General features: G+C 43.6%; 3 protein-coding genes across 4 annotated transcripts in view; 1 reads left to right on the top strand and 2 right to left on the bottom strand.

Moving 5' to 3' along the window:
• The window catches only part of ncapg2 (non-SMC condensin II complex, subunit G2), a gene marked incomplete at its 5' end in the record, with an annotated part of 24,967 nt that extends 20,866 nt beyond the window's left edge, over positions 1 to 4,101 (bottom strand). The window contains 5 exons of the mRNA XM_079661212.1: positions 1,977 to 2,129; positions 2,202 to 2,381; positions 3,489 to 3,614; positions 3,691 to 3,783; positions 3,946 to 4,101. Of these exons, the coding sequence (XP_079517338.1) occupies positions 1,977 to 2,129; positions 2,202 to 2,381; positions 3,489 to 3,614; positions 3,691 to 3,783; positions 3,946 to 4,101 (708 nt within the window). The remainder of the gene's footprint in view (positions 1 to 1,976; positions 2,130 to 2,201; positions 2,382 to 3,488; positions 3,615 to 3,690; positions 3,784 to 3,945) is intronic.
• A 2,398-nt stretch (positions 4,102 to 6,499) lies between these two features.
• Positions 6,500 to 18,411, top strand: LOC307026294 (G patch domain-containing protein 1-like). The gene is made up of 9 exons (XM_079661580.1): positions 6,500 to 6,701; positions 7,057 to 7,184; positions 8,838 to 8,926; positions 11,130 to 11,317; positions 13,236 to 13,524; positions 17,240 to 17,302; positions 17,690 to 17,766; positions 17,842 to 17,939; positions 18,293 to 18,411. The coding sequence occupies exons 1-9, from the start codon at positions 6,546 to 6,548 to the stop codon at positions 18,324 to 18,326; spliced, it is 1,122 nt and encodes a 373-aa protein (XP_079517706.1). The 5' UTR covers positions 6,500 to 6,545; the 3' UTR covers positions 18,327 to 18,411.
• Positions 18,412 to 33,691: 15,280 nt separating this feature from the next.
• On the bottom strand, positions 33,692 to 53,306 carry LOC307026681 (uncharacterized protein). 2 transcript variants are annotated; one of them, XM_079662262.1, is made up of 3 exons: positions 53,186 to 53,306; positions 41,206 to 41,689; positions 33,692 to 37,262 (listed from the first exon to the last, which is right to left on the bottom strand). In XM_079662262.1, the coding sequence occupies exons 2-3, from the start codon at positions 41,390 to 41,392 to the stop codon at positions 35,422 to 35,424; spliced, it is 2,028 nt and encodes a 675-aa protein (XP_079518388.1). In that variant the 5' UTR covers positions 41,393 to 41,689; positions 53,186 to 53,306; the 3' UTR covers positions 33,692 to 35,421. The 2 variants fall into 2 exon arrangements, with proteins under 2 accessions (XP_079518388.1, XP_079518389.1); XM_079662263.1 differs by lacking the exon at positions 53,186 to 53,306 and adding an exon at positions 53,108 to 53,132.
• Positions 53,307 to 55,991: the final 2,685 nt, after the last annotated feature.

Genomic DNA, 55,991 nt, shown 5'->3' on the forward strand with positions numbered 1-55,991 from the left:
GACAGAGAAGATGATCCATGCTGCACACGGACCAGAACTAAGAGAGGAGACAGAGAAGATGATCCATGCTGCACACGGACCAGAACTAAGAGAGGAGACAGAGAAGATGATCCATGCTGCACACGGACCAGAACTAAGAGAGGAGACAGAGAAGATGATCCATGCTGCACACGGACCAGAGCTACGAGAGGAGACAGAGAAGATGATCCATGCTGCACACGGACCAGAACTAAGAGAGGAGACAGAGAAGATGATCCATACTGCACACGGACCAGAACTACGAGAGGAGACAGAGAAGATGATCCATGCTGCACACGGACCAGAACTAAGAGAGGAGACAGAGAAGATGATCCATGCTGCACACGGACCAGAGCTACGAGAGGAGACAGAGAAGATGATCCATGCTGCACACGGACCAGAACTAAGAGAGGAGACAGAGAAGATGATCCATGCTGCACACGGACCAGAGCTACGAGAGGAGACAGAGAAGATGATCCATGCTGCACACGGACCAGAGCTACGAGAGGAGACAGAGAAGATGATCCATGCTGCACACGGACCAGAGCTACGAGAGGAGACAGAGAAGATGATCCATGTTGCACACGGACCAGAACTACGAGAGGAGACAGAGAAGATGATCCATGCTGCACACGGACCAGAGCTACGAGAGGAGACAGAGAAGATGATCCATGCTGCACACGGACCAGAGCTACGAGAGGAGACAGAGAAGATGATCCATGCTGCACACGGACCAGAGCTACGAGAGGAGACAGAGAAGATGATCCATGCTGCACACGGACCAGAGCTACGAGAGGAGACAGAGAAGATGATCCATGCTGCACACGGACCAGAACTAAGAGAGGAGACAGAGAAGATGATCCATGCTGCACACGGACCAGAACTACGAGAGGAGACAGAGAAGATGATCCATGCTGCACACGGACCAGAACTAAGAGAGGAGACAGAGAAGATGATCCATGCTGCACACGGACCAGAACTACGAGAGGAGACAGAGAAGATGATCCATGCTGCACACGGACCAGAACTACGAGAGGAGACAGAGAAGATGATCCATGCTGCACACGGACCAGAACTACGAGAGGAGACAGAGAAGATGATCCATGCTGCACACGGACCAGAACTACGAGAGGAGACAGAGAAGATGATCCATGCTGCACACGGACCAGAACTAAGAGAGGAGACAGAGAAGATGATCCATGCTGCACATGGACCAGAACTAAGAGAGGAGACAGAGAAGATGATCCATGCTGCACACAGACCAGAGCTACGAGAGGAGACAGAGAAGATGATCCATGCTGCACACGGACCAGAACTAAGAGAGGAGACAGAGAAGATGATCCATGCTGCACACGGACCAGAACTAAGAGAGGAGACAGAGAAGATGATCCATGCTGCACACGGACCAGAGCTACGAGAGGAGACAGAGAAGATGATCCATGCTGCACACGGACCAGAACTAAGAGAGGAGACAGAGAAGATGATCCATGCTGCACACGGACCAGAACTAAGAGAGGAGACAGAGAAGATGATCCATACTGCACACGGACCAGAACTACGAGAGGAGACAGAGAAGATGATCCATGCTGCACACGGACCAGAGCTACGAGAGGAGACAGAGAAGATGATCCATGCTGCACACGGACCAGAGCTACGAGAGGAGACAGAGAAGATGATCCATGTTGCACACGGACCAGAACTACGAGAGGAGACAGAGAAGATGATCCATGCTGCACACGGACCAGAGCTACGAGAGGAGACAGAGAAGATGATCCATGCTGCACACGGACCAGAGCTACGAGAGGAGACAGAGAAGATGATCCATGCTGCACACGGACCAGAGCTACGAGAGGAGACAGAGAAGATGATCCATGCTGCACACGGACCAGAGCTACGAGAGGAGACAGAGAAGATGATCCATGCTGCACACGGACCAGAGCTACGAGAGGAGACGGTACCTTAGCAGCTCGCACAGCCTTCACTTTAATGAGCATGTCGAGGAAAGCGACGCGGACTTTCTCCGAGTTGTCGTGCAAACTGTATTTCAGAGTCTGGAGCAGCTTCTCCAGGATGGGATGGCTGAGGCTGTTGTCCAGCACGATGATGAGACACTGGGGGAAACAAGAGTCATTAAAACAACTCAAAAGTATATCTGTCTAATATTTACTTTGATTATTTCCTACCTTGAAGACGGAGCAGCGGACGTCAGGAGAACTCGAATCGAACGCCAGCTCCATCACAAGCTTCTTCAGGAAGTCGGTGATGATGGCGGCAGGAAGCAGCTCCCAGTATTTAGCCAGGATCTTACACACTCCTAAGATGGCGTTAGAGCGGACTGTGGGGTGAGGATCATCCAGGAGCACCTGAGGAGGAGAGAGGAGGGTTTGAACTAAAGAGGATTTATTGTGTTCTTTCGGGGTTTCCTTGTCGGTTTTGTGCAGCTCTGCAAAGGCATGAAAAAGGCTTTGTCTTTATAGCCTCGACATACCAAGAACCACCGTAAACAAAACACTCACGGACCACCTAGCTCTGCCTGCTTACCGCTCCAACAATATATAACAAATGACAGCCTGATAACGACAGCTTAACGTGATCGCCTCGTTCACACATTCAATCAACAATGCAAATACAGATTCTACAAGAAGAGGGATTATTAGGACACGTGATAATCTGCAACAACATGCCAATGCCTGCTTTTTAAGGTTATTGATCAAAAACAAAATGATACATTATATATATATATAACAATAAATTAAGTTGCCCAGAAGTATAAAAACCATCATAAATTACATATTTATATCTCTAACCTTATTTATATAGCACCCTTCATACAAAAAAGGTGCTTCACAAAACTAAAACAAAACAAATAAATCAATATATTAAAGGTGGGGTAGGTAAGTTTGAGAAACCGGCTCGAGATGCACTTGTTGTTATATTCCATGGAATGCTCTTAACATCCAGATAGCAATGAATATCTGAAGTGCTTTGACAAAGAATCCATAAAAAATTTCCTCTCTTGAAGCCGTGGCGCTGTAAAAAGCACGACCAATCATCTGAGCCGGCTAAAGTAACTGGATGGCCTACCTGCCTGTCAGCCTTCCATCTGTGCACAAACTGATCTCGTGCCCTCATTGGTCATGTGCGCGTTAGTGTGTGTTGGAGGAGGGGCTCTGTGAGGAAGGGGCAGATTTGTTCCGGCTGTGTATTTTCAAATTCTAGCGCACTCGAGCTGGTTTCTCCAAAATGACTTACCCCATCTTTAAGGATTAAATAATAATTCAATAAAAAATATGTGAAATTCTAGCCAATAAAATGTAATTAAATCCCATATTTTGGTACTTTTAATAAATGTCGATGAGTGCATGCCTAAAAAACACAGAAAGTCTAATTCTCCTTTTTAACTCTGTTTTCTGTGGTTTTACTGCAAAAGCCCAGTTTCCTCTCAAATAAAGCGTTTTTAAGGCTCTCACCATGACCGTGTCCAGCTGCTTCTGAATGGCCTCGTCCGTGCTCTTGTTGCTGTTTTCTATGTCAAGCACCGGGAAAGCTTCGGTGAAAAGCAGCGTGGCGTTCGCTCGCACCTCGAAGTTTGGCGCCTGAAGAAATCAAACAGAAATGAGTCTTGAAAACAAAACAAAAAGTACAAAAAGGTAAAGAAACGTTGACGCGTACACTTAGAGCTTTCCACAGAATGGGCTTGTAGAGATTGGAGAGCATCTTGTCCACTTTCTCACAGCCTTTCCTCGAGTGGAAGTAGCTCACGATCTGCAGAGAATACACATTTTATTCTGTGAGAATGCCGTGGGAAACATTTAATGCCATGCCACATAAACTGTATACATATTTTTATAAATGTTTGTATTGTGGGAAACGGTATTTCGATCTCTCCGCACACACAAAAAGAAGGATTGACTTTAAAGCAGCTACCTTTCGGACTTTGGCGTAGACAGGAGAGGATCTGTGGAGGAAGATGGCGTTCTGCATTAAATCCTGAACGCAGGAACTCTCGATCGTCTCCAGGAAATCACCGCTGGCTTTCTTCCACGCTCTGAAGTAGATCTCAGCGATATGAGCCGTTACCATCCTGCACAGAACCACTCAGGGGTTCAAAACATGAAGGCAAAGGCGTCTTCTTTCAAGCAGAGAGAAGTAAGGTGACCAGAGATGTTAAAGTACACACATCCTTTCCTCAAGTAGAAGTACAGATACTCATGTTTTAAAATACTCTGGTGAAAGTAGAAGTACTGACTAAACTTCTTTCCTCAAGTCAAAGTAAAGAACTTTGAAATGTACTTCAGTAAAAAGTACCCATAACTAGCAGCTGTTTTAAAGAGTACCTGACCTCCCTTTATATTAATAGAACAATAATGTCATTGTTAGCTAATGAATGTTTCCATGGTGACCAACGGCAACATGACAACGTTTCCATTGGTCCCTCTTCTTTAGAGAAGACCAGGAAATGATGGATACACGGATCGTGTTCAAATCAATAGGCACGCAATGACTCTAAATAATAATGATCACGCCACCAAACACACATTCAGACTACAGGAACCAGCCTGTTTGGAAAATGAGAGAAGTAGAAAGTACAGGTATTTGTGTTCAACATGTAAGAAGTAGAAAGTACAGGTATTAGTGTTCAACATGTAAGAAGTAGAAAGTACAGGTATTTGAGTTCAACATGTAAGAAGTAGAAAGTACAGGTATTTGTGTTCAACATGTAAGAAGTAGAAAGTACAGGTATTTGAGTTCAACATGTAAGAAGTAGAAAGTACAGGTATTTGAGTTCAACATGTGAGAAGTAGAAAGTACAGGTATTTGTGTTCAACATGTAAGAAGTAGAAAGTACAGGTATTTGAGTTCAACATGTGAGAAGTAGAAAGTACAGGTATTTGAGTTCAACATGTAAGAAGTAGAAAGTACAGGTATTTGAGTTCAACATGTAAGAAGTAGAAAGTACAGGTATTTGTGTTCAACATGTAAGAAGTAGAAAGTACAGGTATTTGAGTTCAACATGTGAGAAGTAGAAAGTACAGGTATTTGAGTTCAACATGTAAGAAGTAGAAAGTACAGGTATTTGAGTTCAACATGTAAGAAGTAGAAAGTACAGGTATTAGTGTTCAACATGTAAGAAGTAGAAAGTACAGGTATTTGAGTTCAACATGTAAGAAGTAGAAAGTACAGGTATTTGGGTTCAACATGTGAGAAGTAGAAAGTACAGGTATTTGTGTTCAACATGTAAGAAGTAGAAAGTACAGGTATTTGAGTTCAACATGTAAGAAGTAGAAAGTACAGGTATTTGAGTTCAACATGTGAGAAGTAGAAAGTACAGGTATTTGAGTTCAACATGTAAGAAGTAGAAAGTACAGGTATTTGAGTTCAACATGTGAGAAGTAGAAAGTACAGGTATTTGAGTTCAACATGTAAGAAGTAGAAAGTACAGGTATTTGAGTTCAACATGTGAGAAGTAGAAAGTACAGGTATTTGAGTTCAACATGTAAGAAGTAGAAAGTACAGGTATTTGAGTTCAACATGTAAGAAGTAGAAAGTACAGGTATTTGTGTTCAACATGTAAGAAGTAGAAAGTACAGGTATTAGAGTTCAACATGTAAGAAGTAGAAAGTACAGGTATTAGAGTTCAACATGTAAGAAGTAGAAAGTACAGGTATTTGTGTTCAACATGTGAGAAGTAGAAAGTACAGGTATTTGAGTTCAACATGTAAGAAGTAGAAAGTACAGGTATTTGTGTTCAACATGTAAGAAGTAGAAAGTACAGGTATTTGAGTTCAACATGTAAGAAGTAGAAAGTACAGGTATTAGAGTTCAACATGTAAGAAGTAGAAAGTACAGGTATTTGTGTTCAACATGTGAGAAGTAGAAAGTACAGGTATTTGAGTTCAACATGTAAGAAGTAGAAAGTACAGGTATTTGTGTTCAACATGTAAGAAGTAGAAAGTACAGGTATTTGAGTTCAACATGTAAGAAGTAGAAAGTACAGGTATTTGAGTTCAACATGTAAGAAGTAGAAAGTAAAAGGTGGTCAGAAAGATAAGTAGTGGAGTAAAGTACTGATACCAGAAACATGTACTTAAGTACAGTAACAGAGTATATATACTCCACTACAGTGTTTCTGCCAGACCAGGGATGAGAGGGCGTCCGCCCCGAGAGCGGGGGGGGGGGGCGGGGGCTCGTCATGTTACCACAGTTTACCAGAGCCTCAGTTTCGCCGCTGCGAGGTTCTGGCGCTCGCCCGCAATACACTTGCCGTCACAGGAACACGCTTTGCTGGCCACGAAAATAATCCCACCAGACCCCTTTGCCCTCCAACAGGGGGATGTCCTTGTTCTCTCGTATTATTAATATTTTTGGACGCCCTCGGCTGGAGTTCAGGGCGTTCCGAGCTGAGTAAGGGTGTCAAATGACGGCTAGACGCCCACCTCTGCTGAAACGTAGTGTTTTCATGATATCATATACTGATACGGCTCCATGCGCCCTCAGGCGGTCTGGAGCAGAGTCTGGACCCCAGCATGACGGAGTGGGAACGCAGCAGAGAGAGAGACGAGTTCGTCCGAGCGTCCATCCTCTACAGACCGTCCTCCTCCTTCCTCTCCTCTCGCTTCACCAGAGCCAAGAGAGGGGAGGAGGAGCAGCCGGAGGAAGAGGAGGAGGGCAAGGAGCAGGAGGTACAGCAGGGGGCGCTAACACACCGTATGACTGATACAAGAGCTTTAAACATGCAGTAACACTGATGTCATGCTTCCATGTATCTAGTGATTATAATTGAAAACTGAAATACATTAAAAATGAACAATCTAAGCTCTTTTGAAACATTATACATTTGAATTATTTGAAATGCTTTAATTTAGTACCATGTTATGATTTTATATGTATTTATTATAACTACAGTGTACAATGAAAAAATATTCTTTTGGCACTTTAACATTTTAGACGATTTGAGTTTAACGTTACACATCAATGTTAAATCTCAATGTTTCCGCAGTTTACTTTAAATCTCTCGTTGTTTGTTTGTGTTGTCAGGTTGTCGTTGACGACCAGCAGGCGGCGGTGAACATGAAGATGTTCGGGAAACTGACGAGAGAAACGTTCGAGTGGCATCCAGACAAACTGCTCTGCAAGAGATTCAACATCCCAGACCCTCACCCTGGGTAACACTCACACACACACACACACACACACACACACCCACCCACACCCACACCCACACACACACACACACACACACACACACACACACACACACACACACACACACACACACACACACACACACACACACACACACACACACACACACACACACACACACACACACACACACACACACACACACTCACACACTCACACACTCACACACTCACACACACACACACTCCCACGTACGGGTGGTTTGTCAGGACTTTTTCCTCGTACCAGTTCAAACACTGACTTATGGGGACCCACCTTTCCCTTTGCCGTAGAGAGACAGCAGAGTGCTTGAACTGATAATAAAAAATGCAGCTACATTTCTGGCTATTTAGAATTCAGTTTTGGTAAAAGAGTGTAGAGATCTGTAGACCTGAAATTCTACAGGACTGTGAGGACGGGGGCGGGACTGGGCGGGAGTTTCCTGACACAATTATGACTTTTGAGAACCCCTCTGGATTAGCTGGACATTACCCATACACACAGCAAGTCCCTGAGTTATGAGGACCACAATGGTATATCTGGAGAATATCCACACACACAGAATTGTAGAAAACCTGTACTCATGAGGGCAATAATGGTTTCACTGGACATTATCCTCAAACATGTGTTGCGCAAAATTTTGTTACTGAAAAGTAGCCCAATACTTCCGTTTATTTTAAATGTTGAACAGAAAAAAGTATTTAACTTAGGAGAGCAATGGTACAAAGAGCAGACCACTTTCTCATGTTCACAGACCTCAGTGTTCAGAGACCTGAACATCAAGATAAGCAGCTTTTTTCTTGTTGCTTTGATGACAAACACCTGCTTTTAATAACCATATGCAGGGCTTTGCGATGGACAATACAAGTATTTCTGACAATCTCTTTACCAGTCGGCTGCCATTGAAAAGTGACAGAGGATTTCATTCTGACAGAGACCTTGACATATGATAGAACCTGCACAGCCTAAAAGGATCATGCAAGGAAGTGAAATATTGAGAAATGTTGTCTTTTTAGTGGACAAGTGAATACTAAGTTGATTGAGTTGCTGAAGCAAAATGCTAACGTTATGCTATAAACTAACTACAGCAGGTCTTCCACGTCTCGCCAACTTCAGATCCATATTCAAACACACAGATTCTAGATGGAAGGAGTTGAAGCGTTTGTTTGAACAGTCTGCAGGAGGCAGGGACTTGCTCTCAAGCAGAACAGAAACAAACTTAGAGGAGTGTTACGTGTTCAGCGTAATGACGTACAACGACCTCCACGACTTCTGTAGTCCTATTCAGCCACTTGGTAACAACCATCGTTTCTCAGACACGTCCACTCTTCAGAAATCACCAGTGGGGTCACTGCTGATGATTTAATGTAGAACAAAACGTGATCCGTGTCTTCAATGAGTCTCAACCACAGACCTTAGATCAGCTAGTTTCCTAAACCCTATGGAGAGATCCCATTGGCTCTGAGACCAGGGAACAGGAAGTGATGCGCGCACACACACACACACACACACACACACACACACACACACACACACACACACACACACACACACACACACACACACACACACACACACACACACCTGGTCCTTTAAATGTGAAATATAAGAATGTTTTTAATGTGTTTTTGCAGCTCTGGGTTTGTGGGTCTCCATAAAGTGAAGAGGGACAAGTTCTCTGTGTTCAACTTCCTGTCGGTGCCGGAGAGCAGAGACACGCCAGGTAAGCCTCCGATAGTAATACCTTCAGGTATTAATACACACGGTTTACCCTCTGCCACCGGTAGACCTGAAGGTATCAGTAGCGTGGCGTGGGGAAATAGGGGAAGCCAATAACACATCCTTTCTTTTGGGTCGGGGGGGGGGGGGGGGGGGGGTGTGGTGGTCAATGTAATAACGTAACCAGATGAGTGATTACAGCACCAGGTATCATTTTACACACATTTGTATCATACAGATGCAGGACTTACACACGCCTGTTATCTGACCGACAGGTCCGCACGCACTCTCCAGCCCAAACTCTAATAAGCATTCATTCACAAACTAAATCAGGAGACCTTTAACGTTTTACGTCCGGTTCGCTCCTTTGTTCCTCGCTGTACACAGCTCCAGTTTGGGCATTGGCCTGTCATCAGATTGTATTTGTTGTTGCTGCTGCAGCGGAAGTTTAGTCCAATTATTTTTGATTAAATACTCCAAATCTCCACCCTCCATAATTGCACTTGCTTCAGTTGCTTGCTACTTTCTAATGGCGGTGAGAGTGGTGCAGTGGCGCTATCTATCTTCTATCGATTAGATTTATCATTAGAAAATTATAAAAGTAGGGTAGACATGTGGATATTATCCGACTGAACAAAACGTGCATTTATCTAACAGGTTCGTTTTCCACTGACCTTTTTTCGAGCTATTTTCCAAAATCCTATGGAGAAATCCCATTGCTATTTTGTCGAGGGAAACCAAGCGCAGCTTACTTCCGCTTTTTGGGACGCGTCACTGCACCACTAAGTTGATGCGATTTGATTGGATTGTGAGGCAAGGGAAGCCAGCCGCCTCTGGCTTCCCTTGGCATGGCCCTGATCAATCACAGGTTGGCAGGCGCATGACGTGAGCCTCATCTGATTGGTCAACCCCTCCATTATTTTTCACCAAGGGAAGCCAATTTCGGCTGGCCTCCTCTCGCAACAGAGAGTGCAATCTACTGTTTCACCATGACATCTAGAGGGGCGCTGTTTCACTCTTTGTAAAATACTCAATGAGAATGGGGGAGAGACGGGCCGGCAGCAACACACAACAAAGAATTTCCGAAACTAAACGAAGTGTTTTTATTTATTTATTAAAATGAAACTACAATCCTAAAAAACAGGGGAAGCCTGGCTTCCCTTGGCCTCCAGGAGAAAACACCCCTGGAAGGTATTAATACACACGGTTTAACCTCTGCCACCGGTAGACTGTAGTCTGAGTGGCGCTAGTGGAGCCTCGCAGCGTGGCAAAACTATTGCGCGCTTACACTGTAGGTACGCCGTGTTTCGGGGTGCGGGGGGGGATGCGGATTTCTCGCTGTCTCGAAGCAAGCAGGAAACCACACCAGTAAGCCAGCTCACACTGACAGCTCCTCGCAGCAGCGAGCTGACCAATCAGAGCACAGTGGGCTCATAGGGAGGGGGGGGGGTTAGGAGCTCCAACAAGCCGTGTAGGACAGAGAGTGAATACACAAACTATACAGAGATGTTGTTTGAGAAACCAATGTGAGTTTGGAACATTGAACAATGTAAATCTATTCTAGTAGATCCTCAACAATGGAATCATGATCAGTAGAGATGGCCATGACATGGGACCTTTATGCTCAGCATGACACTTACATTTTCAAAATAAAAGCACAAAGTAACTTTTTCCTTGCTTTAAAGGTGTGGTAGGTAATTTTGGAGAAACCAGCTCGAGTGCGCTGTGGCTAAATGACCAATTAGAAAATACAAAGCCTGAAAAAATCTGCCACTTCCTCACAGAGCCCCTCCTCCAACACACGTGAACGCACACATGACCAATGAGGGCACGAGATCAGTTTGTGCACAGATGGAAGGCTGACAGGCAGGTAGGCCATCCAGTTACTTTAGCCGGCTCAGATGATTGGACGTGCTTTTTACAGCACTACGGCTTCCACAGATGACATTTAATGGATTTATTGTCAAAGCACTTCAGATATTCATTGCTATCGGGATGTTCAGAGCATTCCATGAAATATAACAACAAGTGTATCTCGAGCCGGTTTCTCAAACTGACCTACCCCACCTTAAAGCTCAGGATGGCTTATTTTTCAAAATAAAATAAAAAGGAAGATTTGGTTTTGAGTTTGTTTTGAGTGAGGACAGATCAATGCGTTATAATCCGTTTCCATCTTCCTCTGTATCCACTGCTCTCCTCTTCCTCAGCTCCTCCCAAACCTCCGGAGTCGGGAAGGAGGTCCAGGTGGGATCAGTCCCAGCAGAAAGAGGAGCAGAAGCAGGAGGAGGAGGAGAAGGAGAAGGAGAAGGAGAAGGAGAAGAAGAAGAAGGACCCGCTGTCTGAGCTGCTCAGCGCCGCAAGAAACCAAACTGCAAACAGAGCTGAAGATCCAGAGGTAACGACTCACTAACCACTAACCACTAACTCAACCACTAACCACTAACACACTAACCACTAACTCAACCACTCACCACTAACTCACCCACTAACCACTAACTCACTAACCACTAACTCACCCACTAACCACTAACTCACTAACCACTAACCACTAACTCACCCACTAACTCACTAACCACTAACTCAAACACTAACTCACTAACCCACTAACTCAACCACTAACCACTAACTCACTCACCACTAACTCACCCACTAACCACTAACCACTAACTCACCCACTAACCACTAACTCACTAACCACTAACTCACTAACCATTAACCACTAACTCAACCACTAACCACTCACTCACTAACCACTAACTCACCCACTAACCACTAACCACTAACTCACTAACAACTAACTCACTAACCACTAACTCACCCACTAACTCACTAACCACTAACCACTAACTCACCCACTAACCACTAACTCACCCACTAACCACTAACTCACCCACTAACCACTAACTCACCCACTAACCACTAACTCACCCACTAACTCACCCACTAACCACTCACCCAATAACTCACTAACCACTCACTCACTAACCACTAACTCACCCACTAACCACTAACTCACTAACCACTAACTCACTAACCACTAACTCACCCACTAACTCACTAACCACTAACTCACCCACTAACTCACCCACTAACCACTAACTCACCCACTAACCACTAACTCACCCACTAACTCACTAACCACTAACTCACTAACCACTAACTCACCCACTAACCACTAACCACTAACTCACCCACTAACCACTAACTCACCCACTAACTCACCCACTAACTCACTAACCACTAACTCACTAACCACTAACTCACCCACTAACTCACTAACCACTAACTCACCCACTAACTCACCCACTAACCACTAACTCACTAACCACTAACTCACCCACTAACTCACCCACTAACCACTAACTCACTAACCACTAACTCACCCACTAACCACTAACTCACCCACTAACCACTAACTCACCCACTAACCACTAACTCACCCACTAACTCACCCACTAACTCACCCACTAACCACTCACCCACTAACTCACTAACCACTAACTCACTAACCACTAACTCACCCACTAACTCACTAACCACTAACTCACCCACTAACTCACTCACCCACTAACCACTAACTCACTCACCACTAACTCAGTGTGACGGAGCGAGTCACAGAGTGACTGACTGCCACTGACAGCTGACACACACACCACACACACCAAACATTTCCTGCTATGAACCATGACATTTATTATTTATTGTGCGTTTGTTAATCTTGCTAAATGATTATGAGGTGGTTAACCTGTTTATGTTTGAGTCTGATTTTTTATGTAGAAATGTGGTGAGTCGATTGGGTCTGTTTTTGTTTTTTTGATTTTTGTTGTCTAACTTGCAATGGTTCGCTATTTTTTTGTTTTGCTGCTGTTATTAAATTGTTTGGAGCTCAAACCAATCGACTAGGCCAGAGTTTTTTTGAACGGACAATTGAACCCCGTCACACTCACTAACCACTAACTCACTAACTTCTGACTTTAGAGCTCTCTCTCTTTCTCTCTCTATCTCTATTTCTCTCTCTCTCTCGCTCTATCTCTCTCTCTCGCTCGCTCTCTCTCTCTCTCTCTATCTCTATTTCTCTCTCTCTTTCTCTCGCTCTATCTCGATCTCGCTCTCTCTCTCTGGCTCTCTCTCTCTCTCTATCTCTCTTTCTCTCTCTCTCTCTGGCTCTCTCTCTCTCGCTCGCTCTCGATCTCGCTCTCTCTCTCTATCTTTCTCTGGCTCTCTCTCTCTCTCTCTCTCTCTCTCTGGCTCTCTCTCTCTCTCTCTCTGTGTGTGTGTGTGTGTCTGTAACCTACAATGTTCTCTTCATACAGAGGAAGTCAAAGGACCCAGACGAGGAGGAAGAAGAAGGAGAGGAGGAAGAGGAGAGCCGGCCTCCATTGGATCTGTTTAAAGCCATCTTCGCCAGCTCCTCTGACGAATCCTCCTCTTCATCAGAGGAAGAGGAGGAGGAAGAGGGAAGAGAGGAACAGGAAGTGAAAGTAGAGGAACAACTATTCAACATCTCGTCCTTTTCCTCCTCCATCCCCCCCTCCATCCCCTCCTCCATCCCCTCCTCCATCCCCTCCTCCATCCCCTCCTCCACTTCCAGCCAAGAGCAAGGTAAACAAAACACAACTTACTATTTCAATCAGTATGTAGTGTCTCTACTTTAAAGAGTCCTCTCCTGCTGATGTTCAGGTGTATATCAGTATGTAGTGTCTCTACTTTAAAGAGTCCTCTCCTGCTGATGTTCAGGTGTAAATCAGTATGTAGTGTCTCTACTTTAAAGAGTCCTCTCCTGCTGATGTTCAGGTGTATATCAGTATGTATTGTCTCTACTTTAAAGAGTCCTCTCCTGCTGATGTTCAGGTGTATATCAGTATGTAGTGTCTCTACTTTAAAGAGTCCTCTCCTGCTGATGTTCAGGTGTATATCAGTATGTAGTGTCTCTACTTTAAAGAGTCCTCTCCTGCTGATGTTCAGGTGTATATCAGTATGTAGTGTATCTACTTTAAAGAGTCCTCTCCTGCTGATGTTCAGGTGTATATCAGTATGTAGTGTATCTACTTTAAAGAGTCCTCTCCTGCTAATGTTCAGGTGTATATCAGTATGTAGTGTCTCTACTTTAAAGAGTCCTCTCCTGCTGATGTTCAGGTGTATATCAGTATGTAGTGTCTCTACTTTAAAGTTCCTCTCCTGCTGATGTTCAGGTGTATATCAGTATGTAGTGTATCTACTTTAAAGAGTCCTCTCCTGCTGATGTTCAGGTGTATATCAGTATGTAGTCTCTCTACTTTAAAGAGTCCTCTCCTGCTGATGTTCAGGTGTATATCAGTATGTAGTGTATCTACTTTAAAGAGTCCTCTCCTGCTGATGTTCAGGTGTATATCAGTATGTAGTGTATCTACTTTAAAGAGTCCTCTCCTGCTGATGTTCAGGTGTATATCAGTATGTAGTGTATCTACTTTAAAGAGTCCTCTCCTGCTGATGTTCAGGTGTATATCAGTATGTAGTGTATCTACTTTAAAGAGTCCTCTCCTGCTAATGTTCAGGTGTATATCAGTATGTAGTGTCTCTACTTTAAAGAGTCCTCTCCTGCTGATGTTCAGGTGTATATCAGTATGTAGTGTCTCTACTTTAAAGTTCCTCTCCTGCTGATGTTCAGGTGTATATCAGTATGTAGTGTATCTACTTTAAAGAGTCCTCTCCTGCTGATGTTCAGGTGTATATCAGTATGTAGTCTCTCTACTTTAAAGAGTCCTCTCCTGCTGATGTTCAGGTGTATATCAGTATGTAGTGTATCTACTTTAAAGAGTCCTCTCCCGCTGATGTTCAGGTGTATATCAGTATGTAGTGTATCTACTTTAAAGAGTCCTCTCCTGCTGATGTTCAGGTGTATATCAGTATGTAGTGTCTCTACTTTAAAGAGTCCTCTCCTGCTGATGTTCAGGTGTATATCAGTATGTAGTGTCTCTACTTTAAAGAGTCCTCTCCTGCTGATGTTCAGGTGTATATCAGTATGTAGTGTCTCTACTTTAAAGAGTCCTCTCCTGCTGATGTTCAGGTGTATATCAGTATGTAGTGTCTCTACTTTAAAGAGTCCTCTCCTGCTGATGTTCAGGTGTATATCAGTATGTAGTGTCTCTAATTTAAAGAGTCCTCTCCTGCTGATGTTCAGGTGTATATCAGTATGTAGTGTCTCTACTTTAAAGAGTCCTCTCCTGCTGATGTTCAGGTGTATATCAGTATGTAGTGTCTCTACTTTAAAGAGTCCTCTCCTGATGATGTTCAGGTGTATATCACTATGTAGTGTCTCTACTTTAAAGAGTCCTCTCCTGCTGATGTTCAGGTGTATATCAGTATGTAGTGTCTCTACTTTAAAGAGTCCTCTCCTGCTGATGTTCAGGTGGATATCATATGTAGTCTCTCTACTTTAAAGAGTCCTCTCCTGATGATGTTCAGGTGTATTTCAGTATGTAGTGTCTCTACTTTAAAGAGTCCTCTCCTGCTGATGTTCAGGTGTATATCAGTATGTAGTGTCTCTACTTTAAAGAGTCCTCTCCTGCTGATGTTCAGGTGTATATCAGTATGTAGTGTCTCTACTTTAAAGAGTCCTCTCCTGTTGATGTTCAGGTGTATATCAGTATGTAGTGTCTCTACTTTAAAGAGTCCTCTCCTGCTGATGTTCAGGTGTATATCAGTATGTAGTGTCTCTACTTTAAAGAGTCCTCTCCTGCTGATGTTCAGGTGTATATCAGTATGTAGTGTCTCTACTTTAAAGAGTCCTCTCCTGCTGATGTTCAGGTGTATATCAGTATGTAGTGTCTCTACTTTAAAGAGTCCTCTCCTGCTGATGTTCAGGTGTATATCAGTATGTAGTGTCTCTACTTTAAAGAGTCCTCTCCTGCTGATGTTCAGGTGTATATCAGTATGTAGTGTCTCTACTTTAAAGAGTCCTCTCCTGCTGATGTTCAGGTGTATATCAGTATGTAGTGTCTCTACTTTAAAGAGTCCTCTCCTGCTGATGTTCAGGTGTATATCAGTATGTCTCTACTTTAAAGAGTCCTCTCCTGCTGATGTTCAGGTGTATATCAGTATGTAGTGTCTCTACTTTAAAGAGTCCTCTCCTGCTGATGTTCAGGTGTATATCAGTATGTCTCTACTTTAAAGAGTCCTCTCCTGCTGATGTTCAGGTGTATATCAGTATGTAGTGTCTCTACTTTAAAGAGTCCTCTCCTGCTGATGTTCAGGTGTATATCAGTATGTAGTGTCTCTACTTTAAAGAGTCCTCTCCTGCTGATGTTCAGGTGTATATCAGTATGTAGTGTCTCTACTTTAAAGAGTCCTCTCCTGCTGATGTTCAGGTGTATATCAGTATGTAGTGTCTCTACTTTAAAGAGTCCTCTCCTGCTGATGTTCAGGTGTATATCAGTGTGTAGTGTCTCTACTTTAAAGAGTCCTCTCCTGCTGATGTTCAGGTGTATATCAGTATTTAGTGTCTCTACTTTAAAGAGTCCTCTCCTGCTGATGTTCAGGTGTATATCAGTATGTAGTGTCTCTACTTTAAAGAGTCCTCTCCTACTGATGTTCAGGTGTATATCAGTATGTAGTGTCTCTACTTTAAAGAGTCCTCTCCTGCTGATGTTCAGTTGTATATCAGTATGAAGTGTCTCTACTTTAAAGAGTCCTCTCCTGCTGATGTTCAGGTGTATATCAGTATGTAGTGTCTCTACTTTAAAGAGTCCTCTCCTGCTGATGTTCAGGTGTATATCAGTATGTAGTGTCTCTACTTTAAAGAGTCCTCTCCTGCTGATGTTCAGTTGTATATCAGTATGTAGTGTCTCTACTTTAAAGAGTCCTCTCCTGCTGATGTTCAGGTGTATATCAGTAGTGTCTCTACTTTAAAGAGTCCTCTCCTGCTGATGTTCAGGTGTATATCAGTATGTAGTGTCTCTACTTTAAAGAGTCCTCTCCTGCTGATGTTCAGGTGTATATCAGTATGTAGTGTCTCTACTTTAAAGAGTCCTCTCCTGCTGATGTTCAGGTGTATATCAGTATGTAGTGTCTCTACTTTAAAGAGTCCTCTCCTGCTGATGTTCAGGTGTATATCAGTATGTAGTGTCTCTACTTTAAAGAGTCCTCTCCTGCTAATGTTCAGGTGTATATCAGTATGTAGTGTCTCTACTTTAAAGAGTCCTCTCCTGCTGATGTTCAGGTGTATATCAGTATGTAGTGTCTCTACTTTAAAGAGTCCTCTCCTGCTGATGTTCAGGTGTATATCAGTATGTAGTGTCTCTACTTTAAAGAGTCCTTTGTGTGTTTTCTTTTCTTAAAGCGCTGCCTCAGAGTGTGAAACAGGAAGAGGAGGAGTTTGGTCCCAAGCTGCCGCCCCCCCTCCGTGAGTACCCACACTATATTTATAGTAAACAAACAAAGACGTACAGTTTGAATGAAAATGAGGTGTTTACATACTCCCAACACAAACAGTGAAACACTCGGATATCGTGGCGGGTAACATGAAGACAGTAAATAATACATTTAATAGAAAAGAAGTGAATATAATCTTGGATTGAAGTTTTAAATGTAAGAATAAAAACAATAGAATTTGATAAAACTCACTTATGAGTAAACCCGGAGATCCTCTCAGACGAAAGGGATACACGAAGAGAAGGAATTCATACAATTAATGAAATTGTTGTATATTCAGCATTAACGATGTATATTCAGCACTAACGATGTTTAGAAAGTGTATCTAGATATAGATCTGTTGTTTGCCCTCCTGCAGCCGGAGGCGCCTCCCGGAGGAGCAGAGACAAGAAGCACAAAACCAAGAAGCAGCACAAACACAAGAAGGAAAAGAAGGTAGGAATAAAGACAACATTCAAATAACTCTCTCCTCACTGCTGCTTCTCTAACGTGACGTCGTGTCCACCACAGAAGAAGAAAGGGAAGAAGCAGAAACACAAAGAGAAGAAGAAGAAGGAGGAGGAGGACAGCGACGAGGACACGGTGTCGACTCAGGAGCTGCTCCGGAGGTGATGTTGTTGTTGTTGAAACTGTCTGAGGGGGTTGTGTTGTTTATTACATAACAATCATATTTTTTACTATTTTTATTTCAGAACCAATTATTTTTTAATTGAATGTTTTTATTTACTGGTCACATTTTAATTTTTTATTATTATTATTTCTATTTCTATTTTTTTACATCTTAAATAATAAATTAATTAAATAATTGTTCATATTTTTCAGTTTTTATTGTTTTTATTTGTTTTCAAACCAATATGATTCACCGTGAACGTGAGTGTGTTGAGTAACCTGTCCTTGTGTTGAACTCATCGATGAAGGCTCCTCTCTGCTTATTGGATCTCCATTGTTGTTCATTTTGCAGACTGAAGAACGTGAAGTCCCGTGAGACCTGGTGAAGAAATGAAGCGTCCTCTGTGAGGACCTCCGGCCTCATTTTACACAACATCTTAAGTTTGAATCAATAAATAAGTTTGTCATGAAGTGGTTTGAGTTATTGTTCAAAGATCACAGCTCTCAGATTTCTACGGGCCAAACATCTCCTGTCTTTGGTCTGAAGTTTGAACTGAAGGAAGCACCGGCATCGAGTCACCAGAGTTTAATGTGGACCCGGGAACAAAGAGAGGACCATGATGCATTCAATGATCAAATGGTCTAACATTAAGACCCCCTCTATCTCCCCCTTTTAACACTGTCACCCCCTCTATCTCCCCCTTTGAACACTGTCACCCCTCTATCTCCCCCTTTGAACACTGTCACCCCTCTATCTCCCCCTTTGAACACTGTCACCCCTCTATCTCCCCCTTTGAACACTGTCACCCCTCTATCTCCCCCTTTGAGCACTGTCACCCCCTCTATCTCCCCCTTTGAACACTGTCACCCCTTCTATCTCCCCCTTTGAACACTGTCACCCCTCTATCTCCCCCTTTGAACACCGTCACCCCCTCTATCTCCCCCTTTGAACACTGTCACCCCCTCTATCTCCCCCTTTGAACACTGTCACCCCCTCTATCTCCCCCTTTGAACACTGTCACCCCTCTATCTCCCCCTTTGAGCACTGTCACCCCCTCTATCTCCCCCTTTGAACACTGTCACCCCTTCTATCTCCCCCTTTGAACACCGTCACCCCTCTATCTCCCCCTTTGAACACCGTCACCCCCTCTATCTCCCCCTTTGAACACTGTCACCCCCTCTATCTCCCCCTTTGAACACTGTCACCCCCTCTATCTCCCCCTTTGAACACTGTCACCCCTCTATCTCCCCCTTTGAACACTGTCTCCCCTCTATCTCCCCCTTTGAACACTGTCTCCCCTCTATCTCCCCCTTTGAACACTGTCACCCCCTCTATCTCCCCCTTTGAACACTGTCTCCCCTCTATCTCCCCCTTTGAACACTGTCTCCCCTCTATCTCCCCCTTTGAACACGGTCACCCCCTCTATCTCCCCCTTTGAACACTGTCATCCCCTCTATCTCCCCCTTTGAACACTGTCACCCCCTCTATCTCCCCCTTTGAACACTGTCACCCCCTCTATCTCCCCCTTTGAACACTGTCTCCCCTCTATCTCCCCCTTTGAACACTGTCTCCCCTCTATCTCCCCCTTTGAACACGGTCACCCCCTCTATCTCCCCCTTTGAACACTGTCACCCCCTCTATCTCCCCCTTTGAACACTGTCTCCCCTCTATCTCCCCCTTTGAACACTGTCATCCCCTCTATCTCCCCCTTTTAACACTGTCATCCCCTCTATCTCCCCCTTTGAACACTGTCTCCCCTCTATCTCCCCCTTTGAACACGGTCACCCCCTCTATCTCCCCCTTTGAACACTGTCATCCCCTCTATCTCCCCCTTTGAACACTGTCACCCCTCTATCTCCCCCTTTGAACACTGTCATCCCCTCTATCTCCCCCTTTGAACACTGTCTCCCCTCTATCTCCCCCTTTGAACACTGTTACCCCCTCTATCTCCCCCTTTGAACACTGTCACCCCCTCTATCTCCCCCTTTGAACACTGTCATCCCCTCTATCTCCCCCTTTTAACACTGTCATCCCCTCTATCTCCCCCTTTTAACACTGTCATCCCCTCTATCTCCCCCTTTTAACACTGTCACCCCCTCTATCTCCCCCTTTGAACACTGTCACCCCTCTATCTCCCCCTTTGAACACTGTCTCCCCTCTATCTCCCCCTTTGAACACTGTCACCCCTCTATCTCCCCCTTTGAACACTGTCATCCCCTCTATCTCCCCCTTTGAACACTGTCATCCCCTCTATCTCCCCCTTTGAACACTGTCACCCCTCTATCTCCCCCTTTGAACACTGTCTCCCCTCTATCTCCCCCTTTTAACACTGTCATCCCCTCTATCTCCCCCTTTGAACACTGTCATCCCCTCTATCTCCCCCTTTGAACACTGTCACCCCCTCTATCTCCCCCTTTGAACACTGTCATCCCCTCTATCTCCCCCTTTGAACACTGTTACCCCTCTATCTCCCCCTTTGAACACTGTCATCCCCTCTATCTCCCCCTTTGAACACTGTCACCCCCTCTATCTCCCCCTTTGAACACTGTCATCCCCTCTATCTCCCCCTTTTAACACTGTCACCCCCTCTATCTCCCCCTTTTAACACTGTCACCCCCTCTATCTCCCCCTTTGAACACTGTCACCCCTCTATCTCCCCCTTTGAACACTGTCACCCCTCTATCTCCCCCTTTGAACACTGTCACCCCTCTATCTCCCCCTTTTAACACTGTCACCCCTCTATCTCCCCCTTTGAACACTGTCTCCCCTCTATCTCCCCCTTTGAACACTGTCACCCCTCTATCTCCCCCTTTGAACAATGTCATCCCCTCTATCTCCCCCTTTTAACACTGTCACCCCTCTATCTCCCCCTTTGAACACTGTCTCCCCTCTATCTCCCCCTTTGAACACTGTCACCCCTCTATCTCCCCCTTTGAACACTGTCTCCCCTCTATCTCCCCCTTTTAACACTGTCATCCCCTCTATCTCCCCCTTTGAACACTGTCATACCCTCTATCTCCCCCTTTGAACACTGTCACCCCCTCTATCTCCCCCTTTGAACACTGTCATCCCCTCTATCTCCCCCTTTGAACACTGTCACCCCCTCTATCTCCCCCTTTGAACACTGTCATCCCCTCTATCTCCCCCTTTTAACACTGTCACCCCCTCTATCTCCCCCTTTGAACACTGTCACCCCTCTATCTCCCCCTTTTAACACTGTCACCCCTCTATCTCCCCCTTTGAACACTGTCATCCCCTCTATCTCCCCCTTTGAACACTGTCATCCCCTCTATCTCCCCCTTTGAACACTGTCATCCCCTCTATCTCCCCCTTTTAACACTGTCATCCCCTCTATCTCCCCCTTTTAACACTGTCACCCCCTCTATCTCCCCCTTTGAACACTGTCACCCCTCTATCTCCCCCTTTGAACACTGTCTCCCCTCTATCTCCCCCTTTGAACACTGTCACCCCCTCTATCTCCCCCTTTGAACACTGTCTCCCCTCTATCTCCCCCTTTGAACACTGTCTCCCCTCTATCTCCCCCTTTTAACACTGTCACCCCCTCTATCTCCCCCTTTTAACACTGTCTCCCCCTTTGAACACTGTCACCCCCTCTATCTCCCCCTTTGAACACTGTCTCCCCTCTATCTCCCCCTTTGAACACTGTCTCCCCTCTATCTCCCCCTTTTAACACTGTCACCCCCTCTATCTCCCCCTTTTAACACTGTCTCCCCCTTTGAACACTGTCACCCCCTCTATCTCCCCCTTTGAACACTGTCTCCCCTCTATCTCCCCCTTTTAACACTGTCACCCCCTCTATCTCCCCCTTTTAACACTGTCTCCCCCTTTGAACACTGTCATCTCCTCTATCTCCCCCTTTTAACACTGTCATCCCCTCTATCTCCCCCTTTTAACACTGTCACCCCCTCTATCTCCCCCTTTGAACACTGTCACCCCCTCTATCTCCCCCTTTGAACACTGTCATCCCCTCTATCTCCCCCTTTGAACACTGTCACCCCCTCTATCTCCCCCTTTGAACACTGTCTCCCCTCTATCTCCCCCTTTTAACACTGTCACCCCCTCTATCTCCCCCTTTTAACACTGTCACCCCCTCTATCTCCCCCTTTGAACACTGTCACCCCTCTATCTCCCCCTTTTAACACTGTCACCCCTCTATCTCCCCCTTTTAACACTGTTACCCCTCTATCTCCCCCTTTGAACACTGTCATCCCCTCTATCTCCCCCTTTGAACACTGTCACCCCCTCTATCTCCCCCTTTGAACACTGTCATCCCCTCTATCTCCCCCTTTTAACACTGTCACCCCCTCTATCTCCCCCTTTGAACACTGTCACCCCCTCTATCTCCCCCTTTTAACACTGTCACCCCCTCTATCTCCCCCTTTGAACACTGTCACCCCTCTATCTCCCCCTTTTAACACTGTCACCCCTCTATCTCCCCCTTTGAACACTGTCATCCCCTCTATCTCCCCCTTTGAACACTGTCATCCCCTCTATCTCCCCCTTTGAACACTGTCATCCCCTCTATCTCCCCCTTTTAACACTGTCATCCCCTCTATCTCCCCCTTTTAACACTGTCACCCCCTCTATCTCCCCCTTTGAACACTGTCACCCCTCTATCTCCCCCTTTGAACACTGTCTCCCCTCTATCTCCCCCTTTGAACACTGTCACCCCCTCTATCTCCCCCTTTGAACACTGTCTCCCCTCTATCTCCCCCTTTGAACACTGTCTCCCCTCTATCTCCCCCTTTTAACACTGTCACCCCCTCTATCTCCCCCTTTTAACACTGTCTCCCCCTTTGAACACTGTCATCCCCTCTATCTCCCCCTTTTAACACTGTCATCCCCTCTATCTCCCCCTTTTAACACTGTCATCCCCTCTATCTCCCCCTTTTAACACTGTCATCCCCTCTATCTCCCCCTTTTAACACTGTCACCCCCTCTATCTCCCCCTTTTAACACTGTCATCCCCTCTATCTCCCCCTTTGAACACTGTCATCCCCTCTATCTCCCCCTTTGAACACTGTCTCCCCTCTATCTCCCCCTTTGAACACTGTCACCCCCTCTATCTCCCCCTTTGAACACTGTCTCCCCCTCTATCTCCCCCTTTGAACACTGTCTCCCCTCTATCTCCCCCTTTTAACACTGTCATCCCCTCTATCTCCCCCTTTGAACACTGTCTCCCCTCTATCTCCCCCTTTTAACACTGTCACCCCCTCTATCTCCCCCTTTTAACACTGTCTCCCCCTTTGAACACTGTCACCCCCTCTATCTCCCCCTTTGAACACTGTCTCCCCTCTATCTCCCCCTTTTAACACTGTCACCCCCTCTATCTCCCCCTTTTAACACTGTCTCCCCCTTTGAACACTGTCATCCCCTCTATCTCCCCCTTTTAACACTGTCACCCCCTCTATCTCCCCCTTTTAACACTGTCTCCCCCTTTGAACACGGTCACCCCCTCTATCTCCCCCTTTTAACACTCTCACCCCCTCTATCTCCCCCTTTTAACACTGTCACCCCCTCTATCTCCCCCTTTTAACACTGTCTCCCCCTTTGAACACTGTCATCCCCACTATCTCCCCCTTTGAACACTGTCACCCCCTCTATCTCCCCCTTTTAACACTATCTCCCCCTTTGAACACTGTCATCCCCTCTATCTCCCCCTTTTAACACTGTCATCCCCTTTTAACACTGTCTCCCCCTTTGAACACGGTCACCCCCTCTATCTCCCCCTTTGAACACTGTCATCCCCTCTATCTCCCCCTTTGAACACTGTCATCCCTCTATCTCCCCCTTTGAACACTCTCACCCCCTCTATCTCCCCCTTTGAACACTGTCATCCCCTCTATCTCCCCCTTTGAACACTGTCACCCCCTCTATCTCCCCCTTTGAACACTGTCACCCCCTCTATCTCCCCCTTTGAACACTGTCACCCCCTCTATCTCCCCCTTTGAACACTGTCACCCCCTCTATCTCCCCCTTTGAACACTGTCATCCCTCTATCTCCCCCTTTGAACACTGTCATCCCCTCTATCTCCCCCTTTGAACACTGTCATCCCTCTATCTCCCCCTTTGAACACTGTCATCCCCTCTATCTCCCCCTTTGAACACTGTCACCCCCTCTATCTCCCCCTTTGAACACTGTCTCCCCCTCTATCTCCCCCTTTAACTAGTTTGAAAACATCTTGATAAAAGACATAGCGAGATAATATATCTTTAGAAGACAAAGAGTCCAAACGGTCATCCTGCAGTGCGTCGTTGATGATAGAGAGAGAAAGAGGTCAAAGAATAGAAATATGTAAATATCATAAACAGTTATTTGTAAACCCCAGTGTGTTGAAAACACCACATATATCATTTAAAAAGAGTCACCGTGTAGAAAGTCTGAACATTTATCTTAAAGGTCAGAGTGTAGTATGTGTCAAGTTGTGATCTGGTTTGTTTGATGGACTCCTGCCTCAACTTGAAAATGGCTTCACTCCAAAAGGACACACGGGGAAACTCACATTTGAATCTTTCCTCTTTGAGTGATTGCAGATTCCTCTTCGCTTCCTTCAGCCCCTTGATGCTCATTTAGTCATTCAGGTTGAAAGCCTTGAACACTAAACAAACTTTCATTCACTTTAGGCAAACAAACATTTCAATGAAAACATGCCATCCTTTAACAAGCACTTTCATTCCTGCTCCGTAATCAAGTTACAATTTAACATTTCATCAAAAGTAAATGCATCTCAAAGTAAATTATATTTTAGCTTCTTAGCTCATAAGACTAGAAACAATCAAACATGGTTCAAACAGATTAATACATTTACAAATATTCACCAGCAGCGTCTTGGTGGAATCCCTGAGTCTCCTCTCCTCTCCTCTCCTCTCCTCTCTCCTCTCCTCTCCTCTCCTCTCCTCTCCTCTCTCACAGCGAGTTGTTTGTCCTCTGCTGAGAGTGTGTTGCATTCAGCTCATGAAAGAGGAGACTCACTCTTCCTTTGAGCCACATCCTCAGTGGAGCCACAGACCCTAGGCTCCCTGTCTCCCCCTGCTGGACTGGAGCCAGATGTTGAGTTGCACAGAATTATATTATATAGCAATTTGTCTGCAATGTCAGAATAGAATTTCTAAAAATAATAAAGTCATAGTATAGTTTGTCAAAAGGATCTTGACCTTGAGTGTTGAAATGGTTTTGAATAAACACACCTGTCCCCCCTCACATCCTTCTCCCCCTCGTCCCCCCTCACCCTAGTCCCCCAATCACATCCTTCTTATCGGATCTGCAAAAACTTGATATCATATGAAAGCTGTGATTCCAGAGGTGTTAGTATCATCACTGGGCGACCAAAACTCAGGCAGTGAAGGCAAAACCAGACAACACACAACTTCACTTTACGGAGCCAAACTTCCGAACCTCCCCTCGATTCTATTGGCTCGAATGGTTCAAAAGAGATGTCAATCATCAACACCGACCGAGGGGGGCCAGAGATAGGGGAAATCCACCCAAATGACCCCAGAAGGGTTTTTTGTTGTTGCTAAACCTCTCTTTAAAAAAGGTCAAATGTCACTTGTTTTGCATCAATCTTGATACAGAGTACTTATTATATGTTATAGTTTGGATCCCTGAAGCTTTTATTCCACCATCCCATCATCCAACGGTGCTTTTCACTATAAGTAATGTTTTATTTTTGGACGGACACTATCAATTCATTTTTTTTAGCCATGTAAAACTTTTGTTTTAATTATATAACCCAATATGGAAACTTCCTCAGTCTCATGTTGTACATTTAGCCAGTTCTGGGGCCTCATTTATAGGGATGTAACGATACCAAAAACTCACGGAACGATTATATCGCGATAAAAAGTCCACGGTACGATATTTATCGCGATATTGAAAAATAAAGGGAAAAAATTAAAATTTAAAAAATTACTTGATTTTTAATCTTTATTAAATAATAAATCTGATTTGTACAGCATTTTAGTAGGATAGTAGTATTTTAAAGTGTCAACAATATAATAATCAGACCCTGCAATAGAATAAATCAAGTTTGAATTTAGTTTTTCAAGTAACTCAACTCTAACTCACTCACTCACTCCCTCACTCACTCAGCGTCATCAAGGTTATCTTTTAGGAATATGAGCGTGTCCACATTTCCAGGTAGAAGCTGGGATGTGTGGGCGTTTACAATATCCCCTGCTGTGGAAAAAACTCTCTTGCTTGGGACTGATGTTGCTGGGACAGAGAGATATGCTTTGGCCATGGGTCACAGCAGTGGGTCAAACTGTGCATTGTCTCTCCACCACTTCAAAAACAATACAGTGTTTTCCAAGAAGGTGAGGCTTATTGACAGGGCGAGATATAAATATACTGTTGGTACTTGTGAATGTCTCTAGGTGTGTACATGTAGCCCTGTAAATACCATGTCCTTTTGTGTTATCTGTTGTTTATGTTCGTGTTGTAACCTACTTGCTGCCATGTTGGACAGGTCTCCCTTGAAAAAGAGATTGATGATCTCAATGGGACCATCTGGTTAAATAAAGGTTTAAAAAAAAAATTATAAAAAAAAACATTCCGGTATATTTTGTTAGTCTCACGACGGTATTAAGGCTTTTATTTACCTCGATATATCGTTACATCCCAACTCATTTATAATGCAGTGCGTAGGATTCACGTGGGGAGGTTGCTTACGTTGTAGAAATCCAAAAGATAGGTACAGAAATGTTCCGACATTTTCCTACTCACAAAACATTGTTTGCGGCACTTCCTCCGGTTTCCCTTTATAAATCACAACCGACTCGAAATGCGGTGCAGCTTTTGCGGGCTTCACGTAACGCCCATGTTTGCCTATAAATAGTCAAAGAAATGCCCTTTCATTCATTCTGACTGACTGCAGGGAGAAGATCACAGGAAATGAGGACAGAACAGCTCAAACATCTCACACCGTGTCAGATTGTGGTTCTTTTGGGGAGGTGGAGATAAATCATATTGTTTGGTGGATGCAGTTTGAACCAGAGTAGCACCATGGAGGTCAGATCGTCAGCAAAATAAATAAATAAGTGGTCCGAAAAAGGTTAATGAATAAATACACATAGTCTTCCTCAGGCAGCGTGTTTGTACCGGGGACAGGAGACCCCCCCCCCCCCCTTGATGAGAAACTGTAAGAAGGTATCGGGGGATCCCTGCGGAGTGGGTCAATCAATGTTTATTTTCTTATTTGGTGGTTTGTGTTCCAGCTGTCGATCAGCTGTGCGCAGCGTCTCCACTGCAGCCCCCCCCCCCCTCCGCAGCAACTCTATATCCACCAGTTAAAGGAAATGTGTTGAGTTTTATTAGCTGTACAGTTTACCACATGGTGTTCTTAGTTTCCATACCTCCTGTGTTTTACCAGCGACTTATCAAGTCTTAGCAAACGGCATAAAACACGATTAAACATGAGAGTATCTAAACCATGCTCGTATCTACAACCTATAGAAATGCAACACGGCGTCAGTTCAGACGTAATTCTGTCCTCCTGCTTACCGCATCATTTATGAGAAAACATTTCATAACATTAACACAACATATTCGAGGTGGTTTTAAAAAACATATCCGTATTTATTTATTTCTCCAGTTATGTGTTTGTGTGCACTGAGGAGTCTCAAACAGGCGTTTGTTAAATCATTTAAAGATTGGCTTTGATCAGTGTGAAAATGAATTCTTCATATATGATAAATGAGAGGTAACATTTTATTAATGGTATCTACACTGAACAAAAATATAAACGCAACACTTTTGTTTTTGCTCCCATTTTTCATGAGATGAACTCAAAGATCTAAAACATTTTCTATATTCACAAAATAACAATTTCTCTCAAATATTGTTCACAAATCTGAAAAAATCTGTGATAGTGAGCACTTCTCCTTTGCCGAGATAATCCATCCCACCTCACAGGTGTGGCATATCAAGATGCTGATTAGACAGCATGATTATTGCACAGGTGTGCCTTAGGCTGGCCACAATAAAAAAAAAATAAAAAATCTGTTTTATCACACAGCACGATGCCACAGATGTCGCAAGATTTGAGGGAGCGTGCAATAGGAATGCTGAGAGCAGGAATGTCCACCAGAGCTGTTGCCCGTCAATTGAATGTTCATTTCTCTACCATAAGCCGTCTCCAAAGGCGTTTCAGAGAATTTGGCAGTACATCCAACCGGCCTCACAACCGCAGACCACGTGTAACCACACCAGCCCAGGACCTCCACATCCAGCATGTTCACCTCCAAGATCGTCTGAGAACAGCCACTCGGAGGACAGCTGCTGCAGCAATCGGTTTGCATAACCAAAGAATTTCTGCACAAACTGTCAGAAACCATCTCAGGGAAGCTCATCTGCATGCGTGTCGTCCTCATCGGGGTCTCGACTAGACTCCGGTTCGTCGTCGTAACCGACTTGAGTGGGCAAATGCTCACATTCAATGGCGTCTGGCACGTTGGAGAGGTGTTCTCTTCACGGATGAATCCCGGTTTTCACTGTTCAGGGCAGATGGCAGACAGCGTGTGTGGCGTCGTGTGGGTGAGCGGTTTTCTGATGTCAATGTTGTGAATGGAGTGGCCCATGGTGGTGGTGGGGTTATGGTATGGGCAGGCGTATGGTATGGACGACGAACTGTTTCATTCTTGCCCCTCATATTACAAGAATGGACGGTTGAAGCACTTTTAGCTGCTTACACTTTATTAAACTTTTACATAGAACGTAGCATAACATTTACACTCTGGCTTCATCCGCATGCCTGCTCCGGTGTGTGTTCCCCTCAACAGGGTCCGTGTGGAAACATATAACAACTATTGTAACAGAACACAGGTGCATTTTATTGATGGCATTGTGAATGCACAGAGATACCGTGACGAGATCCTGAGGCCCATTGTTTTTCCATTCATCCACGACCATCACCTCATGTTGCAGCATGATAACGCACGACCCCATGTTGCAAGGATCTGTACACAATTCCTGGAATCTGAAAACATCCCAGTTCTTGCATGGCCAGCATACTCACCGGACATGTCACCCATTGAGCATGTTTGGGATGCTCTGGATCGGCGTATACGACAGCGTGTTCTAGTTCCTGCCAATATCCAGCAACTTGGCACAGCCATTGAAGAGGACCAACATTCCACAATCAACAACCTGATCAACTCTATGCCAAGGAGATGTGTTGCACAGCGTGAGGCAAATGGTGGTCACACCAGATACTGACTGGTTTTCGGACCCCCCCCCCAGACCCCCCCAATAAAGCAAAACTGCACGTTTCAGAGTGGCCTTTTATTGTGGCCAGCCTAAGGCACACCTGTGCAATAATCATGCTGTCTAATCAGCATCTTGATATGCCACACCTGTGAGGTGGGATGGATTATCTCGGCAAAGGAGAAGTGCTCACTATCACAGATCTTTTCAGATTTATGAACAATATGAGAGAAATGGTTATTTTGTGTTTATAGAAAATGTTTTAGATCTTTGAGTTCATCTCATGAAAAATGGGAGCAAAAACAAAAGTGTTGCATTTATATTTTTGTTCAGTGTAAATCTATAACATATTTCTCTCCATTCTTCCTTCTGCCAACGGTGTTGCAGTTTCTCGTCTCTCCCGTTGTTGTGTTTAGTGCGTACGCATGGGTTAGAGTTTGCGTGGAGGACCGCACGTTTTCCCGTCAAGTTAGTATTTTATAAATCGCAAACATTGCGTAGAAACTGGCGTACGCCATTTTTTGAGCGTATATCACTTTATAAATGAGGCTCCTGGTCATTCACAGTCCTCTCTTTACTTGGACCAAACATTTTTTTATCACAACAGTCAAGTTATCGCATTTTATAAAACGGACAAGTCAAATCAAGCAATCTGATTGGTTCTTAGCCGTGATATACTGAGCGTATACCACGGGTAAAATTGTAGTTACTTTTCACAACAAGTCAATATCCCTCCGCGTCTGAGAAAAGCTGCATACAGTTGGGCTGAAATGCAAACTGCAGGCAGTTTGCATTTCAAACTGGGACAAGAAAACAGTGGATACCACGGCCTGCCGTGAGCTATTGCTTAAATATACGATGTGTGACGGGGTCCTATTTGTCCGTTTGAAACATAGGCTTAGTCGGTTGATTTAAGCTCCAAAACTTTATTTATAACAGCAAAAAAAATATATACCGTTTGATAAAAGTGAAACAGTATAACTTAAATAACCAAAATCAAAGTTACCAAATAGGGTTGTCTATCACTCATGGAGTAAACACATTCTAGCTGTTGCCTTCACTGCAACAATCTCCCGAACACATTATCCTCCCCGAGGTTGGCGATGTGCGGCAGCCTGGAAAGGTAATCAGCCACTACATTCGATTTGCCAGATCGGTGACAGATAATGAATTTGAACAGTTGGAGTGAGAGGTACCAATGGGTAAGACGGCTGTTGTGATCTTTCATGGCCCCTTAGTGCCACCCTCACACAGACTACTATCTAAGTCTGGGAGTGGTTGGACTCCAGCTTTCGCTTGGGCTCTAGTTATCATTGGGCCAGAAACATTAACATTGACATTCCCATTTTCCCCAGAGTCAGTTTTCACAGAGGGTTCTTTTTCATGCAGCAAATCCAAGAGTATTGGTAAATCCCATCCCAGGATTGCATCAACCGCTAGCTGTAGGCTCATGCTCCTTCACCCAGGTCCTCACCTCCGGTGGGAGTATCCGAAGCACCTGCTCCAAGCTGATGGCCTCTGCAATTTTCTCCTTGGTGTGCTGCTCTGGCCGAATCCAGCGCCGGTAGAGACCTTTAAGGTGATGGTAGGTCTCGATGGGGCTCTCTTCAGACGGTACCACCATGGACCGGAACTGCTGCCGATACGTCTGGGGAGATGTCGAACTTTGTCAGCAACGCTTCTCTCAGGTCTCTATAGCAGTGGGCTCTCGCCTCGTCCATTGCAGTATAGGCCTCCAATGCCATCCCTGATAGCAGTGGAACGAGCCGGCATGTCCACTCCCTTTCTGGCCACCTCCGCGTTTTGGCAATGCGCTCAAACCGCAATAAATAGTTCTCAATGTCATCACTGCACTGGTACTGTGGAATTTGTGGCTCCGCATAGTGCCTCCACTCAGGCGTCGGCTGATCAGGCAGGCTATCGGAGTCTGATTGAGGAAAAGGATTACCAACTGGAACAGAAGTCCGTAGGTCTCGGAGCTCTGCCATCAGGAACTCCTCTCTCCTTTGCTGCCCTCATAGAAAGTCTTTCATCAGTGAGAGTAGTTCTCCCCCTGGTTCACCCTGAGGCCGTAGGAGCTGCTGGGGGCACCCAGGACCTGTCTTCATCATCGTCCTCCGTCTCCCATGCCCGCTCTGATTTGCCAGTTGCGTTCTCCCGCTGCTGACGCTGGGAACGTAGTCATGTGCGTTGCTGTGTAACGCGGGTTAGCTTTTTCCGACTAGCCACCCCACTTTTGACACCATATGTGACAGGTTTCTATTTGTCCGTTTGAAACATAGGCTTAGTCCAGGGGTTGCCAACACGTCGATCGCGAGCTACCAGTAGCTCGCGGAGGTTTTCCGAGTAGCTCACCAGAGGGCGCTAAAGTGCAGTTGACATGTTGAGACATATTTATTTATGTAGTATATTTTGAGAGTAAGAAAGATAGAGAAAAAGAGATGTAAGATGCAGTCATGACAACTGAGGAAGGTCCGTCAAAGAAGAAATCTAAAATATACTACTTTCATGACGAGTGGGAACATGAATTTTTATTTACGAGCATCAAAGACAAGTGTGTGTGTTTAATTTGTGGCTCGAGTGTTGCGGTGGGGAAGAAGGGAAATGTCGAGCGGCACTTCACAAAACTTCACGAAAACTTTTCAAAGGAGTATCCCGCCGGCAGTTGCCTTCGCGTTGAGAAGGTACAACAATTAAAAGCTACGCTACAAAGGCAGCAGTCATTGTTCACGAAGCCTGCCAAGAAAGCTAGCCTAGCTACAGAAGCATCGTTCCGAGTCGCTCAGTATTTGGCAAAGAACAAAAAAGCTTTCACTGATGGCGGTGTTCTTAAGGGAGCGATGTCTGTTATGGCAGAGACTTTGTTCAGAGACCACAAGAGCAAGTCGGAGATAATGTCTGCCATTGACGATGTGCAACTGGGAAACAACACTGTGGCGAGGAGAGTGTCGGCGCTGTCAGTGGATGCCATGGGACAGTTGGAGCGGGACATGGTCAGGTGCAAGTGGTTCTCCATACAGTGCGACGAGTCGGTGGATGCGAGCGACACAGCTCAGCTGTCTGTGTTCATCCGGATGGTGTTTGAGGATTTTACGGCGAAAGAGGAATTTCTGACACTGCTTCCACTCAAAACAACAAGAGGTGTGGACGTGTATAATTCTATTAAGAATTATTTCATAAATAAAGGCGTGCAAATGGAGAAGCTTGTATCCATAAAAACTGATGGAGCCCCGGCTATGAGAGGTCGCCACAACGGTTTTATCGCAAATTGTAAGTCAGATCCATATTTCCCACGTTTCCTGAGTTACCATTGCATCATTCACCAAGAAGCACTTTGTGCCAAAGTTATGGACTTCAATCACGTCATGAAACCTGTGATACAAATAATAAACTCTATCCGAGCGAAGGCAAAGCAACACAGGAGCTTCAAAGTTTTTCTTGAGGAACTGTCAGCTGAATATGGAGATCTCCTTCTCCATGCTGAGGTGAGGTGGTTGAGTAGAGGGAAAATCCTACAGCGCTTCCTCTCCTTGCTGAATGAGGTAAAGCTCTTCATGGAAGAGAGGGGGGAGGACACCTCCATCTTATCTGATGCTGGTTGGGTACTTGACCTGGCCTTTTTGACTGATCTGACAGGAAAATTAAACCAGCTTAACCTCCAGCTACAAGGCAATGGCAAAACAGTATGTGACATGATTAGTGCTGTAAAGGCCTTTAAAGCAAATCTGTGTCTATATCTCCAGCAAGTAAAGGGAAATAAATTGCATCATTTCCCCTCTGTTCAAAAAGTACTGCAGGAGAATAAAGCTGCTGCTGGCTTTCTTGACTTATCAAAGTACTGTGACTGCTTAACTAAGCTTGGGCAGGAATTTGAGGACAGGTTTCTTGACTTTAAACAGCTTGAGCCCTGTGCAAGTTTCCTTGCTAACCCATTCAACATCGTGGATGTTACTGACATGTCTGAGCAACTGGCCAGCCTTTTCAGTCTCAGTGCTTCAGAGTTGGAGCTGGAGATAATCAATCTCCAGAATGACATTCAGCTGAAAGCACATCAGATGGACAAAGATTTCTGGAAGCTATTGGACCCAGAGAAATTCAAAAACATTCAAACTGCTGCACTGAAACTGTCCTGCTTATTTGGGTCAACATATCGCTGTGAATCAGCATTCTCTGATATGAACTTTATCAAATCCAAATTCAGGACAAGACTTACTGATGAACACCTCAATGACTCAATCAGAGTGAATTTGTCAGGATACACACCCCAGTACAGTGCTCTGGTGGATGCTATGCAGTGCCAGGTGTCACATTAGCTGAGTCAGGAGAAAGACAACAATGCAGTGACAGACTGAATGTTTGAAGACATATGTTTGCTTGATGCAAGTTGAGAAAAGCACAAGCCATATTCCCCTTTTACATGTGAAACAAATTTGTGAAATGCTTGAAATAATTTAAATTATAGAGCTAGAAATGTTATTATTACAATTAGGAACTTTGCACTCTTATCTGTAAAACTGTTTACTGTAGTTATTGATGTTAAAGCAGAACTCAGTATTGCATGGTGATTATTTGTCTTTTTTTCTCTTCATGAGAAAGTCAAGTTTATTCATGTTAATGTTAATGTTTCTGCTCTTGAGTCACGAATGTGATATGTGCACTGAAATCTATATAAAATAACATGAGTAGCTCTTGGCCACTTTCTTTTTTCAAAAGTAGCTCCCGGTTAGAAAAAGGTTGGAGACCCCTGGCTTAGTCGGTTGATTTAAGCTCTGTTGAGATCTTCATAGTATGTTTGTGACGGAGAGGATCACAGAGTGACTGACTCCGCCACTGACAACCGACACACACCAAACATTTCCCGCTCTCTGGATCTGAGTTCCTGGCTGGTTCTGGTCCTCCACAGTCCTCTCCGTCAACTTCTGTTTCCAGGTGTTCAGCTGAGCTGCTGGCTGGAGGCTCTTCCTCTCTGTTCTCCTCACTTTGAGTTTGATGATGCTCTGACGACTGACGACCAACACACTTATGGGTTTTCACCAAACGACTCCAAGTAAATCTTTTGTCACAGACACTGCAGCTGAATGGTTTCTCTCCTGTGTGGATTCTCATTTGGCCCTTTAACACTAGGACCGCCAGAGGTCGCTGTATACCTAAAACCGCCACCGGGTAAAATGTACCCGCTATAGATTTTCAAGGTACAATGTTCTTTTATTTATCATACAGAACCGTGAGTTTTGATCGCACAAGGATGAAACTAATACCAACAGAATCTGTGGAGTCACAGCTTTTCATATGATATAGGTTGTGCAGATAGCATGAAGTTTAAAATATCGCTAAGAGTGCCGATTTAAACGCTTGGTGTTAGACTTGTGTTTTGTTTAGGTACAAATCTCTCTATCGATATATCTGTAATGTTCTGTTCTATGAACATATAATTGTCTACATAAATAGACGACGCGGACTACTTCTCTCATTCCGAGTGTCCATATTTATTCAACTGGCACGTAACCTGCACACATGCATTACGTCCTCAATGTGAGCTCAGTCATCCAAGATCTTGTATTCTCCAAGATGTTACACCATAACTATCTGTCTATCCCTCTGACTATCCCTCTCTCTATCCATCTATCAATATATCCATCTATAAGGAACCGCAGTAGACAAAAAGCGTTGCTATAGCAACACGTCATGTTTACGCTGCATTTTCTATGAGGTAAATATTATAAGCTGGCGGATATAGGTATAAATGGCTTTTTTTGGCGATTTTTTCAATCTGACTTCATATTGACAATTGTTAACAACAGAGGGTGCTACATAACACACTTTCAGGAAAAGTCGAGGACTGGGAGACTTTAATATGTTATTGAACAAAAGTTACATACAATAAAAAAACAGCTGCAGGTAAAATGTATCCATTGGCGGTTCTAGGGGTAAACTTCCTCTCAGATCAAAAAGATTTCTTACAGACTGAGCAACTGAATGGTTTCTCTCCTGCACTACGTCCAGAATCACTGACATGGTCTTGTTTATTTCTCTGAGAGTTTGAACGTGGTTCTCTGGTCTCCTTCCAATCAGCCCTGTCTCCAGTGTCAGGTTCAGAAGAGTCTCCAGGGTTGTCCTCAGTCTCTGGTTGTAAATGTCTCTCTGGATCTGAGTTCCTGGCTGGTTCTGGTCCTCCACAGTCCTCTCCATCAGCTTCTGTTTCCATGTGTTCAGCTGAGCTGCTGGCTGGAGGCTCTGCCTCTCTGTTCTCCTCAGTTTAAGTATGATGAAGCTGTGAGGACTGACGACCAACACACTTATGTCTTTTGATCTGATTACTGTGTGAGAATCTTTTGTCACAAACACTGCAGCTGAATGGTTTCTCTCCTGTGTGGACTCTCATGTGTCTATTTAAATTTCCTCTCTGTGTAAAAGATTTCTTACAGACTGAGCAGCAAAATGTTTTCTCTCCTGTACTACGTCTTGAATCACTGACAGGGTCTTGTTTATTTCTCTGAGAGTTTGAACCTGTTTCTCTGGTCTCCTTCCAATCAGCACTGTCTTCAGTGTCAGGTTCAGAAGAGTTTTCAGTCTCAGGTTCAGAAGAGTCTCCAGGGTTGTCCTCAGTCTCTGGTTGTAAATGTCTCTCTGGATCTGAGCTCCTGGCTGGTTCTGGTCCTCCAAAGTTCTCTCCATCAGCTTCTGTTTCCAGATGTTCAGTTTGTCTTTGATGAAGCTGAGAGAACTGAGGTTTCTCTTCATCATCTTCACTCTTCACAGGGACAGGAGTGAATGTGGACTTGGTGATATCAGCCTCCTCCAGCCCTTGAAGCTGCTCTCCCTCCTGACTGATCCAGAGTTCCTCCTGTTCCTCTTTAATGTGTGGGGGGGGCTCTGGGTCTTCCTGGTTCGGCATATGCTGGTTTTGATTTCCACCTTCCGTAAAAGATTCCTCTCCCTGGTGATTGCTATTGAATGTTTCACCACTGTGGAAAAAACTGTGTTTCAAAAAGCTTAAATCTGACAGGAGTTCACTGCTCTGTTTCCAAAAATCATCGTCATCTCTGATTGCAGTGTCAGGTTCTTTAGAGTCTCCAGGGTTGTCCTCAGTCTCTGGTTGTAGATGTCTCTCTGGATCTGAGTTCCTGGCTGGTTCTGGTCCTCCACAGTCCTCTCCATCAGCTTCTGTTTCCATGTGTTCAGCTGAGCTGCTGGTTGGAGGCTCTGCCTCTCTGTTCTCCTCAGTTTGAGTTTGATGAAGCTGTGAGGACTGACGACCAACACACTTATGGATTTTGACCTGACAACTCCAGGTGAATCTTTTGTCACAAATACTGCAGCTATATGGTTTCTCTCCTGTGTGGATTCTAATATGGTCCGTTAAACTTCCTCTCACTGCAAAAGATTTCTTACAAATTGAGCAGATGAATGGTTTCTCTCCTGTGTGGATTCTCATGTGCAGATTTAAATATCCTTTCCATGCAAATGTTTTCTCACAGACTGTGCAGCTGAATGGTTTCTCTCCTGTGTGAATTCTCATGTGGGCCTTTAAATGTCCTCTCTGTTTAAAAGATTTCTTACAGACTGAGCAGCCACATTTTTTCTCCCCTGCACTACGTCTTGAATCACTAACAGGGTCTTGTTTATTTTCCTGAGAGTTTGAACCTGGTTCTCTGGTCTCCTTCAAATCAGCACTGTCTTCAGTGTCAGGTTCAGAAGAGTCTTCAGTCTCAGGTTCAGAAGAGTCTCCAGGTTTGTTCTCAGTCTCTGGTTGTACATTTCTCTCTGGATCTGAGTTCCTGGCTGGTTCCGGTCCTCCACAGTCCTCTCCATCAGCTTCTGTTTCCATGTGTTCAGTTTGTCTTTGATGAAGCTGAGAGGACTGAGGTTTCTCCTCATCATCATCACTCTTCACAGGGACAGGAGTGAATGTGGACTTGGTGATATCAGCCTCCTCCAGCCCTTGAAACTGCTCTCCCTCCTGACTACTCCAGTGTTCCTCCTGTTCCTCTTTAATGTGTGGGGGGGGCTCTGGGTCCTCCTGGTCCAGACTGGAGCTCCACTCCTGCTGCTCAGGGGTAACCTCTTCTTCAACCACCACCAGCAGCTGCTGGACGTCTGCAGGAAACAGGAAACACATATTCATCAGAATCGGTTATATTTACCATGTAGGTTTACACATACGAGGAATTTGCTTTAGTATATGTGGAGCATAAAAAGACACAAAAGGAAGCCTCTTAGCAAAACTAAATAAAATACAAATAGGATTGTTATGACAGCTATTTAAAAAAAAAACTATTTTAAAACTAATATAACCAATTAACAATATTTACATGTGACAAATACTATTCACTTTATTTAAAATGGAGAACTGTGCTGATTTAAAAGAGGAAGTGTGCAGAACAGATGTGCAGCATGTGCAGGATTTACAATTGTCAAAAGAACAGGGTGTTGTTGACATGATGACTGAAGGTCCCATGACATGGCCATTTCTACTGATCATAGTTCCATTGTTGAGGTCTACTAGAATAGATTTACATTGTTCAAAGTTCCAAACTCACATTGGTTTCTCAAACAGCATCTCTGTATAGTTTGTGTATTCACTCTGTCCTACACGCCTTGTTGGAGCTCCTGCGGAGTATTGCGGCTGAGAAAAGATAAGGCTGGATGAGTGTGTGCGTGTGAGGGTCAATCCGCGGAGCTGTTACATCACTATACCCAATACGTCAGTATGCCCAAGAAGAAAAAAACGGAAAAAGAGAAATCTCCGACGAGGCGTTCTGGGGCAGCATCGACAAGTCTTCTCTGTGTTAGAGTTTTACTCGCTATAGGGTGTACTTTGAGGGTTCGTGACTCTGCAGACCGTTTACATGCAGAGAAACCTTCGTAACACACAAGGGGACGGGTAACAACCAGAAAAGCATGACATGGGACCTTTAATGTAATGTTATCAGGGGCTGGATAAAAGTCACTGGAAGAGGAAAGACTCCACAGCAGTGGCTGGGGAGTCACACAGAGTGACGGGGGCGTGTTGGGATTGAGATTTGCAAATTAATACAAATGAAATAGAAAATAGTGCAAGAATAATAATAATAGCTTGGATTTATATAACGCCTTTCATGAGACCCAAGGTCGCTTTACAAAGAACAACAGGGGGAAAACAAACAGACAGTCAGACAAAACAACAAATAGATTAGGGGCCAAGGGCCTTAGCAAACAGATCTGACTTGAGGGCCCTTTGAAGGCATCAAGCTTGGGGATATTGTGGATCTCCGCAGGGAGAGCGTTCCAGAGGGGGGGGGGGGGGGGGGGGGGCTGCCACACTGAAGGCTCTGTCCCCGAAGGTTGGCAGTTTGGTGCGGGGGGTGGTAAGCAGGCCAGAGTCTGAAGACCGCAGGTTCTGGGGTGGGGCATGTGGGCGAAGGATGCCCGATAGGTACTGGGGGGCCTGGGCACGGAGGGACTTGTAGGTGAGGAGGAGGACTTTGTATGTTATGCAGGACTTGACCGGCAGCCAGTGGAATTGGATGAAGGTGGGAGTGATGTGCTGCCATGGCTTTGTATGTGAGAGTACCCAAGCAGCACATTTTTGAACATACTGGAACCTGTACTGCAAACAGGACACCATTGCAGTAGTCAAGAAGAGTCTATATACAAGTCAATAGAATATGATGTACAGATAAATAATTTGCAAGATGCAAACCAAGCGGTGAACTCCGGGGCGGAGCCGTGAAGCCCAAAGGAAGAGCCACAAACTGCAGTTCATCTATTGCCCAATAAGGGATGGATGCAAAAAGGAGCAATTTGCATAAACCCCCCAAGTCAATGCCCAACTTTATATCAGAAATAAACATGCTGCTAGCCTGGATCCAAAAACACCTATTCTGGATATAGTTAGATTCCACCTTCATGACAATAGTTCGGGGAGTGAGTTCTTTTATAACTCACCCCTTTAAGTTAGAGTACCAGTCAAAAGTTTGGACACACCTATTAATTCAATGGTTTGTGTTTATTTAAAATGTGTTCTACTTTGTAGATTAATACTGAAGACATCAAAACTATGAAAGAACACATATGGAATTATCTAGCTAACAAAAAAGTGTTAAAAAAAATATCCAGAATATTATTTTTATTTTAGATTCTTCAAAGTAGCCCCCTGTTGCCTTGAAGACAGCTTTGCTCACTCTGGGCTTCTCTCAGTCAGCTTCATGAGGACGTCTCCTGGAATGGTTTTCTATTAACACGTGGGCCTCGTCTAGAGTCCATTTGTGGAATTAATGTGTTTGAGAGCATCAGTTGTGTTGTGCAGAGGTAGGGTTAGTGCACAGTGGAAAGCCCTATCTGACTAATGTTGTAATTAGGGGTGCACCGAATGGGAAATTATTGGCCGAAACCGATACCGAAAATAGGAAACAGTTGGCCGAAAACCGAATGCCGAAAATTATTAATAGAAATGATATATATATATATATATATATATATATATATATATAATGTATACATTTTGTTACCACTATTGTTCAGCTACCTGATTGTGGAAAAATAAATGATTATGGCAAAACTTAACTTAAATAATAATCACTATTATGGGTCCATAAAACATTTATTCAGCCCTTCTGAATGCATACAGTACATTAATTCCAAGTCAAGTGCATTTTCTTTTCTCTGTAGGATAACTACAACAAAGTGCATTCAGAACAAAGCCAAGGTGCTTTAAAATAAACATCTAGGCCAGTAGGCCTACAACAAGATAGTGTAAATAAAGACTGTAACAGCCAGGCCTTCAAAAACAACAAATGCACCTATAAGTGCATGCATACAAATGTGCAAACTGGATAAATCCACATGAATGTAACTTTTTACAAATGAAATTACAATTGAATTTCAAGAATCTGTAAATAAGGCTGTCTGTCCTCATAAGCAAAGTAGTAAACATTGTATAAAGATACATAAAGTGAAAACTGGATACAAAATCCACAATCAATTACAAATTAAAATACAATTTCAAGAATCTTCAAATAAGGTCGTCTGTCCTCATGAGCAATGTAAACCACATCGTATCATTTAGATACCGAAAGTACAATATATTGAACACTGTGCTGCTGTCATTTCCCCCTAATGATAACCTGAGATGGTGAATTATAACTCACAATGAAAATGGTTCAGGAAAGTGGGTATAGAGTAGACATGGAGAACTAGATAAGCTTATGATAAGCCAGCCTGGTCTACTTATTAAGGAAAAGTGGGAGGTTCTTTTTAATGAACAGTAGCTTCTCTGCTTTATCAGCCATAAGTCTGTTCCTCTTCTCATCAAGCACATGAGAGGCAGCGCTGAACAGTCTCTCGCTGTCAGTGCTTGTGATTTGATCTTACTCCGCATATTTGTCCGGGTGTTTTGATTTCAAGTGGTGGAGTAATCCCGAAGTGGTGAAAGTCTTTGCAGTTACACCCCCTCGAGAAATGTCAGCTGAACACGTTTTACAAATCGCAATCCGCGCCTCTTTCTCTGATATTCTGAAATATCTCCAAGCGGCAGACATGTTGGCTGTGAGCCAGCCGCGAGCATGGTCGCGCGCCGTGCTTGTCGCCGCGTTTTGATTACGTCATCACAACAACACGTTAGCTTACCAACGTAACGCTGTTCTCTGACATTCGGTGATATTTTTTCGGTGCTAGAACCCTTTCGGCCCAAAGGGCCTTTTTAACCATTTTCGGCCGATAATTTTCGGCGGCCGAATATTCGGTGCATCCCTAGTTGTAATCCATATTATGGCAAGAACCACTCAACTCAGTGAACTCAACCTCACTTTAAGAAATGAAGGCCAGTCGATCTGGAACATTTCAAGAACTTTGAATGTATCCTCAAGTTCAGTCGCAAAAACCATCGAACGCTATGATGAGACTGGCTCTCCTGAGGACCCCCCCGGGAGAGGAAGAGCAAGAGTGCAATAAGTGCATTCACTATTTTAGCAGCTTTTTTGCTGACATGACATTTTCAATAACAACATTTGGTCAAAAAGAGAGCGTGAATATATAGAGGGATAGTAAATAGGGAACAGACCTGCTCTGTGGATCTGAAGCTGAGGCTGTAAAACAGCGTCCAGTAGTTTCCGGTGTCTCTCGTTCTCCTGTTTTGAACGAGACAGTTCCTCCTCGTACTCTGCTATCGTTCTTTCAAACAGAACAAAGATGTCTTCAGCAGCCGCAGTGAGTCGCTGCTTCACCAACGAGAGCAGCACAACACTCATGTTTACTAAATCACCACTTCCTGTTTCTCTGTGTGTGCTTCAGTCTCTGTTGAACACACTGTTTCTCTCTGAAGCTTCAGTCTCTGTTGAACACACTGTTTCTCTGTGTGTGCTTCAGTCTCTGTTGAACACACTGTTTCTCTCTGAAGCTTCCTGAGCTGCTGTTCAGCTGGACAGCAGGAAGCAGAGGTTTGGGAGGATGATGTCCCTGATGCTGTTTAGATTTCTCCAGCACCACGGGGGGTCCTGTGTGGATGGCAGCTCCTTCCTCAGCAGATCCAGTTCTCCAGAACTGTCCTAATCAGAGAAACAAGAGAAAAAGAACAACATGTATTAATCTTAATAACAAATGATGATTGGATCATGACCATCCCTAAAGGATTTTAAACTCCGTACTGTTTTGGCTTTAAAAACAATGAAGTATTTTGCTCAAAATACCAAACAGACCACCCTTTGTAGCCATGCCTCATACATTAGTTACACTGTAAAAAAAGAAGTTTTTTTACCCTTTTCCCCAAAAAAAGAATTACCTTTTAATTATTAAATTTTTTTTTTTTTTTTTTTTTTTTTTTTTTTTTTTTTTTTTTTTAAATTGTATTTCATAATGACAGGAAATCATATTAAAATCACAAGAATAAACGGTTCATTGAAATGCGTCATGTATTTTAAGAAAAGAAAAACCGTATAAATGGAATACAGTAAATATCTGTTTTTAGCAGCTTTTAAAGTGCACCTATTATGGGTCTCAGATACAATATATAAAAACATGTCTGATGTGTTTTGCTCAAAATACACATGTGAATGCACTTTAGACATCCCTCACATCCCTCTATTCCAGCTGTTAGAGAAACGCGGATTTCGGGTCCTTAGCTTGAAAAAAAGAAAAGAGGAGGCAGAGCTAATGCCTGATCAGAATTATACCGGAGATAAAGTCAAATTCTGCTGTGATAGTAACCCCCATGTCCTTTGTTCAGACCTGGAAGCCATCTTGTGCCAGTGCTCAAAGGGGGAGCCCGCCTCCAAAGGACTCCTTATATGTGCTTTTTGGTTTGTTCCTTGCTGGTGAACGCAGCACCAGGCATGAAGTTTATGTTTCTGTAAAATGATGTGGAAGGCTAAGAAATAAAACGCCTGTTTATTTTTGAAAGAAACCCTCTCTCCATGTATAGTTTTTTCACCTGCACCTCACATTGCAACAATGATCATAACAGTTAATGAAAAGTACATTTAAGAGTAGTATTGCCCTTTGACTTCAAGCTGTGTACGTGTAAAGACAATCAATGGCTTTATCATCCACAGCATTAGTAATTATAAAAACTATTGTTTGTAGCACTAAATGTAAGTGTACTTCTGTCTTAACAGATGCCTGTTCAAGATCAATCCGCTAAAAACAGCACACAAAAACAGCTGCTGCTGCTTCTCTCTGCCTCATCCTCTATTGCTGGAGGCAGCTCCACCTCATCTGATCTCTGATATGAAAGCATTCGGTTATGATCATATTGAGCTATTGCTGTGAGTCTAACATTAAACAAGCAGTCTGCTTGTCATACATTGCTGATGATACATTTTAAGAGGCAATTTGTTGAGTCACTGCCGCTAAAGGACGGTAGCATCAAGCTAGCAAGTCCTGCATTAGCCTCACATCAATAGGTGTAGACAGAACATCCAATTATCCTGAGCTAATTTACTGAATAAACCAACTCACATCTCCGGTCTTTGTTTTCACCCAACTCATTAGACTATTCTCCTTCTGGCGTTTCATTGGTGTTTTCTGTCAAATTCAATACTGTAGTTCAAAACCGCGGTACCTGCTCCCCATCTGTGAGCTATTTTTTAGAATGCGCACGCTACGTTCGTTGTCGCGTTTGTAGTCGCTCACGCGCGTCCACCTGGGCAGGCTGTGTGTGTCCTTCTCCCGTGAAGATAACGGCTTGAGGTTAAAAAATAAACGAATTTGAAACTGGGGGGGGGGGGGGGGGGGACACAAACGGGCAGACAGCAGAGCTGTTGTTCTCCTCCTTTCCTCCGCTCTTGTCTCTGATTGTGAGCATTCGCGTGTGTGTGGGGGGGGGGGGGGGGGGGGGGGGGGCGGGGGAGCGGAGCCCCGCCCTTCAGAAACAGAGCGGAGGGAGAATGCGAATACGCAAGGCAGTGGACACTGAAACATGCACATTTGATAAGCGTTTAGTTTATTTAATAAAGGAGCACATGTTCAATGTGAAATGCGACCGTAGATAGATTACTTCAGTTGCAATTTGGTGCTATATCTACACACACCTCGTGACCTCCCGCGTGTGACGTAACAAAGGGGAAACAAGGGGGAGAGCGGCCGGTGTAACGTATTAATAAACATGGTTCCAATGCTAGTTTCGACACAGAAGACACAGAAGAAGTTGAACATGAATATTCGAATGCATATGACGGAGCACAACCTTATAATTATGAGCCTGCTAGGCGTCCAAGAGACCAGGAGCAGCCAAGGATTAGAAGAAATAACGGCCATGGGAGAGAAATGGAGCTGTGGTGTGAGGAGAACCAGTGGAGAACTGAGCAGCTATCTTGGTGAGTGACCGGCGTTAGCTACAGAATGTTAGCTAACGTCACATCACAACATTGTGAAGTTAGCCATCATATATCAGGCTAGTATTTGTGCAGCCTGCACAAACACAATACTGCACCATGATTACAAATGGTGAAATACAATGTAAACAACTACTAACTATACCCGTGGTCAGAGAGCGGAGATGTGTCCCCTGTGTGATGTAATATGACGCGTTTGACCTTAAAAAAAAAGCAGTTTTTAAGAGCAAAGCTCAAAATTGCTCCTTTCCCTCTGAATTCCTTATGTCTCTAAAACATATCAAATCCTGCATTCTTTTTTTTTTAAATTGTATTTTTTTTTTTTTTTTCAAGTTTAAGCATAAATGTAAAAAAAAACTAAAAACTGCAAGTTGCTCTTTAAAGTAAAATTACACATTTTCTTTTTCTCGAGTCCACACCTCTGCAAATAACAGTGTTTCCCATACATCGACGACATACAAACCCCACAGATCCTCAACTCCGGTGTGTCTCACTCATTGAGGTGAGACACGGCAGGCAAAAACATTGTTTTTCAGGCACAAGTCAATTTTGAGATTGTGTGCTATTTTGATTCCATTACATGTTTTATTTCAGGCTTTTGGAAGGAAAACGTACAAAATACACATTTAAGTGTTTATTTTACTAGTTTGTCCATTTGCATCTGTATATTTCTCGTAAATTCACCAAAAATAGCGTAGGTCTTATCCCTGAACGAATAAATGTAATTTGGGCGCCAGACAGGAATATTTAATATAGCCAGCTGTCAAAAAAACGATATGTTTAAACACGCAGAAACAGAGGGATAGCCCGCTGACCTAGCTACTGAAGTTTACAAAGGAAAAGTAATAAATCAACCAATTCACTTTCAACAAAAAATGTCTGTATTGTTGAAAAGAGGTATTTTTTTAAACATGTTTTAACATTTGTAAATCATTTACATCTTCATCCAGACATTTCAAACTGACAACCTAGCTCGACAAGAGATCCTTAAAACATTGTCCTACAGTGACATCATGCAAAACTGTGATATCAAGAAATTGGTCAAAAGGCTAAAATGGCAAAAAGATAAAGGCGAGTACGTATATTATTCTGGATTGTACTTTTAAATCATCACAAAATAAATGATGTGCTGAACTGAAACACGTCAACATGTGTCTGAAGGTTTAAACATAGAACAAAGTATTTGAGCTTAAAATATGTAAATTCCTAGTAAATGACCAACAATTGCAGAACCATACATTGAAACGTTGACCTTTAACAACATTTAAATGCATTTTTCCAATTCACAATGACATCTGTAAGTTTAACTGGTTTATAAAGCATTCAATGAAAGGCCAAATTATTATAGTTGTAGGAGCTCACATTAATACACTGAGAGTGTTAATAAACTAAAAAAAGACAATGCGATGTGCCTGCAAGACTTCACTCAGGTAAACAAAACATATTACCGTGCACAGTAGCTAACCTGCCTGCGAGCCTTCTCTCAGGTCACATTTACACGGCCCGCAAATCGTATCAGGTTACACTGAGGAGGACGTTGTTAGCGTGCTACTGCTAGAACTATTAGCACTAGCCAGTGGCGTAGCCACCATAGGGCCAGGGTGGGCCCAGGCCCACCCAGTTTATTCATTAGCCCACCTCTGAACCAGTGGTTGCGTTAGACATTTTTGTTGTCCGTCATTTTGACGTTTCCGTCATAATCCATTATTACCCTTCATTTTATTTTTCATGTTTTAAAACCTGTTAAGCCCCAAAGACCCGCCGACACTGTGTCTCAGGGCTTCTTAATATTTAAAAAACTATGAATATGTCATACCCTCCTGGGAAGAAACTCAGCTAACTGATGATACGAACCATTTTTACCGAAACAAAAAAAGTCTCACAAGAACAGAAACATGCTAACGCACTTAGCACAAAACTCTAGGTATCAATTGATCGATATACTTATCGGATCTGCACAAACAAGTTTAGCTAACATGCTGAGATTCCACAGATTATATCAGTATCATCACTGAGCGATCAGAACTCGCAAAAGGGGAAGCAAATACAGACACCACACGTAGCTTTAGGTAGCAAAACATGGAGATATGCTCCCCTTTAGCTGTTATTCTGATAAAAAAAAAATTGTGTTCAATGGCATTAAAACGAGAAAAACGCAGCTGAAAGTTAATCCAATGTGTCTGTGACTTTCTAATGATTGATAATCCATAATTCCATTTATACGTAAAAATCGGAGTATTAATATTAGCTGCTAATGGTAGCCACCAGAGTGTATCGCAGCTTCAGGTTTTGGCCACGCGTCACTCTCACTCCTTATTTGGTAACGTGTGTGTCCTCTTTTTTCACCTCGTTTATCCACACCATCACAATTACTGGGCTTATTAAAAAAGCTTCGGACACTCAGCTGCCGTGACATTTTGGGATTGCTAAAGCCGGTTAAACAACAAGGCAGGGGCGGAGCCAGGGGGTAGCTTGGAGTTGCTATAGCAACTCCAACAATTGGCCTAGCAACGGCTTAGCAACCCCATTGTTTTGTTATGAAAATGTATCTATATATATTTATACACATACTCAGTCGACTTGGCCACTAAGGATGTAATATAATGTGGGACGCTGGTGGACATTTTGGCGCTGTTCCGAGTTGTGTTCTAATCTCTCAAAATGACGGACTGCTTTCAGATTTTTCCGTCATTCTTGGAAAAATTCCGTCATAAACGGAAAATATTCGGTTAAGGCGACCTCTGCTCTGAACCGAACTCATTTACGGTAAAAACTGATTGTTGGTTCCGGCGCGCGCCATAATAACGTCAGAGAGCTGCCTGCAAAATAAATGATGGCTCAAAGTTCACTAATGAACTTTGGTTTAAAAAAAAAAAAAAAAAAAAAGCCAGACTCCAAGAAGAGCCCCCACTGCCCTCATCTAGCAGCGATCTATACGATCATTTTCTGATATCGATGAAATAGCCCCGCCTCCCTCTCCCCACCTCTCCTGCTGCTGGGCTGTCAGAAGAAGAAAAAATGTTACCGGAAACTCTGCCGCACGGTTCCCTCGTCCCTTGGAAGAGGCGGAGAGGTGGGTGGACAGTCCGGAGAGATATACACAGGGTTGGGTTGTAACGGAATACATGTAACGGCGTTACGTAATCAGAATACAAAAAGTGTATTCAGCTGGCGTTACATTTGAAAAACGAGTAATCTGATTACAGTTACTTTCGTAAACCTGAAGTGAATACATTTTGGAATACTTATTGGAATTATTGGTGGAAAAGTTTCCTACAAAATGTAATGACCGGCAGAACTGTGTGCACACTGCACAGCGCTGCAGCATGTCTGAGAGCGAGAGAGATGCAGCGTGTCTGTGAGGCCCCGCCCCCGCCCGCAGATGAAAGAGAGAGATCTCTTTTAAAATATATTGAAAGTTAGAAACGGAGATGGTTAGATAAAATGTGCAAGATAACGTTTATGTAGCATTTATTTATTGTCGAAATGACATTTATAACGGGATGAAATCAAAGTGAATGGCCTGCTGCTGCTTGTTAACCGAAACTCTGCCGCACGGTCCCCTCGTTCCTTGGAAGAGGCGGAGAGGTGGGTGTTTTTCATCTGCTGGTGGACTACCGGAGAGAGCAGGAGCGCACGCCGTCCACCGCGGAGAATAAACAGAAGGGCAACCATGGCAACCATGCTCCGGGGTCTTCTTCGCTGCTTTTTGTGTATTTTGTGGCGGCAGCAGCGCCACTTACAGGCCCGGCATATGTACTACAGCGTTTCCAGCAGTCTCATGTGAACGGACACTTCAAATGAATCGAACGTGTGTGAACGGAAGACTTTTTTTGAAAACGCATACGGTGCATAAACGCAAACGTTCCCGTGTAAATGGGGTCTCAGTTTAAGAGTGTAGTTCAGCGGATAGCAATGAGTGAAAGTAAAGTTCTGTTTTTCCAGTCCAGAGTGTGGTGTGTGGGTGTAGAGTGCAAGAGGGGGGGGGGGGGGGGGGGAACACATTTTAAAACTGCTCTCAGAGCCAAAATATACTCTATTCAAATCATTTCAAAAGATTTCAGGAGCATAATTAATATGGCCTGCTCAATTGCCTTCATCATATCAAACGGACCCACCGTTCTGGCCCAATAGTGATCTGAGTGACAAAAAGTCCACCTAGCTTCAAATAGACTCCCATGTTAAATTAGTCCGGAACTTTCTTCAGAACAGAGAGAAGTAAACTTCGGACAAACTGCTTCCATCTTCACATTTCACACAAAAAACATATTTCAGTTCATTGGGGTTCCCTGATGCTCAGCTTTTTCTTTATTTCTTTTTAAAAATAGGAGCCATAGTTTTTGAACGGGTGGCAAAATTGTCAGATATACTCCTCAATGCATTCTTAATGAAATTTAAAAAAAACATAGAATTACTATAATAATACTGATAGTTGTTTTGTGCTATTTCTATAGCAATTAGGGATGCACGATATTGTTTTTTTGAAACCGATACCGATAACTTCCTGCTTCTCAAGACCGATACCGATAACCGATAATAATATTATATATATATTAAATGTACCTGTAGTTTTTGCACACCTTGTGGTAAAAAAAAGACAAGTAGTGAGCAAATAACATGAGCATTACTACTATGAACAAAACAAAGCCAAGAACAGTTTTAACTCTTCAAAGTGACCATATTTATTTTCCCAAATAAAAAGCCCCGGTGCCTTTGCAGCTGGCTTTGGATTCACCGCTAGTTTAGCAGCGCAGGCGTCTTCGTACGCTTTTAACACACCATCGTAGCGATGTCGATGTTTCAGGTGACTCATCAGGTTGGAAGTATTATAGCTCGTTGCCTTTTTCCCTCCACGTGGAACTTCTGCTTTGCATTTGTTAATACAAATAGCAAGCGAACTATCTAACTCTGAAACTTTGAAATAGTCCCATACTACCGACGACATGTTTGTTTACTGTCCTGGCTTCACGGCCGCACACCATTTACGTCACAGTCACGTCATGAGTTAGGGAGCGCTGGATCTGTGAAAAACTCCCCTCTTCCTAAACCACTAATACCACAGTACTGGCAAAACGGGAGGAGCCGAGTGAAAAACAAGCGCCCCTCATCCCAACCCACCCACACCGCAGAATTTCTTTCTTTTTTTTTTACCCAAAAAATATATTTTATATTATCGGGACTATTAATACTTTTATCGGGTTTATCGGGATGACGTTATAATTCCTAATATCGGACCGATAATTATCGGGCCGATAATTATCGTGCACCACTAGCAATTCTTAAGTAATACTGTAGTGTTTTTTTGTAAGGGTAGAATTGTAGTTACTTTTCACAAGTCAGTATTCCTCCGCGTCTGAGAAACAGCTACAACCGTCACATTATGTCCGTTATGAAACTAACTAACAAAGGTTAAGATGGAAACCTTTAAGGTTAACTTCGACCTCCTGGTTGGCCTTACTATGGAGGAGTGGATTGAGCAGTGCCTATCTCCAGAAAGCACCTAAACGACGACATGCAGAGCTACGTGAAGAGCAGGTAGACCAACTGGAGAAAAAACAAAACAAACAGAACACCGTGAAGCAAACAAAATGGGGACCGTAGAAAGTGGAGCAATATTCTCGCCACGCCAAGCAACAGCCTAGAACAAGTAACCACGTAAGCAGTGGCGTCGCCTGGCCTGGGCACCCCTGAATATAATACATTAACCATGCTTTATCTGAACCTCATCATGACACTAGAGAGAACGGCAGGATTTTCATTTCCCGTGTTCAGTGAATACAATTATTATGTAAACGATTATTTCCGCGGCACACCTTCATATGATCATTATGGTTATACAAAAAATAAGAGAATAAATGAAAAACAGTTATGAAATACTATATGACAGTAAAACAAGAATACAGTTTAAAAGGAGTGATTTGTAAAAATATCCATAAAGAAAAAGAAAATCAGTTTAAAGGTCTGTTTCATCTGGGCAGGGCTCGACATTATAAATGGCCCGCTGGCCCGGAAGCACTATTTAGACCCCCCGGGCCAGCATAACGTACTTTCCACTTGCCCGCTCGGGCCACTACAAATATTGCTTAAAAAAAAATAATGGTCCTGTGGTATTAGTATTTTGACTAGCAATTTAGTTAAATTGTTTTGTTTATTAAGGCTACAACAGAGCGTTTCGTGAGTCGGTTGTCGGATGAAAAGCAAACAGCTGTTTGCTGCGGAGCGCAGCGCGAGCAGGCGCCCGTGAGCGGGAGCGCGCTCCTTCACTACAGACTATCGCGCCACCTAACCATTCACCAAAATGTTTTTAATACCAGCGGTAACCGGCCAAGCGCCGGGCAAAAAACAATCATCAAATAAAAGAAAGTCACCGGAGGAGTTAAAGGAGAGTGACAGGGAGCATGAGAAGAAGAGGGAGAGAACGTTTCAGCCAGCTTGATCGATGGAGTTGGCTTCTAGTGCAGTGACGCGTCCTAAAACCCTTTAATAATCTATCGATTAGATTTATGATTCTAACATTATAAAAGTAGGGTAGACAGGTGGAGATTATCCGGCTGAACAAAACGTGCATTTATCAAACAGGTTTGTTTTCCAGACCTTATTTCCAGCTATTTTCCAAAACCCTGTGGAGAAATCCCATTGCTTTTTGTCGAGGGAACCAGCAGCTTACTTCCTGGTTTTAGGACGCGTCACTGCACCTCTCAATATGATGCCAATATAAACAAGGTCTTCTGTCGGCTCTGTACATCAATGCCGACCTATGCTGACAAGCAAGTGAAGAGTAGACAATATAAAAGGTATTGGCTTTAGAGAAATGTCCCAGCAGTTTAGGATAATGAAGGTTCTAATCTATTACATAATGTTCGAGCAAACACCACAGTGGTGGTGGCTTAAAGCCCACCTCTGCTCCGCGCCGTCCGTTAGATGAGCCTGGTCACATTAATAAGAAGAAGGAGTTCAAAACACCGGCATAAAAGCTATAACAATAATCTGATTTTAATGGTAAAAAAAACATACAAGTTACAGAGTACTCCGGACTTCCAGTTCTACTGCCGTGCGATACAGGTATGGGGACCAGCCAGTCAGAAACAGGAAGCCCCGTGCATGAATAAACATCACTATACATAGACAGATTTGGAGGCAGAGTTGGGTCGGCTGCTCAGCCCCCCTCCTAAATTCGCCAGTTAGGAGCTACTTTTAGCCCTAAGATCCTTTGTGAATACGGCCCCTGATCTGAGGGGCACAACTCTAAAAACGCCCATATGAAAAAGATCGGTTTACATTTTAAATAATCAAATAAGTATGTGAACATAACCAATAACCTACCATAGCCAATAACAAATAAATGTAGCTTATTTTATTGTTGTTGTTCATTCATATCTTACCTAGTTAACATTTATTTATGCATATTTGTGTATCTCTCCAACTTTAAACAATATTTTTGGTTAACTGTCCTATAGTATAAATTGGAATGATTTCAAACCTGTTTTTATTTATCCTAATAACTATAAAGGAGTGCCTTGGAAATATGTGTTTACATAATTTGTGGTCAAAACGTTTGAGACCCACTGAGATAACTTAGACTAAAGTGAACTATCTAAATACTCAGAGAGTCCTTAACCTCACTGAGCCTCTCAGTCAGAGAGCTCTCCTCCACCCTGGTTGTAGAAACATCTACTTCTTATCTCCGTTAGCGCAGCTAGCACCAGATTCTAATAACAACAGCGCCGGTACCGGTGCGCCCTCTCCCTTGCTCGCTCTCTCGCTACCACGCTCGCACTTTGGCTGTGAGCTGCGGGCGCCTGATAAGCCAACATCCCCCACTTTCATCACTTACAGCGCCCACCGTACAGGGCAAATGAAACGTGTAACCGGGGTGAAAAGGGTGTTACATTTATTTAATTATGGCGCTGTGCCGCCACTATTTGTATATAGGGGAAACACTGAGCAGACATTTTTTAACAATGACCACAATATCATTATTTTAATAAACCAAATATGAACAATTGAGGAAAATGAGGAAGAACTTATGATTAAAATGTTGTAGTTCAAGTAGTAATGTAGTTAGCGCATAAATTACTTTTGCAACAAATGTGTTAATTTTTCTTCATTATTAGTCGATTTTCTTTTTGGGCGAATGCTCAGTGGTTACAATGGTGGGGCCAGTGATAATACAATTCCACCGGCCCAGAGGGCCAGTAGCATTTTACCCTTAATGTCTACCTCTGATGGGTGTTGAGAGGTGTATTCCATAGATCTCTTCATGTTTCTCTCAAAGTGCACCAGATTGATGCTTTTAACTTCAATATTAAAAAAAAAAAAATCCCAGGGGAGCATGCCCCCGGACCCCCCTTGAGGAGGTGAGGTCCACCGCCCACTTATAAAAATAGTACTTCACCCCTGCTTACACCTATATGTGAGCTGATTATCGAGCCTTCATTGTGACAGTCGCGGGTACACTGTGTGCGTGTAGGGAGTGTTGCAGTAGAATATTCCCTTGTAGCGCCCGGTACCTTAATGGGAAACCTTACATGTTTGAGCACCCTCTATGAAACGTCAAGCTACCCCACAGTACCCCCAAAATAAATCTCTGGCGCTGCCACTGTGGGCTAAGCCCCGAATGTTTCCAGGTCCAGGAAACGCCCCTGCTCGTTAGCCATGCTACTGATGCTGGACAGTTTTTCAGTGGCTGCACAATAAACGGCAACATACAAATGAATGTAAATAAATAGCCAAATAATCGACCAATGCTCTCTGTCTAATATGTTCGCTAGCTGTTAGTGTTGTTGCATAGCAACCACCTCGCACTATGTTTCGTGCAGAAGGCAACGGAGGGGCTATTTTATTTTGAACATCATTATTTACGAATGAAAACTATTTAAATTGAAGTGTTTATTTTTCTTTCACATTGCCACACTTGGTAACCGTTTTACCAACCTTTTACTAACCTTTTACAAAACTTCGCGTCGGGCCGAACAAACAACGGGGTCTAATCGCCAAACACCATTACATTCATCCGTGTATACCCAGCATTATATATGTATCGTTACATCAAAACTGTCTCTCCTGATTGAAAGTTAAACCCAATACTCACATTCATCAGTTATTAAAATAGGCTAAGTTAAACCCGATACTCACATTTATCAGTTATTAAAGTAAGTTAAACCCGATACTCACATTTATCAGTTAATAAAGTAAGTTAAACCCGATACTCACATGTATCAGTTACTCCTCACGTGCAGCTTTCTCTCTGAGAACGGACCGACATTTTGTTTGTTTCCTCGTCACCGGCACGCATTGCATCCTGGGATACGGTGGGCTGGGAGGAAGAGGACTCTTCAAAGCCGGGAAAAGAAGAAGGACCCCGCCCCTCCCCCCTCTCTTCTGTCTGTCCGCAGAATCAGAAGCCCTTTATTGGTCCCACAGAGGGACATTAACATGGTTACAGCAACAGTGGAGATAGATAGTGATGGCAGTTTGACACTGAAGCTTCGAACGGAGCTTCAACCCTGGACTTCCTATTCCATAGAAGCAGTGCTTCGAAGCTTGCTTCAAATCACGTGACATGTGACGTCCGAAGCAGCAACTGCTTCAAATCACGTGACATGGGACGTCCGAACCAGCAACTGCTTCATTTCCTGAATGAATCAACTCACTGGTTCGCCGTCCAATCAGGTGATTACATGCACTGCCTCGTCTCGATTCTGACAGGTGACAGGTTGAAACAGTTTCAAATTTGAGCGCTTCAACACTTTATAACCTCTCTAAACAATGCGCAATGTGTGGGTTGTTGTCGTAGTTTGCATTGTTGCTGTTGAGTTCTTGTTGGCATTGTATTTGAATTGGATCATTATAGAGCAAGCCAGGAAGAAAAATAGGTCGTTCTGGCTCGTGAAACACTTCGAAATGTGGAGAAGTTGTGAACAAAAAGACAATGAGTAAAATAAAAACACTTTGATGGTCTAAGGAATTGATAGCCCAGTGGATAGAGCCGGCGGCCAGGATGCGGCGATATCCTCCGCGCAGCTGGTTCAAAGCTCGGAATAGTTAAACTTGTAATCATTGCTTTTCAACTTTAATACTTTAATAACTGATAAAAGGCCCTCTCCGCCCAAAAAAATGTCAAGCACTCTCTAGTCTCTTCTCAATAACCCAATACACACTATTATCAATCTTTAATTGCAAATAGAACATGATATTCAGTCTTAGTGTGTGTGTGTGTATCGAATATTTTTCAAGGCAAAGATGCGTTAAACCCACTGCAGCCTTGCACTTCGCCAGGAGAGGTCGCTGTAACTGAAGCTTCGAGAAATGAACCTATTTCCGACTCAATTGTCCAAGTGGTTCGACGCTTCATTCAAAGCTTCATTTTGCCATCACTAGAGATAGATGCTGCTCCCAGACCGTAGTGGAGGAATACAGGGGAGGACTCTCTGCAGTCTTCCCGGACTGAAGCACCAGGCTTCGGCTTCAATAACCCACTCTGAAATGAGGCAGACAGGCAGGCGGTTCCTTGGGAGGCCGCTGTGTTTCCTCAGGACTTTGATGTTATACGGCTTCTTCTTCTTCTCTCGTTTTTGGTGGATTGCAAACAACTTAAAATGTGCATACCGCCACCTGCTGTACATGAGTATGAATCATCACATCATTCTAACTCGTTAACCTATGATCCAGCGCTGCTATGATCTAATCAAAAATAAATAAATAAATAAAATCAGCAAAAAACATGAAATAAATAAAACAAAAATAAAAATCTATGATCTCTCCTGACCTAATGTTAAATTATTTTCCCTACCCCAGTTTCACTCAAGAAGGTAAACAGTGCCTTCCTAGTTGCTCTAACGGCCCGTCCACACTATGAGGGGGTTGTGTTGTTTATTACATAACAATCATATTTTTTACTATTTTTATTTGAGAACCAATTCTTTTTTAATTTAATGTTTTTATGTACTGGTCACATTTTAATGTTTAATTATTCTTATTCTATTTTTTTACATCTTAAATAATAAATAAATTAAATAATTGTTCATATTTTTCAGTTTTTATTGTTTTGATTTATTTTAAAACCAATTATTTTGAAATGTATGTTTATTTATGTTTTATCTTGAATTTTTGTCATGAAGTGGTTTGAGTTATTGTTCAAAGCTCACAGCTCTCAGATGTCTACGGGTCAAACTGATTCCAAACATCTCCTGTCTTTGGTCTGCAGTTTGAACTGAAGAAAGCACCAGAGGCCTGTACTACGAAGCTGGTAGGATGAAAGAGGTGAATACAGCTGGTAACAGAACAAGTGTTTGAATGCGTACATGAACAGGTTTATGATATCACTGCCCCGTCTAAGACACCATCTGACTTTCATTACATTTGACTCGAGTGTTTCCTCAACTTAATGTGTTGCTTCAAATAATCCTTCTGCATACAGTATGTGACACTGTGAGTGTTGCACGGCCAGATACGGCTCAGCTGACTCAGATAAGGAGATGATACATTATGATGTGATATGCCGTGGACTGTACTTAATGTTACTCTGATCCGTTACTTGTGTTGTGGCAGATATTTAAGTAAGCTTTCTTAACGCTAATGTTCTAATAGTCAGATTGCTCTTAAGATGGGAGGTGATATTCTATTCATGTTCACGTTCACACAGTCGGTCATTTCTGCCGGCCGTCTTTCTGCAACGGCAGCTTTTCTGTATTTCCTTTCTCCTGTAATATGACTTGATCGCTTTAAACTCCACACACTGAGCTCTGATTGGTCAGCAGGCAGTGCTTTCACTGAGTTGAGCTCTTAGCCTGCAACCTAACCTGCTCCGGGGCAGGTTAGCCGCTCAGCATCAGTTACCATGGAGATCTAGCCCGCTAAAAAGAGAACCAGCTTCGTAGGACAGGAAACCCAGAGTTAACCTGAAGTTAGCCGCTAAGAGAACTTCCTGCTTCGTAGTATACCCCCCAGCATCTAGTCACCATAGTTTAATGTGGACACGGGAACAAAGAGAGGACCATGATGCATTCAATGATCAAAT

Source organism: Notothenia rossii (genome assembly GCF_949606895.1).
Source record: "Notothenia rossii genome assembly, chromosome: 12".
Taxonomy (NCBI): Eukaryota; Metazoa; Chordata; class Actinopteri; order Perciformes; family Nototheniidae; genus Notothenia; species Notothenia rossii.

Bases quoted from the DNA above. Each gene is read 5' to 3' on its own strand.
- LOC307026294 (XM_079661580.1), top strand. From the start codon at position 6,546: ATGACGGAGTGGGAACGCAGCAGAGAGAGAGACGAGTTCGTCCGAGCG. The intron at 8,927-11,129 runs GTAAGCCTCCGA...CCTCTTCCTCAG, and splicing joins GGAGAGCAGAGACACGCCAG to CTCCTCCCAAACCTCCGGAG. The intron at 13,525-17,239 runs GTAAACAAAACA...CTTTTCTTAAAG, and splicing joins CACTTCCAGCCAAGAGCAAG to CGCTGCCTCAGAGTGTGAAA.
- LOC307026681 (XM_079662262.1), bottom strand. From the start codon at position 41,392: ATGAGTGTTGTGCTGCTCTCGTTGGTGAAGCAGCGACTCACTGCGGCT. The intron at 37,263-41,205 runs GTCTGTTCCCTA...TGTTTCCTGCAG, and splicing joins GCTTCAGATCCACAGAGCAG to ACGTCCAGCAGCTGCTGGTG.